Here is a 70,281-nt window from a genome sequence, read left to right on the forward strand (position 1 = left end):
GGGAAATAGATGCAGCTAACACCATTTTACAAATAAAGCAGCTGGGCTCAAGGAGGTCAGTTGGCTTTCCCAAGGACACACAGCCTGTGCATGGGAGAGCAGCCCTAGGAAGCTAGACTTACCCTGTTCTTCCGACTATGGTCCTCATGCTTCTTCAGAGTCTGTCTGAATCTCCCTTCCTTCCAGGGCTGCAGGGATGGCCATCCAGCTCTTCTATGGTTGACACTCATTCCCACTTGGCATTTAGCTCCAGCATTGAGACACAGTTATAGAGACAAGGCTTGCCTCTGCCAATGTCCTAGATGCAAGCCAGGGGCAGTCTAGTGCTCTTCACACATTTTAGACATGACCATGTTTACTTCCAGGAAGTAGAAAAATGGTACTCTGGGAGCGGGAGCGGAGGCATTAAGGACGTGGATGCTATGGAGGCACCCAAAGTCCTGAGATGTCCTAGGCCATAGATACCTTCCTAGAGAGAGGCCATTGAAGCCACTAAGGGCTCTGAGTGATGAGGTGGGAAATCCCCCCTCCACCCACACAGGCCCCTTTTGCATCACACCATACTTCACTCCCACCTAGCCAGAATGCACTCACGTCTCCCCTCTGCAGACCCTGTCCTCCTCCTCCATTTCTGCACCTTTGCCTTCCTAGTCACTCTCTGGCCCTGTCCTGTTTGCTTTCTGTTGCTGTGATAGGCAGAATGCCCAGAACAGCCTGGGGAAGAAAGGGTTTATTTGGTTCACTTGTCCCAATTGATCACAGTGGATCGTTGAGGGAAGTTGGCGAAGGAACCGGAAATTAGGACTTGAGGCAGTACCCATGGAGGAACATTGCTTACTTATAGGCTTTCCATGGCCTTCTCGTCTTGCTTTGTTTATATAATCCAGGACCACCTGCCCAGGGCTGGCACTGCCCCCAGTAGACTGGGCACTCTCACATCAATCATTAATCAAGAAAATGTCCCCACACAAGTGCCTACAGGCCAATCTAACGGAGGCATTTTCTCAGCCGAGGTTCCCCATTCCCAGATGACCCTAGCCTAGTATCAATTGACATCAATTAATTAATTAATTAATTAATTAATTAATTATGCCAGCATAGGCTCCCAGTTTAAATATCTGCATCTGTGGGAATCCTCCTCTGACAGCCCCTAGAGTTCCTAGTACCCTTCATTTGCCCCTCTCCCAACCCCCTGGAGGCTTTGTGAGGGCAGGAGCCACTAGGGAAGGGCAGCCATTTCCAGAAGCAAGATCAAAGGAGCTCAGTATAAACACTGTCATTTTTTAAGTCCTTGATACCTCTCACCCTACCTGTACTGTCCTAGCACAGCCTCCTGAGTATCCCTGTGACTAACAGCAAGCGAGTGAATAAATGATGGTGTGATGCTAAAGAGACAGGAGAGGTATCTGATATGATTCACCCCAGTACCATAGAAATGGTCTCATAGGAGAAAGCCCTTGACCCAATACCTGGTTACTTCAGCCTTGTGCCTGGTCCCCTTCTTGTCCCAAGTCAACCAGAAGAAAGTAAGCTTGTCACGGTGGTGCACAAAGCCAGCCTTGGCTACATAGTGAGTTACAGGCTATGTAAGACCCAAGAAAGAAAGAAAGAAAGAAAGAAAGAAAGAAAGAAAGAAAGAAAGAAAGAAAGAAAGAAAGAGAAAGAGAGAGAGAGAGAGAAAGAAAGAAAGAAAGAAAGAAAGAAAGAAAGAAAGAAAGAAAGAAAGAAAAAGAGAGAGAGAGAGGGAATGGGGGAAAAAGGAATAAAGGAAGGAAAGAAGGAGGAAAGAGGAAAAATAAGCAAACTAACAAACAGGGTCCAGGGACTACCTCAGGTCACAGAGCAAACTCTGCATCAAGTGTGCCCGTTCGCCCTAGCCACCCATAGAGCCTAAACCCCTATAAGGTCCCCCCTTGGAAAAGCAGGTGGAGGATTCACCTCCTCCCCATCCTGTCGCTTAGAGGTCCGCCAGAAGCTTCAGGAGCCTGCAGGTCCCACCGCTGCCCACTTGCCAGCTCTCCCCACCTCTGAGCAGTGAAGCTCTGCTGGGGTGGTGAGCGTGGGAGGCTGGCACCAGGGAGGTTGCAGGTTGGAAGTAAGATTCTAATCAAACACAGAATCCTGCCCGGCGTCTTCTCCCTCTGCTCCCAGGAAAGTGTTTTTGCTGGGTTATTACTCATTTGTTCTCAGAGAACTCTCTGTGGCTTTGGAGCTAAGGGGAACTTGCAGGGTTGGGAGGATAAAACTCTCTTCTCCCCCCAGGCTGCTTCTCGCTTTTATTATTACCTGTCTTTGCCTCTCACTGTGGCAGGACCTTTGAGGAGATGGGCTGCATTGGGTCCATCTTAAAGCACAGGTTGCCTGAGGGGCTGTCAGAAACCCCCAAGGCTGGGAACAGCTGGGGTTGAGGGTTGGTGCAATCAGCCTGTATAACAGAGGAACTGCAGAAGATGGCTTCTCACAGCGCGGAGGGCAGAGGCCACTGGGGAAGGGACAGCCTATTTCAGGAGCAAATATCAAAGTGGTTTAAGATTAAAGCAGTCCCTTTGCTGTTTGTTTTTGAAACAGGGTCTTATATATCGCCCAGGCTAGCCCAGAACTCATTACATACCTAAGAATGACCTTGAACTCCTGATCCTCCTGCCTCCATGCCCACTAAGTGTTGAAATCACAGGCATGCATCACTCTCCCTGGCTTAAGCAGCATTGGGAACTGAACCCAGAATTTCATGTATGCTAGAAAAGCACTAGCTACAAATTGAGTTACATCCCCAGCCCCTCCCCGAAGATGAGGGGCCCTTGAGTCTTCTCTTCATAGATCTACGTCCATATGAGTCACCTTTGAAGTCACTCCCAGATCTGGGCACCCCAGTTTCCAGTCTTACCCCTGCACCCACTCCCTGATCAACCTAGTAGCACAAATGAGCTTAGAGCATGCCAGGCAGCCACCCTGCATTAAATCCTCCCCCACCAGGACCAGAACCGAATCCAGCCCCCTGGACTGGCTTGTGAGATGCTGCCTGCTACAGCTCCCATTGCCCATTCTGATTCCCTTTCCATTTTCACCTGATTCGAAGCCCCAGATGCCCAGTTTCTTCCTGTCCCCCAAAACATGCCAACTCTCTCCCCCAGGTCTGGCTGCAAAAGCCACTTCCAAAAGGGACTTTCCCCACCCACCTGTTCTAAACTAACACCTACCCTTGTCACCACGGGCCATGTTTTCCATCCCCAACTCTGGGCTTGCTTGGCACAGAGTCCAGAGAGTTACCTAAGCTGTAACCACATTCCCTAAATACCCTTCCCTGGGTGGTGCTGGGGCGGAGCACGGGCTTGAGGGAGAAGAGGTACAGCAAGACCTCATGTATGTGAGTTCAGGGAGGGGATCGAAGCAGCGAGTAGGTGTTTGCGAGGAGGGCCTTTGTCACTACTGTGCTGACCCATCCTGGTGGTGGGGAGCAAATACCCCCACGCTCATCAACGACCTCTCCCTTCCACTCCCCAGCCCTGGTGAGTACATGGAGCTCTGTAGTGAAGGGTGCCAGCCTCTCCAGCAGGCCACCCTGGACAAGTGGTTGGACGTCATGTGAGTTCCCACTTGCCGCAGTGAATTTTTGTCAGGCTGACTCAGACCTAGACGCACCTGAGAAGAGGGAACCTGGGCTGCAGTATTGCCTCTGTCAGATTGGCCTGTGCACATGTGTGTAGAGCTTTTCGTTGATTACTGGTTGATGCGGCAGGGCCCAGCCCACCACGGGTGGTGCTGTCCCTACGCAAGCAGGCCCATGGTCTTTGCTCTGTTCCTGCCTTGGCTTCCTGCCTTGGCTTCCCTGAGGATAGACTATGACCTGTGAGCCAGATAAGTCCTTCCTTCCCCTAAACTGCTTTTGGTCAGTGTCCTATCATAGCAACAGAGAAGAGGCAAACCAGGACATCATTCTTCCTTCCCTGTCACACCCAACTTTCCCTCCCCGATGAACTGCAGCTACTCCACCTAACCCCAGACACAGAGGCAGCAGCCTCGCAGAGCCACTCACCTGTTCACATTTCAGTCAGCCCATAGGAAAGCCCTGATCCTGCCCCAGCTGGGGTAACACCACAGGGCAGATGGAAGCCTCAGCCCTTGGCAGAGCTCCCCCCACCACACCACCCCCCATTTCTAGCTTGAGCACACTCACGGCACTCCTTCCTGCTCTCATTGATTAGACCCCTAACAGCAAAGGTCCCAGCTGCCTTTTCTCAGCGGGATCCCCAACACTCAAAACAGCATCTGGTACACAGTTGGGTGCTCAGTAGTTATGGAGGGCTGACAAGTCCGATGAGTTGGCACTCTGGTGACTAAGGAGCCATTGGGGAGGGGAAAGATGATCAATCTCACACAGACTGTGTACTTGCCTAACAGGCACACAGCCCCAAGAGAACCGCTCCTTCTGCTCCAAACCTCATCCTGCCCAAAGCTGGCCCTGGCTCCTGAGCGTCCATCCTTCCCTCTCACTGCCCACCTCCTCTAAAGAATGGCTGTGGCTCCTGTTCCCCTACTTCTTCTTCTTCGTCTAGCCATTCTCTAGCATCTGATTTCTGCCTCACAGTCACAGAGTCGGCCATGAGCAAGCTCACTGGGGCTCAACTGGCTGCAGCTCCCCTGCCCGTTTCCTCCCTTTTGCTAACCATAGTCCCCTTTGCCGTCCTCTCTCAGAGGGGCCCTCTGCCGACTTCCAGTCTTCTGAGCTATGCATTGTGCTTCTGATGACACTTGCGATAAAGCCCAGAGCCTAGACTGTGCCAGGCAAGCACTCTACCGCTGAGCCGATTGCCTGCCTCTGATTTTCCCCGGGTTTCTCCTTCAAGCCCCAATCTACACAAGAGCCCCACCCGTCATCAAGAGAGGAAGTAAGGGGACAATGGGGATGGGGATGTCTGTAGAAGGGGACATCTGATGGCCAGCACTTGGTGACTCCAGTGCTCACCTGGTGCAAGGAACTGGATGCATAGATATAGGCAAGGGTGGGAAGACAGATGGAGGGAAAATCAGAAAAGGGATACCCAAGCACAGTGACACATATCTGTCATCCTAGCTAATTCAAGTGTCAGGGACAATACTGTGCACAGCAGTTTGAGGCCAGCCTGGGCTACATGGCAATATCTTATTTCTAAACAAAACAAGATTAAAGAAACCACCAAAGGTGGGAAACAAACAGCAGTAAGACCTGAACAACAACTGTTATCATGGTCGTTTAAAGCAATAGCTCAAGACAGGTCAGGAAAAGCTCTATCAAAACCTACAGTAGACCCCTTGCACAGGGGACCACAAAGGCCTCAGAATTCACGAAAGCCTTGGCAGAAAGGCCTGAAGCGGGCAGGGCTAGAGAGATGGCTCCAATCAAGAGCTAAGAGTACTTGCTGCTCTTCCAGAGGAATTCAGTTCCCAGCACTCAGGTCAGGTGTAACTCTGGCTTCTGGCCATCTCAGACACCTGCTCCTGGCATCCTGGCATCCTAGGGTACCTGTTCTCATGGGCACATGCCCACATGCAGAGACACACACCTACACATTCAGGTCAGGTGTAACTGGCTTCTTACCGTCTCAGGCACCTGCTCCTGGCATCCTGGCATCCTAGGGTACCTGTTCTTATGGGCACATGCAGATACACACACTTACATAATAGAAATGAGTCCTTAAAAAATGCTCTGAAAGGACCAAATGGCATTGAGGGGTGAGAAGCACCTAACAGCATCCCCGTTCTTTCCCCAACACAGACACGCTCCCTAAGACGGACTCACACACACTGGTGACCCACTGCAAGTGACAAAGTTCCAATCGGCCTTGACGGGGAGTCACTGCATGCCTACTATGTGCCTGGCACAGTCGCTTGCTGACCAGCTGGCCAGTTGGCTGGCTTCCTCTGGCAGGCTGCCGGCCTGGCAGGCCAGCTGATGAAGCCGGAATCACTTTCTCAGCAGTTGGCATTTCCTTCTCTGTCAATGCCCTTGTCTCCCTCGATCCTGGGAGTGTGGCGATGACAGGAGTGGTCAGGGTGATTTAGCTTCATTTCTGATGCTGCCCGCCTGGGGAACTGTCACTGTCATCAGGTGGTGACAGTTTATGGCTGTGGGTATTTAAACAGCTTGGCTATTTGTTTCAATAGGCATCATATAAAATTATTAAAGTAGCAGATGAAAGATGGAAGGTATAGCCTGGACTGTTTAGAGAAAGATTACATGTGAGCTGTCATTCTGAGAAAGAAAAACATCTATGTGGGTGTGTTTCTGGGGAGGCCAGGTGGTAATCATGGAGCTACAGCCCTCTTACGTCCAAGCAGATATTGTCACTTGGTGGGGGGAGGGAAATAAGTGTATTCTTTCCTGATAATAACGGCAATACACCCTCACCGTAAACTATCTAGAGAAGGTAGCTCAGTGTGAAGAACTTATCCAGCATGTCTGAGACTCTGGGTCTCACCCAGCACTGCAAAACATCAAAATAAAATATTTGGAATGGAGGAGAGATCAAGCAGATTATTGCGGTGCACATATGTAACCCAGCATTCAGGAGGTAGAGGCAAGAGGATTAAGAATTCCCAGGAAGGGCCAATGAGATGACTCAGAGGGTAAGGGTACTTGCTACTCACCACCTGAGTTAGATTCCCCAGAACCCATATGATGTGAGTGAGAGAGCTCAGTGGTTAAGAGCACAGTCTGCTCTTCCAGAGGTCCTAAGTTCAATTCCCAGCAACCACGTGGTGGTTCAAAACCATCTGTATTGGAATCTGATGCCCTCTTCTGGCCTGCAAGTGTATATGCAGATAGAGCACTAATAAACATAAAGTAAATAAATAAATAATCTTATTTTTTAAAAAAAAGTGAACTGACTTCTCAAAGTTGTCCCCTGACCTCCACAAACATGTGCCATGATACAAACACACACAAAAGAAGGAAGGAAAGAAAGAAAGAAAGAAAGAAAGAAAGAAAGAAAGAAAGAAAGAAAGAAAGAAAGGAAGGAAGGAAGGAAGGAAGGACAAAAGAAAGTAGCTACTGAAACATTTTCTTAGTCTCAGCATGATGTTTTTATTTGTGAGTTCATTACAATAAATTTTGAAATAAATAAATGAACCAAAGTTGTTGGCCAGCCTGGACTACATAGTGATTTCCAGGCCAGCCTGGGCTATGAAACTGTCTTGGAGCTGGTCATATTTGTGCACGCCTTTAATCCCAACACTTGAGAGGCAGAAGCAGGCAATCTCTATGAGTTTGAGGCCAGCCTGATCTACAGAGTGAGTTCTGGGACAGCCAAAGCTACAGAGTGAGACCCTGTCTCAAAGAAACAAAAAACAAAGAGGAAAAAAAAAGAAAAGAAAAAGAAACTGCCTGCCCCCACAAAAAAAAAACAAAAGTAAAAGAAAAGAGAACAAAAACTATACACTAAGCCACACACCCCCAAAAATGTGATTGACATATTTTCCATCTTTTTATTTCTTCTTATACATATCTGATATAACTAAGACAACAAAAGTCACTTTTGATGACTGAATCTTAGCATGTAGCATGGATCATTTTTATATATTCTGGCAAATAGTAACCCATTTACTCTTCTCAGTGGTGCCTTTGAACGATGCTTTTTCTGTCTCCTTTACCTGAAGAAACTGAGGCACAGGATGGCTAGGCTGTCCAAGTTCATGTGAGCAAGCAGCAGAACTATAATTTGAGCCAGTCCAGTCACTGTCCCATTACAGGTGCCATCTCTATTTTCCCTTTTGCCTTGTACACACACATATGTAGTTTATCAACAGGTCTGTATTTTTTATTTATTTTACTTTTTCACGCTGGAGATGGAACCCAGAGCCCCTCACAAACTCAGCAAGTGTTCTAGTGCTAATTTACAACCTCAGCTCTTGAAATGTCATTTTGGGGGCAGGGTCACATATTGCCAGGCTGTCCTCTACCTCATGAAATAACTGAGGTTGGCTTTAGCCAGCCTCCTTCTCCTGAGTGCTGAGATGACAGGCATCTGGCTCTGAAACACTATTTTTCAGTCGTTGCAAATAACTCCAAGTGGATGAACAGAAGCCCCTCGCTCCTAAGTTTGCACTCCTGAGAACACACCCACCCTGGGCATCAGCTGGTAAAGCTGGCCCCAGCTCCTCCCCTATCCCTGAAAGCAAGAACTCCTAGCCTCTTCCCTACCCCCCACTCCCAATGCAACAGCAAGCCTGGAATCGGAGCTCTACAGAGACTCCCACTTAGAACTAAATATATCACAAGCATATCCCCACCCACCTCCAGGGAGTCGATGTGGGTGGCCAGCCTGTGCTGCAGGGGCGAGTGCCTGACCCCCACCACACCGACCTACCTCAAACCATGTTTCTTCAGATGACAGCCACCTAAGAGGCTTTTGAAGCTAGAAAACTACATATGCAAGAGGTGGCTATTGTTATAACAGAACTCAACAGGATCCCCTGGGGAGTGGCTATGTACCTGACATTTGTGCAAAGCCCTAAGGAAATGGAGACAAAGCAAGAGAGAGTTCGAGCAACTGCCCCGAAGGGAAACTTGGGCTGAGAGAGGAGGACAGACCAGCAGTGAGGCACACCAGAGATAGATCCATGGTAGAGAGAAGCAATGCACTTCGGGAGCCTAACAGACCCCACTAGGGTAGAGGGTACTCCTGGAAGGCTTCACGGCAGCTGCGCTGTCTCAGCTGACACCTGCCCTTGATCTTAGCCAGAAGGCAGAGAAGCAATTCAACTGAGCCCTGGAGGCCCAACAGGATTTAGCTGAACAGTGAAGGCAGGAGCTGAGACATAAGTAGGACACTCTAGAAAGAACAGTGTGGCCCGGGGTGGTGTAGACTCAGTGAGAAGAGGAAAGAGACGAGGTAGATAGTTGTATTCCCGGGAGATAGGAATACCTACTTACCCAAGATAGGAAATCAAAGGCAAACCAAAGAAAGGATCCAACTCGGTGAACCAATGAGTTTTATTGAGGTTACTTAAATGAGTATAGCTGAGGAGTTATTCACAAAAGCAGAAATGACTCAGGCAGCTGCATCACCAAAGATCTACACCAGCAGGAATGACAACTCACAAAAGCTAGAACCCTGGAGCTCAGTACACAACTTAAGAGTATGCCTTCCAGGCAGCTCGGCTTGTCTGAGAGTGTCTCTCACCTGCCCTTACTGTTTATATAAGACTTGGGGGTGGAGGGACTAGTGCATCCGATCAGTTTCAGGGAATTCCTGGGGTTCTCACTTGTTTACTTCCTCCATCTAGTAAACCATTTTTTAAAAGGTTTTATTTTAACTCTGTATGTATGTGGACATGTGTAGGTTTGTGCAAGGGCCCTCAGAAACCAGAGCTGAAGTTACAGGAGGTTGTGAGTCATTCCATGTGAGTGCTGGGAATCAAATTTAAGTAGTCCTCTAGGAAGAGTAGGATGTGCTCTTACCATGGAACTATCTCTCCAGTCTGACTTCCTTAGTCTTAACAAGGCTCCCTGCAGGATGGAATATTCCACCCTACAGAAAATTACAATATACACCCTCCCCATTTGTCTCGTTAATTATGGGGGAAGCCTGGAAAAATCACCCTACCCTCTTCCCCAGGCATTGCCACTTTGTGACCTAAGGTAGCCCAATACAATGGAAAAGTATGGCAGACAATAGGGCCCTTGTTCATGGAACAGCCAAACAGTCTCAGGAGGATCCTGCCTGAACTACTCTTGGTGTCCATCCTCAAATATTTTCTGTGATGGTTGGTGTTGTCTACCTGACAGAACCTAGAATCACCTACAAGATGGGCCTCTTGGGCATATCCAGAAGGTTGTCTTGATTGTGTTAATTTAGGTCAGAAGACCTGTACACTGTGAATGGCATCATTCCTAAGTTATAGTTCTGGACTCTACAAGATGGAGAAGGATCTGAGCAGAAACAGGCATTCAATAAACTCTTTCCCCCTCAAGTTGTCTTTTTTTTTTTTAGGGCATTTTTTCATAGCAACAGGAAAAAAAAATATCAAGACATCCCTCCCTGACACACCGCTGCCTCTGGAGCACCCCAAAGCCTCAGAACCTGATAGGTATTGAGTCTGTTCGTTCATGGTGCTTGATATCCATGGTAATTGTGGCTCTTCCAACAGACCTCCGAGGCTGGGGTTTATGGCCCGATTCCCAAATGAAGATCAGAAACTTTAAAATAGTAAGCCCGGGCCACCCACAAGCTGACTTCAAGCTAATGGAGGCATCAAGATGAATAACTAGCTAGTCTTCAGCCTCCGCATGGATGCCCTTAGATAAAGCATTTCTCTAAACTTTGACAAGTGAAATAGAACTGCCATCTCTGCGTGCTGTTGTGGGTGCGGGGCTTGCTGAGATGTCCATAGAAAGGGCATGGCACGGGGACTGCTTGGCATCCAAGTTAAATCCTGCATCTCTCCCAATTCTCCACAGAAGAGAATGGACCCCATCCTAGGCACCAGCCACATTGCACTGGCCGAGCTCCGTGCTTAGGCTACAGGAAGCTGAGCTTTCCAGCTAGGCTGGGACTCTGAGGAGACCTACCCTGTCACCCTCTGAGCGTCTCAGAAATGTCCCTATGGTCGTCAGTCCCGCCCTATCAGCGGTAGAAGCACAGCTAGGTCCAGCGAAACACCTGGTACTCCAGGTATCCAGCCGGAAAGCAAGGGATAAGGTCCTGCTGTGTCACTCCACACAAGACCCTCCACCTCTGTGTGCCTCCATTTTTCACAGTGACAGGAGTTCTGTGGGCCCTGAAATCCACGAAGTTGTGCTCATTTCTTCCTCCACAGATGCTGCCTTAGACACAGCTCTGCAGACAGCGGCAAACAAAATACACATGTCCTCAAGAATCTCCCAGCAGGGCCTGTGTCACCTCGCTGAATCACTGTGAGGACCCGTAGGCGAACATGCATGCGCAGCTTAGCTTGGGGTCTGACACTCCCTCCACACCCACCTTTAGAGGCATTTGCCCCTGGGCATAAGAATTGGAGGGCTGGAGAGATGGCTCAGCTGGGCACACAATCAAAACTAGAAGAATCGGATAAGGAAACCAGGGGGAAGGAAAGCACGGGGGTATTTGGGTTGTAAGAGCACAAAATAATATATGCCTGTTATAGCGGCCCGTGTGTGAGCAGACGTGATCAAGGCCTTACCCCGACTGTAAAGTCTCCTGGGCAGAATTTCTTGAACAGCACATGATTGCAGGCAGTCTCTTGGTTCTGGGCATTGTCCCTGCACTAACATGTTTCCCAGAATCCCTGGCTTCTACCTACTAGACAGTAATTGCATTCCCTCTTCCTACCTGTGGTGGCCATCAGAAGTGTCTCCAAACATTGCCAAGTCCCCTGGAGGCCCAAGTCAGCCCCCATTTAGAACTACTGCTCTACTGCTCTTGAGGGTCTGAGGGATGTAGCATTGGTAAGTATCTACCTAACATATATAAAAGCCCTGGGTTTGATCACAGCACATGTAAAATGGGTGTGGGTATGTATGCCTGAAATGTCAACACTTCAGAAGTGGAGGCAGGAGGAGTAAGGGTTCAAGATAATACTTGGTTACATTGTGAGTCCAAAGGCATCCTGAGATACAGGAGGCCCTGTAGACAACTCACCAATAAACAATAAACTAATCCTTGAGCTCATATTCCAGAGTCTCTGGGATCCACCCTCATCCCCTCCAGAACCCCTGTGATCCACCCTCATCCCCTTTCCTCCCAACCTCTTCCCAAAGAACCTGCCCTGGCTCAGGCAAGCCCCAAACTTGCCAACTTTTGTCCTCTGCTCCTGGACTCTCCTACCAAGAGCTCCAGTGCAACTTCTTCCCCTTTTAAATGTTTTTGTTTGTATTATGAGAGAGAGAGAGAGAGAGAGAGAGAGAGAGAGAGAGAGAGAGAGAGAGAAGCTTGGCACAGGTGTGGAGGTTAGAGAGCAGCTTTGGGTCTGCCTTCCTACCCTCTCCTCGGTCTCACACAGCAAGCGCTTTGACCCGCTGAGCCCCAAACTTTACCTGTGCCCTTCTGCCACCCTGGAGCACCATTGTGGTACTTATCATACAAGGCACCAAGCTCATCTTAAATGTAACTGTGCCAGGTTTCCGTCCTTTGCTTTCTGTTTAAGACACTCCCACCCCCACCCTGCTACCATCAACAATTTGAGGGCAGGAGCTGTTCCTGACTCACTGGTGTCAATGGTGTGTTCCCAGTACTAAGTCCCTGCAGAGGACAGCTGTGACAAATGTAACTCACTCACACAGTGACTTGTTACATTCTTACATACAAATGTAACTCAGATGCTCACACAGCAGGTGCCTGCCTAAAGCCCCAGGTGAGGAAACCTTGGGATCAGGCTAAGAGGATAGAGGTGAAGAGAGCAGGAGCCAGATCCAGCTGTTTCCACTTCCAGCTCCTCCCAGAGGGCAGCTCCTCAACCTCTCCAGGCCTCAGGGTCTCAGTCTGTGAACTGGAGATAATCTATAGTGTCCCCAAATAGTAGGAGTGCTTAGTAAAACACATGCAGAATGTCCAGCGCTGTGGTGCAGATCAACAATTAGAAGACACATAATGGTGACATTGTGCTTGGATACGTGCAAAGGCCATGCCTCCACATCACCGTTTGGGATCTATCAACAGTTCTGGAAACACCCAGAACGGGACTTAGCATCTCAGTGCCACAAGTGGTGTAGGCAGGGCCCCTGGTACTTTCCCGTGAGGGGAAAGCTGCTTCCCCAGGCTCCCCTTGCGGCCTAGCCTGGGAGATTTCTTGGACAGTGAGAGAAAAGGCTTCTGGAACCAGAAAGTGGAGACACCGCGGGGGCAGGGAGGGCAGGGAGGGAGGAGGGAGGAGGGCCGGCAGGGAGGCCTCCGGGGAGGCCGCCAGACGCGGTAAATAATTCACACAGAAGAACTGAAGATAGCCTTCATGCTCAGGGGATTGGGCCAGGTCGCCAAAGATCACTCAGCTGGAGGGGACTTGTGGTCTCTCCTGTCCGTGCGCCAAGAATTCTTGTGGCCTTGGCTGCCAGGAAAGCACAGTTCAGGTGCCACTCCCCGCGCTGAGGGAGGGAGCTCCCCGGAACTGCCCTGTCGGGGCAACCTGCCTGCCTGGCAGGCATCTCCACCCAGCCGTCCTCAGTCCCCATGACAACCGGCTGGCCTGGTCCAGGGTTCACCGCCAAGTAAATTCTTGGCCTTCCCTCCCTCACCTCCCCCCTCCCATTCCGGCGCCCGCACGCACACACACCCCTTGCGCTCACTCACAGTCTAACCCTGAGCTCGGGGAGCTGGGAACCTCGAGCTCAAAAATAAAAAGAAAAAATAGAAATAAATAAAAATGAAAAGCTGTAAGAACCCCTCCCTGCACCAGGGCTGCCCAGACCGTGAGTATTAGGGTGCAAGCCCAGCTGGATTTCAGTCCCCGTGGGAAAGTAGGCAGGTGCCATTGCTGTTCCGTGCCTCGGTGTCCCCTATCTGCAGAATGGGCTTGAAAACAGGAATGCTGTAAGATTCAGAGAATTAAACGGGGAGAGAACAGAGCAATTGCACTGGTCTGCAGCCAGAGATGAGGGGGGATTTTTTTTTTTTTTTTTTCATTTTGGGAGACAAAATACCCTTTCCCCGGGGCTACTGGCAGAAAGGAAGGAAATCACGAATTCCTTGTGAAGTTCATTGATGGGTGCTGACAGCAAGCTCCTGGGACTCCCCTAGAGGCTGCCTGCACTTCCCCTGAGCCCACCCCCCCCCTCACCCCCCCCTTGAAATTCAGTCACTGAAAGGTCACAGACCAGACACTGTGGTTTCTGAACCGGAAAAGGCCTCCCTCTAGCAAGCCCTGTCTCCCTAGTGCCAAGGACAAGCCCCGCCCCCTCTCTGCCTGCCAGAAAAATTGTTGAATGAATATGGACTTAATTAATGAATTCGCTAAGTTCATCTCGTCCATAAAACACTCTCCCGGGTGAAACCCTCGGCCACCCAGCTTCGTCCTGTCCCACGGGACATCTCTTTCCCTGCCCATTTCGCTGGCTGCCCTCCGCCCCACCCACCCCTCCCTCCCACTGTGCTCTTGGGATTTCCCAGGGCATACTTCCTGGTCCTCCCCAATACAGCCGGTCCTCCCAGTGACTTCCTCCCCCTCTTGGTGACCCTTTGTCCTCAAAACAGCTGCCTCTAGGTCAAGGACCCTGTTCCAGGCCTGGGGTGGGGGGTAGGGGGTGGACTGCATTTCTCCCTAGAGAAAAAACGGTCCAGTGTGAGGGCTGTCAAGGTGAGTCAAATCTGTGGATCAGCGAGCATTTGAGAGGAAGGGTGGGACAGCCCCCCCTTCTCTCTGGCTGTCTGTCTGGCCCCTCTGGGATGGGGCCTGGGTCTTTGGACATAAGATCTTTGTCCCCAGGCTGCCCAGCAGCCTTTAGTCCAGCTGCCAGGTTTCCTGGGTTACAGGCACTGCCTGGGATTTATTTTTGCATATGGTTTGGGAGAATCTCTGCTGCTGCTGAATAACGACAACATGGTTTTTCCCCCTTCTCCTTCCCTCCGATAGGCAGATTGTATAAACCAGAGCAGCTGCCTGAGTTTCCAAGAAAAAGATGAGATGCTGCAGAGTCGCTAACCAGGATGACAGTTTCTCCACAGGAAGTCGCTTCTATTCATTTGTTTAAAAACCTCGTTTTCTTTGCACGGCTCCATCTATCGGCCATCTGACAACACTGTGGGGATTTTGCAAATTCTGGGTCTTCTCCCACCCCACCCCGGGTGAGCCTGGAACTCGTGGTTTCTCTGAACTTTTGCCTCTGCTGGACGATGGCTCACTTGACGGCCTGTGCAGAAGATCTCAAGAGTGGAGGCGCTCCCTGCCCCCGTGCGTGGACTTGCCACAGTGGCTGCCCTCCCGGAGATGCAGTGTGCACAAAAGGGAAGGGGAAATTCTGCAACCCAGATTCCTGACCGACCCCGCTAGCTCAGCCCAGATGACCCTGGGCAGTACCGCAGTGTCATCTTTTGACTGTGCCTCTGCTACGATGTGGAGAGCAGAACTGGCTGCCTCCTCCTAAGACCCATCATGATACTCAAGCCACTGGAGGGGAAAAACATCAGATAAGTCCTCACTGAGGGGGCTGAGGACATAGCTCGGTTGAAAGAGTGCCTGCCTAGTGCGCACAAGGACTAAACCTGGGGTTGTTGGGGGGAGGGGAGGCTCAAAAACTGGAAACTGTGGTGCACGCCTGCAATCCCAGCCCTTGGGAGGTGAAGACAGGAGGATGAGAACTTCAAGGGCATCATTGCCTACGCACTAAGTTCAAGACCAGCCTGTTCTCCAAGAGAACTTGTCTCAAAACAAAACACTCTTAAGAAGGTACTTCAGTTGCCGGCCAGCCTGCAAAACAGGTCTCCAGTGCTCTATCAGCAGGCAGGTCCGGGAAGCCAACCCAGTCAAGAGCTGCCCAAGGAGACTTGATGACTAACCGTAACGTGTGCTCCATTGGGGAATTCAGGAAGACACAGGGCATTATATAAAAACTAATAAAATCTGAATAAGCTCTGGGGTTTAGTTACTAACCATGGTTCCATGCTGGCTTCTTAGGCAAGCAAAATTTGCCAGAATGGCACCAGATAGTTGGAATAGAAGAAACGGAATCAGGGCTATATATGTCAACTCAGCACTGTCCTCCCAACTTGTCATCTGCTGTTGTTGTTATTATCATCATTATCTCGAATTTCTTTATCGGAAGGCAGAGCACAGGCATGCCACAGCATGCGTGTGAAGTTCGGGAGACAACTTTTGAGAATTGCTTCTCTCCTTCTCACCGTGTGGGTCGTGGGCACCTGACTCGGGCTATCAGGCTCCGGGGTGTGTGCTTTACCGAGACGAGTCGTCTCGCTCACCATCTATGGATCATCTTAAACTAGTCTACAGTTTCAGTGATATTTTATGTTAAAATGGGTCACACATTCTAGTGCCAGGCCTTACCGAAGACCCAGCTGAGTGTGTCGTTAAAGGGCTAGAATCTCTAAGCTGCTGTCTTAGCGTTACAACCGCTGCAGTGAAATGGCCTGACTGAAAAACCAGCAACTTGGGGAGGAAAGACAGTTTTTTAACTTAGATACCCTGAGTCATAGTCCATTGAGGGAAGCCGAGGCAGGAACTCAAAGAGCGCAAGAACCTAGAGGCAGAGGCCATGGAAGAGTGCTGCTTACTGGCTTGCTCAGCCTGCTTTCTCATAGATCCCAGAACCACCAACCAAGGGGTGATCCCACCCACAAAGGCCAGACCCTCCCACATAAATCACCAATTAAGAAAATATCCTACAGGCCTGCCTACAGCTGGATCTTACAGAGGCATTTTTTTTTCCAGTTGAGGCTCCATCCTGTCAGATGACTACAGCTTGTGTGAGGTTGACATTAAACTAGTCAGCACAGCCTCTTTGTCCCACTCTCACTTCCATGGTGGAAAATGATCATTTTCGAACCCAGGACAAGCCCCTATTTGTTCCTCATTATGCCAGGTGCACATGGCAGGCCATGAATCAGTACTTACTGAATGAAGCCCAAGGTTGTGTCTAAGGAAGTGACCCATGCGGAGGGCTAAGCTCATCCCTCCCCACGGCAAGTCAGCACCATGGCTCCTGTCCAGAGAAGGCAGACTTCTGGCAGGCTGGGTGGAGGGGATAGCGTAGCTTCCTGAGACACTGCTTCTGGGGAGAAAGCACACAGATTCATGTGGGAACCTTGGAAAACTGATGGAGGTCATGAAAGGCAGATGGATCATCCCCAACCATTCCCCAAGCAAACTCCTGCCTTTTCTGCCCCACGGAGACTACCTCTGTCTTTGTGTACAGTAGCCAAAAACTGTATACAAAAACACGACACACCACAAGAACTTCTCCAGTGATTTTGGTCATCCGTTGCCTGGCACATGCTCACTCTCAAGTGCTGCCGCTTTATGAATGGGAAGCCATTTCCATGGGGAAATAAACACCCACATCTAACCTTTCCTGATACTTCCTACTGTCCTTATTTTATAGAAGAACCATACAGCCAAAGACCTTGAGAAACATCCCAGCTCACAGCCAGGATAAAGGTTTTCCATCCAAGCCGTGTAAGTTCTGAGTCCACCCGCCACCTAAAGTCAGTCCCCCTCTCTCTATGTCAGAGCCTTCTCCTGCGTAGTCCTTGGATGCCTAGAAATTGCTGCCTGCTCTGCCGAGGGCACCCAGGCTCATTCCTTCCATCTGCGGCAGACAGCAGTAATCTTCGAGCTTTGCTGTTTTAAAACTTAATTTGCCAGTTCTTCCTTTAAAGACACCTTTGATATTCCTGCAGCCTGACAGCCTGGACAGGCCACAGGAAACGAATCCAGGGAGATGGATGCTTACTGAAAACATTCAACTAAGTTTGAAGAATGCAGGCCTGGCTGCTCCAGGTTGATGCTTGGAGGTTTAGAGTCACCCTCCCCCACCTCCATCTTTTAATAGCCTCTTCCATATTTATTGCTGCCCTCTCCAGATATTTCAGACATAACCAGCACTTGGTATAATTTGATATCTTCCCAATCCCCGAAGTGCCTTCTCAACAAATGCTTACCCAATGCTATAGTATACTTAGGAGATTTATTTGCCTTGTTACTGAATGGAGGCCTTGGGAAAGGCAGACTCATTCCAGGCTGAGTACCTGCCTCCGCTGCCCAGTGGCCTCCAGCAGGAACATTTTAATACATCACTTATTAAAATGGACCTTCAGCCCTGGCCCGGGGCGCAGGGCAGCTCCAGGCACTAGCTGACAACATCCACACGCTGCCCCTTTCTGACCCCTGACGCAGTCTGTTGTGACCGATGGTAGAGACAGGCAGAGTTTCAGAACAACACACCAACACAAGGACCTTTAACGGCTGAAGGACGAAGATGGCTGAAGCGGGGAACAGAGCCAAAGTCTGTCTACGTCCTCATCCCGGATAGTGGGCTCTGGGTTCTGATCCTGCCTCTGCGCCTAACAAACCAGGGCACTTTGTGGGAGTTAGGCTTGCTTTCTAGTGTGCAGCTGGGGTAACAGCAGCACCCATTCCGTAGGGCTGCCTTGAGTCTGGCGCTCAGTAAATGCTCAAATGATGCAGGTGGTCTTGTTTACTTCCCTGCTTTGGTGGCTGGTGAGTGAATGTCGCCGGGTTTTCTGGAATTGCTGAGACAATCACGTGAGAAAACAGATGAGAAGGTTCTCAGTGACTGCAGTGCTGTGATCGGAAACCACACCCCCAAAGCAATCTTTTCATCTGGCCTGCCCCTCTTGGAAGATTGTCCTCTGGACAAAAAGCAGGCCCTACCCCTAATCCTTTCCCCAGTACCCTTTAGCCTTCTAGGGGAGAGTACAGGGCATTGCTTGGCTCTGTGGAGCCTATAGACCTTCCACTCCAAAAGGGAGTGCCTGGGGTGAGGGAAGACAGCCAGATTCAAGAGGACCATGTGCCTGGGAAAATGAAGTTGGCATCTGCTAGCATCCGCAGGCTGGGCACTGCCAGTTCCAGCTCCCCCATCAGTCCCAGTAATGACCACAGGATGGAGAACCCTGGGCTGGGGCCTGCTAAGGCTGTCAGACCTAAGAAGAGGGATAAGACATCCACCCTCCCCTCCCAGGCCCCCCCCTGGAGCCCCTCTCGGGCACCCCCTCCTGTGGAGACTCTTACCTGGTGTCTGAGTCACACTCAGGCTCTTGTCACTGTGATCAGTGCTGTGACTCCCTGGCTGACAGCTTTACAACAAACATATTAAAAGCTCCAGGCAGTGGGGCTGCTACATGCAAAACAGCCCAGGGGAAGGGGAGGGGTTCTCCTCTAAGCCAAAACAGTCTTCCCAAGTCCTCTCCCCACGGAACCCTGACCCATCACTGCTTCCAGCTTATCTGGAGCTACCACCCCAACCCTGCCCAACAAGCTTTTCTAAAGGGTGATTACAGGCAGGGGTAGCAGGTGCTGGGGACCTCCTGGCTATGCATCCCCAGAGAACAGTGAGCTCTAGAAGTTACAGAGAGAGTGTATCCACCGACAAGCCCCTACTGATGTTTGGTGGATGTTACTAGCAGCATTATGTGGAAGGATTGGGGGTACAGTGTGTTGATGCTCATCTTCTTGACCCTATGAGTTCTGTGTTCTTTGCAGATAAGGCAAGTAATGCTTGCAGAAGTTCCCGTTCAGACAGCAAGGGTACCAGAGCTGTGACCTGAGCCCAAGTCCAGTCTCCCCCACCCATCAGGACAGCCAAAGCCTCAGGGAAGCCAAAAGGAGCTCAATTTGTAAAACCCAAAGCCCACTGAGTAGGCCATTCTCCAGGAATAGGTTGGTCCATCCAGCCCACTGGAAGATGGCCTCCCCCAGCCCCAAACTGTTTCATCCCACAGACCAAAGCCCCCATCTCCTTATTCGGGTCAGATGGACAGCAAGTCCCCAAGAAACAAGGCCAAGGAAAGAGAGGAGACACAGGAAGAGTTCTTTATTGTACATTGGAGAAATAGCCCTGTGTGCTGGTTCAAGGTGCAACATACAGAATACAGAGTTAAGAAAAGGAACTGGGGGGTGGGGACCTCTTGAGGTCCAAAGTTGCAAACAAACCAAAAAAAAAAAAAAAATGGTAAAAGATTCCTCACGCAAGAGGCAGTTTTTGCAAATACCATGCAAAACAGGCAGCTGGCGAGCCTAAGAGAACCCCTATAAATAACAGAAAAGACACTCCAAGCATTCCTGTACAAGGACTCAGAGCACAGGGAAAAAAAGAAACCCAAATGCCTTTTGGCGTTTCAAGATATTTGGCACTCTTGTGATTACATTTGTATTTTTACAGTCCATTAAAGAGAATAAAGTGACACAATATTGGAGGAAAGAGGGGGGCTCACACAAAAGACCCCCAAGGGGAGGTTAGAAAAAGCTCAAGCATTTTTCCTTGTTTTTCCTGTTATGTTTTTTTTTCTTTCTTCCTGACACATAAAACCCGCTGTTGGTATTAACCCGGTCTAAGAGCTTCCCTGCAACAAAGAAACTCAAGCTCCACAGTTCATCTCTTTAAAAGAAGACAAGGATTCTTCCTAAGCATCCTTCCTTGGAAAAGTCACCTTCTGCTTCTAACCACATTTCTGATAACTTCAAAAGATGACCGAAGTACAGCAGTATCTACAGAGATCATTTTTTCCCCAATTTTCTTCTGTACATCCAAGAATAAACGACATTAAAAAATAAACCTGGACAGCACGTCACATCCAAGTGCACAGGATCATTTTTGCAAGGTTAAATAATGTAAACGTCGGGGACAGCCAAATCAGCGGAGAACACGAGCACCTTCAAGTACTCGGTGCTGCCTTCGGGAGGTGCTTCAAAACCCAGATCTATAACTGCACAAGATTTACCATATATAAAAGGAAACAGGTATTAATTTTGACAAATAGCTGCAACTGAGACTCTTTTCTTTATATGTGTGTATATGTGATTTTTTTTTAAATTTTTTTTTTAACTTTTGTTTTTGTAGAGGAGCCCAGAGCCTTCTCCTCCCCTTCCTCCTCTTCCTCATCCTCCCACCTCATCTCTCTCCCGGCCTGACGTGAGACACAGGTTGTTGGTTTCATCGTAGGTAGCAAGCTAGCAATAAATTTCAAAGTGCTTTCTCCTCCTCGTGCTTTTGTCGGTAACTGTTATGGCCCGCCACTCTTCTTATCCTCTCCCTCAACTCATTGTCTTTGGGGCAGTTAGACACCAGGAGGTGCCTTGTCGGTCATATTTTTCAGCACGTCATCAATCCTATCATCTTCAATAACAACTGCAAAAAATAAAAATAAAAATAAAAAAAGGGAGGAGAGAGAGGTGAGAGAGCTCAGGCCTAGGCAGGGGTCGAAGAGATTTTGTCTATGCTCACCAGCGGGGTACAGAAGAGGGCGAGGAAGGAAGGCTGGCAGCCCTGTGCAGGGGGAACAACCCCTACCCTCCCTGGCTGAACTGCCCCAGCGCCTAACCCGCATCCTAGCAGGGTTCTAAGAAAAAGCGAGCAAGAGGGAGCCATCCCAGTAGCTAGGCTGCAGCCCGGGTGGCACTCCGGCCCTGTCCTTTCACAGCCCGGGCATCCGTTTGCAAAGAAGAATCCTAGGCCGAGAAGGGAAAAAGAGGGGAAGCCGAGGTCTTCGGGTCACCGGTGCCGGTGGCCCAGGCCGGGTTCCAAGAAGCCCAGAGCCAAGAAGGGAGGCTGGGATCGCTTCCCACGCCCATCCGAGGCTGGAGAGTTCAGGCCTGGCCTGCGCGGGTGTCTCCTTCCCGGGCGCCCTGCCTGAGCCCGGGCCGGTGGCCTCTGCTCTCTGTGCCACCGCAAAGGGCAGAAGCTCCCTTCGCTGCCGCCCGGAGCCCTGCCTCCGGCCGTCTCCTCCGCCTGCCTCACGGTCGGTCTCCACACTGCCCTCCTCGGTCCCTCTCCGGGAAGATCAGCTCGCCCGTCCAGGACTCCGGGTCTCTCTACGCGTGGGTCTCTCTGTCGGTCACCCTCATTGTTTCAGCTGCCTCAGCGTCCTCCCTAGACTCGAGCCCACGGCTCGCTGTGGCTCCCTCGACAGCTCCCTCGATAGATCTTTGTCTCGGGCTCGAGCCCACCTCGGTCCCTCGAGTACCCCCTCCCTTCACCTCGGCGCCTCAGGCTCTTCGGGCAGCACCCTGCGGCTCGGTTTCTCTGGGGCTTCTCCAACTCCAATATCCCAGGCTAAACCAACCTTCTCCCCTCTGGCAAGTAATAATGCGACCTGAAAGCCCCTCGCCTTCCCCGAGGGAGTTAAGGTCCTTCCCCCGCAGCCCCCACGCAGCCCCCCGAGGAGCCCCGGGACCCCCTCCCCCAGGGTAGCTGAGCAGAGCGAGTGCAGCTACGACTCCACTGCGCAAAAAGGGGGAGGGGATGCGAAATCGAAAAGCAAACTTTGGTGCGGCTGAGGACGGGGGGGGGGCAATAACCTTTGGGCCTCGGCTGCAACTAGAGGCCACCACGCCCCCGGGTGACCCCGTGGCTGGCCGGGAGAGATGCGGATGCGTGCCCGAGGCCCGCTCCCGCTCCCACCGCAGGAGGGATCCCCTAGACCCTGCCGGAGGTCCCCAGACCGCGGGGACCCCTGCGCCCCCGCCAGGCCGCGGCACCCAGCCCGCGGGTAAGGGGCGGAGAACTCACCGCGCTTGCTCCGGCCGATCTGGCCCAGCTTGGGCGGCCGCTTGTTCTGCCCGGCGCCGAAGAAGTTGTTGGTGTCCTGCAGACGGCACGAGAAGATCTGGCCCACGTCGCCGCCGTCGCCGTAGGGGCTCAGCTTCTCGTCGCCGTAGGGCAGCACCTCCGACATGGTCGCGTCCGGGGGCTCCGAGGCGGCACCTCCTCCGCCCGCGTCCCCGCCCGCGGAGGACAGGGTCAGCGGCGCTGGGGCCGGGGATGGCCGGCCGGGGACGGCCCTCGGGGCTGCCGCGGGGCCGGGGGCCGGCAAGAGGCAGGGGGACACCGCCTGGGGCAGGAGCGCGCAGCCCGCGCGAGCGACCCAGCGAGCGCCCGCAGCTGAGCTGCGCTGCGCTCGGGCTCCGCGCGCGAGTGGCTGCTGCTCCGGCGGCGGCGGCGGGCAGGACTCACATCCTCGGCGCGCTCCGGCGCGGGGCGGGGGCCGAGCCGGGCGGGGCCGCGGCGCGCGGGGAGGAGGAGGGTGTCCCTGCGAGCCCGGAGGGCGCGGGACTGAGGGGGCGCACCCCGGGGAGCGCGCGGGCCGGTCCTGCCGCGGGGCGCGGGCGACGGCGGCGGCGGCGACTCGAGGACTGGGAGGCAGCGAGCGGCCGAGGGGGAGGGGAGCGAGGAGGAGGGAGGGCAGGGGGAGGAAACCCGGAGGGAGGGAGGGAGGGAGGAGGGAGAGAAGAAACCGAGAGGGCGACGGGGAGAAAAACAGAAAGACGGCGGGAGGCAGGGGGAGCGGCGGGAGGAGGCAGGGTGAGGAAGCGCAGAGGAAGAGAAAGGAGTGGGGACTAGACCTGGAGCGGAGAGGCCAGACGAGGGAGGGATGGAGGGTCGGAGAGGAAAGGAAGAGAGAGGGGAGAGAGGGAGGCAGGGACGGCGAAGCAGCCCGCGAGCTGCGAGCGAGAATGCCCGCCCGGGCTGAAGCGAGGCGCCGGAGGAGGGCGGGAGGAGGGGGACCCGTGGGCCTCGGGGAGAGATCCCTGGGAGCCGAGCGACGTCACGGGGCCGCGCCGGACCGCGGCTGGCTTCCTGCCCCCGCCCCCTGTCCCCTCCGTCCCGCCCGCGCGGAGGGGCCCCGGTGCGCCCCGCCCCTCCCCTCCCTGCCCGGCCCGTGCCCCTCCCGCGCGGTGTTTACCCGACCCGGAGCCTGTGCGCGCCGGCTCGGCTGCCTGTGACTCCCGGGGGGAACCCGAGGCAGCGGGAGGGGAGGGGACCGGGGAAAGGCGCTGATGCTGACCTCCCCGGAGGCCAGTCACAGAGGCCGGAGAGCCAGGCGCTGCGCGACGACTCGCGTGCACGCCTCTCCCTCCCACTGCCACCGCCACATTTGTGCCCCCACTCAGACCGCGTCGGGCATTCTTAAGACCTCATCCTCTATCCCCCACCCCCACCCCCCGGGCTTACTGGATCTGTCAGGAAGACCTTTTCTTCATTTCTTGTCCCTCTGTGCTAGGCCCTGGTTCCCCTCGGGACAAGAAGGAGGGGAGGAGGGGACAGCCCCGCCTCCCGCAGGATAAGGGAGAGCCTCATTACTCTGGGCTTGCCCGGGATGCCCGGCTCCTGGCGCCCTCTGACTCCGCTGGGGACAACCCGGGGCCGCGGTGCTCTGCCCTCCGGGACCTCTCTTACAGTAACAGTCTTAATAAAGCTCCGGGGAGAGACTGCGGCCCTCAACACCCTGGGAGGGAGACCCGAGAAGCGGGAGAGGCCCGGGAGGCGCATCTGAACGCCAGATGGTAACTCCAAGGGGGCAAGGTGCGTGAGGAGCTCTCATTATCCTCGCCTGAGCCGGGGCACCTGCTCTCCCCAGGGAGACCAGACCTGCTCGGCAGAGCTGGCCTAACCCCTGGAAGGGGGGACCAGACCAAGGTCAGCAGCCTGCTGGAGGAGGCAGGGCTGGGACGCTAACCCTCGTCAACCAGACTCCTAGCTCACCTAGCACCCTAGCCCCACCGGGGAGCAAGGGGAATCCTATCAGCATCGAAAGAGCTCCTTCAGGTTCACAGTTAACCTCTGGAAGGACCCCCAGTGAGTGGAGCTGAAGGAAAAGGGAGAGATTGATGGTTTTAGGGGGGCTGCCTGGAAAGACTCAGCCTAAAACCTGCCCCCCTCAAAAAAAAAAAAAAAAGTTAAAGGACTGGCTGGTTTCCAGAGCCAGACCCCGGAAGAGAGGAGGAAGGGGAGAAGGAGCAGGAGTTAAGGGGCTTAACGGGTAGAATACGCCTGGCCTCTGGGTCCCGGCCTGATCTTGAATCCCAACCCTGTTGTTCCCTAGCAGTGAGACCCTGGGCAAGCGATCTCTGAAGCCTAATCATCCCTGTAACGCTGGAAGTGTGGCTGCCCAGCTGCCGATGTTCCCCTCAAGACAGCTAAAGCGGGGAAAACCGAAGGCAGGCTCCTGAGACAAGGCTGTTAGTGCAAGTGCATTAGTCCAATAAGAAAAGGTTCCCTTTGGTGCATCTCTTTAACCATTCCCCCACCCCTCAGAGATGCCTGGACTGGGAAGCCTCTCTAATGATTACCTAACCCATACCTGAATTCACACATAGGAAACTGAAGCCAAGAGGGCCTGGGCTAGCTCTGAGTCCAGAGGCTTGTCAGTGGCAGGAACAGTAGATCCCCAGATTGTGGTGCTCCCTTCCACAAGCCACCTGTCTCCATTCATTTGGCTCCACTGGGGGCCTGCTCTGTGGTTAGTTCTCAAGTGCTGAGAGACATAACAAAGGCCTAAAGTGCAGGGTGATATAAACTTGCAAGCAGCTCTTACATCTGTTATGCTTTCTGGTTTTGCCCCCGAAGCATTTTTTCACATCCATTATTGACCTTGGGGCTCAAAAATAAGGGCCTTCTGAAGTAGAAGGAGGAGAGGCTGTTTGATTGATGGAGCAGAAAAAGGATGAGTGACTTGGCCAAGGCCACGGTCTAATGGTGGAGCGAGGAGAAGAGCCTCCATCTGTGCAGCCAACCCAAAGCAACTTACAAGCTAAGTTTACCTACCAGGGCCCCAGTGTGCAGAAGATAAAGTCACAGAGAGAGCTGAGGACTCCCCACACAGACAGTGAGAGAGAGGAGAAGGCAGTTATAGCCCAGAGCCTGTTGTGTTTACCTTGCCTTGGGAAAGTGAGGCAGAAGATGGCAGCACCCACTTTCCCAACTATTGCCCACTCCCTTCGTGAACATACATGCCTTCTAAGCACATGGACAGCGTCATGTGCTTAGACAATTTGAAAAGCCTCTCTAAGGACTGGGAGAATGTAGCTCAGTGGTAATACACTTGCCTAACTATGCACAAAGCCCTGGGTTCTCCAGCCAGTCTTCCTGAAAAACACCTCTGTGATTATTGGAAAAGTCAACCTTCAGAAGAGGGTGGGGCTGGGAGAATGGTCAGGCCCATTTTGCAGATCAGGTAGCTGGAGGTTAAGTGATCTGTCCAAGGTCACATGAAAGTTCTGCAAGGGAAACTGGGATTCAGCGAGTCCATGTTCTTCCTCTGTCCCTCCTGACTGTCTTCATCACTCAATCTTTGATCTTCTGTTTCTCATGGTCTTTGGTTGGGTATCCCTCTAGCCTGAGTCAACCCATGTCTTGGGACTTCATTCGTACCTGTGTCCACCCCAAAGGCCCACATTTGTGCCAAAGATACCAGATCCTGGGGGGAAAGTAAGTAGAGATAAAGACCACCCATCCTGCACCCAAAAAAGAAGTTGCACAGTCTGGTGGACATCAAATTCAAACCCCTGCTCTGTCACTTCCTAACCCCAAGATCTAGTCACCTCTCTGTGCCTCAGTTTCCTCTCCTATTGTTATTGTTTAATACAAACTTACCCACAGGTCCCTGGCTCAGTGTTTGATCCCCAGCTGGAAGCATTCCATAAGATTCTGGAAGCTTTAAGAGGCAATGCCTGGCTGAAGGAAGTGGGTTACTGTGGACATGCTTTTAAAGGTGCTCTTTGGTCCCCAGTTTTCTCTCTCACTGATTCTGGCTCCCATGATACGAACATTCCTCTACCATATACCTCCTGTCACCTGGACTGCCTTACTCGAAGAGCCCAGAGTCAATTGGCCATGAACTGAACCCCCTGGAGCTGTGAGCTAAAATAAGTTCTCCCCATAAGTTGCTTCTGACTAGCGTTTTTGTCACAGCAATGCACAGTGTGTGGATGCCCTATCAGCCGGGGTGAAAACCAGTTCTCCTCGGCAGTCTCCTGTGAAAGGAGATCAGTGATGCACGGTGCCTGGCACAGTTTACCCTCAGTAAATGTGGTTGTTATAAGCCATTGCCCTTTATTTGTGGTTTTGTTGTTTTGTTTCAGTTTTGTCTGTCTTATTTTTGAGACATGGTCTCACTGGGTAGCCCTAGCTGGAACTCAGAGATCTGCCTCCTGGGTGCTGGGATTAAAAGTATGTGCCACTCCATATCCTGCGGCCAGGCAGGACTTCCAGTGCAGGGAGGGGGGACACCAACTCACCCACAAAACCCTCAACCCAAAAGTTGTCCTGCCCTCTTCTCTCTCCCTCTTCTCTCTGCCTGTCTCCCTCCCCACTCTGTATTCTCCTCTCTCCTATTCTCTCTCTCTGTGTGTGTGTGTCTTCATGGCTCAATAAATCTCTTTGTACAACACACACACACAAATTGTCCTGCCTACAAGATATGCAAGGATAAAAGATGGAGCAGGCCTGGCATGGTGGTGCATGCCTGTAATCCCAGCACTCAGGGAGGCAGAGGCAAGCAGACCTCTGAGTTCAAGGCCAGCCTGTTCTACAAATCAAGTCCAGGACAGCCAAGGCTACACAGAGAAACTTTGTCTTGAAAAACAAAACAACAACAACAAAAAGATGAAACAGAGATTGAGAGAATGACCAACCAATGACTGGCCTACCCCATGGGAGAAACCCAACCTCTGACACTATTAATGATACACTGCTATCTTTGCAGACAGGAACCTAGCATAACTATCTCTGAAAGGCTTCACCCAGCAGATAGTGGAAACAGATGCAGAGACCCACAGCCAAACATTAGGTGGAACTCAGGGAGTCTTGTGGAAGACTTAGGGGGAGGATTGAGGGAGCTTGAAAGGTCAAGGACACTACAAGAAGACCTACATTGCCAATTAACCTGAGCCCATAGGGGCTCAGAGACTGAACCACCAATCAAAGAACATGAGTGGTCTGGCCCTAGGCCACCGACACATATGAAGCTGATGGGCTGTTTGGTCCTCAAGTGGGTCCCCTAACAACTGGAGCAGGGGCTGTCTCTGACTTGGACTCCTTTGTGTCCCTCTGGATCCTGTCTCCCTAGCAGGGCTGCCTTGTCTTGCTTCTGTGAAAGAGAAGGCCCTCAATCCTGATGCAACTTGATGTGCCAGGGTGAGTTGGTATGGGGTGGGAGTGGGGGGAGGGGAACATGGGGGAAGTGGGTGGAGAGGTGGGAGTGGGGTTTTTGATTGGGAAGCAAAATGAACAAATAAATAAATTAATGAAGAAAAAAAGTATGAGCCACTATTCCTGGCAGCTTTTTATTTTTTGATGGAGTCTTTGCTATGCAGCCCAGGCTGGCTGACGCTCATGTCCCCTCCTGCCTCAGCTTCTTGCTGGGGTTGCAGGTGAGCACCCCCAGTCTTCGTGTCTCTTAAATAAAGCGCTTCTCACTCTAGTCCTCTGACTATGCCATAAACCGGGAACCCTGTGGAAGAGGAGAACCCACCTTCCTTTCTATCCTCCCTGATGTAGAAGCGGAAGGCTGGCACCCTGTAAGACCCAGCACTAAAAAGGGGAGGGGGCACCAAATCCCAAGCAGACAAAAAAGTGCCTGAAGCCAAGCCAAGGGCTCCAGAGGCCCATCTTGGCATCTTCTTAGATTCCACCTGAAGTTTCTTCACTAGACCTAGACATTTCCATGGGTCCTTCCAGCACATTCTGCCATCATAACTTTACATCTAAAGGCCCTGCTGTGCCCCGAGCACCCAGAACTGGTGGGACACGGGAAAGAAGAATCACTATAGAGACTCCCTCTGTCCCCATCCCCTTCTATCTATTCAGATGGGGAAACTGAGGCCCAGACAGCCGCATCAGAAGGCAAGGGCAAGAGTAGGGTGTAGCTGAGACACACCCTCTGGTGGTAGGCATCTCCCAGCAGGCCAAACCCAGGCTTCCACAGGGTTGTGCACTGTGTGGGTCACAATTTGCCATGGCTGGCTCAGACCCTAGACCATCCGCAGGAAGAAAGGCCAGGCTGCCGGGCAGGAGGGACTACTCTGAGCCAAGAGCAGATTGAACCACGCTCCCCAATACTGCTCTGACTCAGTGGGAGGATTCCAGGGAGGTGAGCTACGTTCTTTGAAAGACAGGACTCTGGCCCCTCCACACACGTGCATGCACAGGAACCCGGAGCCTTTGCTCAGTTTACTCACCAACTGCTTCTCTGGCCAGGGTATCACGGGCAGCCAGTAGACAAACCCAGCATGACCACACTGTGATAGTAATGAGACTGTCCCCAGCACACTGGGACACACGCAAGAGCAGGTACAACTTTAGTGCCCCGAAGGTCTGCCTGGGAGGCTTGGAAACTTGGGGAGGTTCTAAAGCCTGGCACCTGAGAACTACCAACTCTCGGTCAAGTTTCCTCTGTCCAGGGCTCCCAAGAAGCTTCAGCCCTCTTAAGAACCTTGATGAGCTGGAAAGATGCCTCAGCACCCAAGAAGACTGGCTGCTCTTGCAAGGGGCCTGGCTTAGGGTCCCCAAAACCCACAAGGCAGCTCACAACCCTCTACAATTCTAGTTCCAGGAAATCCAATGCCCTCTTTAGCCACCAGGCACACACTTGGTTCATAAACAGACAAAAACACCCACACATGGTTTTTTTAAATCCTAACTTCAACAGGAATGGAGTCAAGCCATGCTGCTGAAGGGGGGTCAAAAGAGAAGCTGAGCCCCGTTCCAGATCAGGGAGGCCACAGAGCTCTGACCCCGAGCTCCACTTCACCCAGTGATTGCTACCCGCTACGCCCGAGTTAGTTAAGAAAAGTTAAGTGACAGCCCAAAGCCACCCTGACAATGAAAGGCAGCAGGAGGCCAAGCTCTGTCACTGCTAGGTGGCATTGCCTCCCTGGGGCTGCCAGGAGTTAGGAAAGCAGGGCAAGATCTTTCACCTCACCTTAACCATGGAAACCTGTCCCAGGCCAAAGGAGACTATGAAGGCGATAACTCTCTTCCCAAGATAGAAAAACTTGTGTGCAAGGTTTCTAGGAACCTGTAGTTCCTTGTGCTGATGGAGATAAGGCTGGATCCTAGGGAGAGCACCACAGCTCTCCACAGTGTGACCTTGGGACAACATAGCATTGTTCCACACTTCCAGCCCCAAAGCGGCAGAACTGGCTAAGGGGGCCCTTGGCTCTGGGTTAAATAAGACCCAAGAGCACTCAATCCCGGCAAGAGAGGTGCTCCCACTAGCTGCTGAGCCCAGGCTCCATAGAGAAAGCTAATGAGCTCTGGATGCCCTCCATTGGACTGTCAGCTGAGAAAGGGGTCCTTTGCATCACGTGGAGGGCTGGTGAGTCCCAGATGAGGAAGGTGAGATGCCCTCCTAGAGACAGCTGCCACTCAGAGGAACTGAGACCAGACCCCGAGGCACAAGCTCTTCTTAGGGAGCCAGCGAAGCAGGAGTTAGTGGAGGCCAGGCAGGAGGCCAGCCCCCTGCTCACACCCTTCCGCTCTCCTGTGTGGCCTGCAGACAGCATTGCCCTCTGAGCCAGAATCCCTCTCAGCCATAAAATGAGAGACCAAGGTCAGGCAAGGTACAGATGGAGTCTGTACCTTAAAGCGAGGGCAGGGGACAGCTCCATGCAGTGAGTCCCTGGGGGGATCTGCAAAGATGGGCAGAAATTCCCGTGTGGCTGAAGGGCAGCCCACACATTAGGGAGGCCCTGCCTGACAGCCCCTGGTGGAGGGCGGAGGGGGGAATTGAGGGCAGAGAGCTACTTGGTCCAGGGGCTGGGGCAGATCTGCCCAGGTGAGGAACACTGGCAACAAGGAAACTTCACAGCAATCAGCAGGAGCAGAATCCTAGAGGCTAAAAAGCCTCAGGGAAGAAGAGCAATCCAAGCTCCAGGAAGAAGTCAAATGGTAAGGGTGAGAAGGGTCTTAGTGAAAAGGGCCAGAGCATACGAGGAAGTGGAAAAAGCTGGAGGCTAAAGAGGCAGGGGTGGGGGGTAAGAGTAGGAAGGTAAGCAGAGGAAAGAGGGATGAGAGCTGGCAAAGAGCCAGGCTGGGAAGAAGTAGAATTTCTCCCAGAGAAAAATCAAAAGCTAAAATCTGTGTCATAAAGATTTTTTTTTCCCCAAGCATCTTTCCCCAGTGTGAAGTCATGGGCATATTTTAAGACTGTTTGATACATTATGCATATCTAGTTGTTGAGTAAGGGAATGATGGCTAGGGTATTTAAAGACGTGAGTGCCTGGGAAACTATAGAGAGAGAAATGTGAGCCCCTCCTCTTCCCCCAGCGCATTTCAAAATGTCTCCAAATTCTCACATTTTCAACCAGTGTCCTAGTGAGTTGGACAATGAAGACGGAAAAGACAAAACTCCTGTTTCATCCTTACCAGGCTGGGCCAAGGTGGTCCTGGGCTCCTCAGCCTGGGGTCCTGCCTAGACTCTTCTCTCAGACCTCCAGGGCCTCTTTCCAGGCCTCAGGGTCAAGAAAATAGCACAGGCCTCTCTGGTCGCAACCTGTTTCTCGGCCAAGCTCCCCGGAAGTTCTCAATTGTGAGCGCACACCACCACCTGGTGGTCAGAGCAAACTCTGCACTATGGGAGGGCTCTCCCTTGAGTCTGGGGAAGGTGGCAGAGAAGAGGATAAATAATCCACTGTGACAGCGTTCTAAGGGCCCTCCCAAGGAACACCTGGCTAAGGAGGGAAGGCTGTGAGGAGCAGGAAGACGAACTCGTTTGTTCCCCCAGGCACTCAGATGCCGGGAACCCCTCATAAACATGGGTGCCTCATAAACATGGGTTGAGACAGTCTGCAGCCCCCAGTCAGTCTCAACCCAGCAGTATGGAAATCTGCTTTGAGGCCCCTAAGACGGAATGAGGACCCCGGAAGACATTGAGGAGGAAGCGAAAAAGCTGCAAAGCCCCTCCCTGCGACGCCCGCCTGTGTGAGCAGTTCAGCCTTGCCCACCCCAATCAGGGAAGGGAAATGCCAAGTCCCTCGGCTGGCATCTGGAAAACAATGAGGCAGCTGCAGGGAAGTGACTAATGAGCGCTTCGGGGAGCAATTCGGGACATCACGCATGGAAACTTATCTCATTCAGAACTGTTAACTTAACGCTATCTAATTAGAGAGGAAATGTGCTGAGCTCCCCGGCCTTCCACAAACGCCCTCCTGCGGCTGTGGCGCAGCTAGGCCCAAAAGAAGCCCCTCTACTCCCAGATGCCCAGCCCCCAGCGGGGCTCCCAAACACCTCCATCTCAAACGCTCTCCATCTCGTCGGTAGGTAACGTGTCTGAGCTGGATGGAGCTTTGGAGCATCTAATCCAACTTACTCCTTTCATAGTTAGGACTGGGGGCCGGAGGTTCCGCCACTGGGCGGAGACCACCATTCTGGAGGCTGATGCAGGAAGAGCCCAAGTCCAAGGTCATTCTGGGCTGTAGAGTAAGACCTCCTCTCAAAAAGAAAAACAGAAACAAAAACAAGACAGCCAGCAATGGATCCAGGACCAGAGGAAACCAATCTTTGAGTCTTTGTTCTCTCTCTTTGGGCCAATCGCCATAGTCTGATAATGCTGCCTTTCTTGTGTGGAATTCTCAACTCTCTGGGCAAGTCACTGCACGAGATATCCTCCTGTACAACTCCCCCCTCTGTGACCCTTTAATACAGTTCCTCATGTTGGGGTGGCCCCCAACCATAAAATTATTTTTGTTGTTACTTTGTAACTGTAATTTTGCTACTGTTATGAATAGTAATGTAACTGTCTGTATTTTCTGATGGTCTTAGGTGACCCCCGCGAAAGAGTCATTCAATCCCCAAAGGGATAAGTTGAGAACCACTGACCCAGGTGAACTATTCCCTGAGTATGTCTGTGATCCACCTGAATGTCGGTACCACCATCCCACAGGCTACAGTCTTGGATGGACTGGGCTCTTGGGCTGAATAAAAAGGAGAAAGAGAGCGAGCAAGCTGAGCTTTCATGTTTCTCTGCTTTGAAATCTGCACGGATGTGAGCAAGATGCTCACCATCAGGCCAGCCCTGCCTTAACAGACTGTTTCCCCTTAAACTGTGAGCCAAAGTAAATCCCTTCTCCCTTAAATTGCTTCTATTTGGTTACAGCAGTAAGAAATCTGTACCAGGAGTGGGGTCATTGCTGGGATAAGCCTGACCATGTGGTCCACAGGCTGCTGAGCTGGTTTGCAGAAGGTATGTGGTAGACTCTGGACCTACAGGCTTGAAACACCCTATGATTCTGTGAAAGAAGCGTAAGGGGCCACGGTGATGGAAATATGGAAGAGCAGGATTTGGAGAGAAAAAAGTACAACAAAGATTTGCCTCATGAGGTTTTAAAGGTGAAGAAGAAGTCTATTTCAAAATGAGACAGAGGTCATCCATGTTATATTCTGGCTCGTTCTGGCCATGTCCTGAGAACCTGAGTGAAGATAAAATGAAAGTAATGGGCTCATTTGTTTTGTGGAGAGAATTTCTAGATAGCAGTACTCAGTCTACACCCTGGTTACTGCTCATGGCTATCAGATTCACAGTGAGAGAAACAGAAAGATAGGGGAAATGTGTAGTGGGGCGAGCTTACAGAGAAAGCAGATATAATCATTAAGGAGATTAGCTCCACTAAAGAGAATCCTCACACACTCTGCCCTGGGACAGTAGGGAAAGTGCCCTGCCAGCAAGACTCCACCCATCAAAGGCTCCAACTGTGAAAATGTGAACATATTTGAAGATTGGACGGGAATGCAGCTGAAGAATTTTTTTGCCCAAACAACTACCTATGGAAGTGTTTTCCCTGGGCCACTTGCAAAGCACAGAGAGGCCAGTACAGCCAGGACACAAGAGGGTCAAAGTGCATCTCCAGCAGGCAGCAAAACTTAGCAGGGTTGTCAACATGATTCTGGATAGACATACAAAAATGCAAGAGTTACAGGGCTATAGAGGCTTGCAGCAAAGTTCTAGAGTATGAGTGAATCCAGCCAGTGTATATGTCGGGTTCAGGCTCCCTCTGAGGACCTCAGGTGCCATCGTGTGAAACCATCAAGGTAAAGCCTAATGGCAGTGGAGAGCCCAAGCCAGGATTATGGGATGAACAGCAAGGCCGTGTGCTGCAGATGGCAGAGCTGGAGGGACACAGCTGCTCAAGACCTTTGTAGCATGATGCCATCAGTCCCGGATGCTGGACCTGGGCTCCAGGGTTGGGTATCTGTTCTGTAGGGGTTTGCTCTTGTTTTGGTATCATCTTTCCTTGTTTTGCTTTCATTCAATTTTTATAGCTCACAGTTGGAGAGTTTGTCTTGAGTCTTGGACGAGACTTTGAACTTGAACTTTGGAACATCGTTGGTACTGTTGAGACTTTGGGGACTTCTAGAGATTAACTCAACACATTCTGTATTGAGATGTCCATGAGAGGCAGAATGTTTGTTTAAGGTGATTATGTTCAGTGTCAGGTTGACAAGGAGTGGACAGATCTTCATTGGCAATTTTTCTGGATTTAGAATCGCCTAGGAAACATATCCCTGTGTGCGTCTGGGAGGGCATTTCCAGAGAGGTCTAAGGAAGGAACACCTCCCCCGCCCCCCAAACTGGGAAGTACCACCCTATGAAGTAGGAAGGTAAGCACCAGCGTTGATTTTCCTGAGCTTCCAACTTGTGAACAAGCAGCCTTGCCTGCCCCACCACTATGGACTGTTCCCCTGTAAACTGAAAACTAAATTAACTCTTTGTAGGCATTCCCTGCAAACGGCCATTAGAGCTCACGCCTGGGGCAGCTTCCACTGTCATGACTATGGAAGTAGTCAGGCGGGTAGAAAGTACAGGACCTGGTGACCTTATGTTGGATAGTCTGCCCAGAGACGAACAACCAATGGCAGGCTCAGAGATAGTGTGGAGGAACCTGATTGGTCACCCAAAAGCTATATAACCTGCTCTCTCTTCTGGAATAAACGAGTCTGCAGCCACTCATCCTCAGTTTGCATTCCCCCGACTCCAAGTGTCACTCATTTTACATCTGTGTGGTGACTCTGCACCTCTCACCCCCATGGGCTGGGTCCTTGGGAGGAGGACCAACAACTCTTTCCTCCTTCAGATTGTTTTCTGTTCAGCATTTGATTAGAGCAACAAGAAAAGTGACCAATAAGGCATCCACAGCTAAGAGCTTGGGCACTGGAGTACAGGCCTCAGTTCATGTGTACTTGATGGAACATTTTACCTCCCTGAGCCTTAGTTTCCTCTTATTTAAAGAATAACATGATCCAGGCATACATGCTGTATTCCTCACACTTGGGAGGCTCAGGCAAGATCAAGTTCAAGACACACCTGTGCTGCACAACCCTGTCTCAGAAAACAACAAAAGGGAACCCAACTTAACTCCCAGGTCGGGAAGGGTTGAGCACCATGCAGTGTGCAGTTGGGAGACCTCTTACTGGCAGTGTAAAATCACTCCTGAAGGGAACTAGACAGCATAGTCCTTACCCTAGACCTGGGCAATAAGGCTAGGAGCAGTAATGGATGAGACTGTGTCTCAGGATCTTTGAGGAACACCCAAGTCAGCCCACAGTGGGATGCAGGAGGCTATGAAGAAAACACTCAAAGAAGAGTCTCCAGGGTGAACAGACAGTACGGAGGGGAAGGAACTACAAGGACTCCGGGGCCCAGTCAGCACGAGCAAGAGCAGGGAGCAGCGTGATGTGGCTAAGGAAGCTGGCTCAGAAAGTCAGGGAGATGGGCTTGCAGAGGCGGCTTGACATGCCTCACAATAGGTGGGGCTTAACCTACGGATGGCAGGGACTTGAGAGGGGCTTGAACGGAGGAGGGACATAGTGATTTAGATGGCTCCTTCTAGGCTAACCTTTTTCACATGATACACTTGTCGTCAGACAATTTGCTTCTAATGGTCAGAGGATCTGCTCCAGCCAGAAAAACCTGGGGCTTCTGCAGGTTTCTGTGTGTGTGTATGGGGGGGAGGGGGGTAATAATTATTTGTGTGGACATGTTTTATATATGTACCACATGCATGCCTAGTGCTCTCAGGGGCCAGAGGAGGCCATCAGCTACCCCAGAAACTGGAATTAAAGATGATTGAGGACAAGCATATGGGTGCTAGGAATCCAACCTGGGTCCTCTGGAACAGCCAGTGCTCTTAACCTCTGAGTCATCTCTTTAGCCTCCCACTATAGTTTAAATGTCCCCTCCCAAACCCACATTGATATTTTAGTGCCACTGTCACAGGACGAAGAGGTGGAAACTGTCAAAAATCATTAAGGGCATAAATTTAATAAGGTCATTGGGGTGGGGGGGTGTCTAAGCTGGTTATTCAAATGACTGGATCTTTCCCTCCCTCGGCAAGAGGCCCTCTGCCGTTATAGCACTGGATGAAGTTCCTCAGCAGAGTGGAGTGCCATGTTCCTGGGTTCCTCAGCCACTAGAATTGCTAAAAATCCACCTCTGCTCTTCATGAATTACTCAGCTTCAAAATCCCTGCTGTAGGATCAAAAGGCAGACTAGGAAAACATCCTTCTGGGGTGTCTTCTGAGGAGGACTGTGTCTCCCCTCCCTGCCAAGTAGAACTCATTCCTTGACGAACAGGATGCACTGGAACACACTTCAAACCCTTTTAAGACAGAGCTGAGTGTCACTCGTTTTACATCTGCAGGCACAAAATATACCGGGTTTGACAGATGGACAAGTGCCCTTCAGTGAAATCCAACTCGAAAGGTCCTGCTGGATTCCTCAGCGTCAGGGCCTTTCCACGACTTGGGGTCAGGCCTGTGAAGGGCATCTGAGATTGGCCTACTTTGTCATGTTCCTGTTTGCTTTTTAAATGCTCCACTAGGATTCTGAATGAATTAGGACTCTGAAGAATGCCTTCCAGCCCATCCATCACCAGGATCCGCTGGGGAGGTGGGTTGAAGTGCTGACTGGCTAGTAAGAAATGCTGTTTCTGATAACAGAGTGGGCTCTCAGACTGTGGGTTCTGCACTTGCACATTTAACCAACCACAATCAAAAGTATTCATGAAAGAAACCGGAACTGGGCGTGTACACATTTATTTCTTTCTTCCCTCCACAACATCACAGCAAAGCTTTTCACCCAGTCACCTGGGAATCACCTTGCACCGGGACAATCCAGAGATGACTTCGTGCACACAGGAGGGTGCCTGTGGAACCTAAGCAGACTCTAGCCATTGCACATAAGGGCTGAAGGACCAGTCTCCACAGGTGTCCTGGAATCCAGGACCAAGGAGAACCAGATTGTCTGGGTTCCCAGGCTTCAAGGGCTCCCAGCAAAGGCTGCCATCTTTATAGTTAGGCTGAGGAAGCCTGAGTCGCCACTGTGCTGATTCAAATACAGGAAATGAACGAGTACCAATACCAACTCTGGGGAACTAAAGCCTTAGCATGTACGGCACCTGTATGGGTATTCCAGGCCAGCAGCAGTTAGTCAAGATGGCTCCCACCTAGCCCTGCCTGCCAGGGACTAGAAGGGCTGAGATGAGTGACGGCAGACTCAGCCACACCAGTCCCACTGTCCACTCCCCTTCTTAACTCCATTTCCTTCAGCACCCCTCAACCCAATCTTGGTCCCACATATCACAATCTAGGACCCCTCCACCCTGCAGGTGAGACCTATAAAGTGGAAGGCTGGCCAGATGACAGGTACAAAAGCAAAAGCTGGCTACAGCGTCAGAAACAGCAGGCTCAAGTGGGGACCCGAGATCCCCAATCCTAGCCCAGGGGACATGCCCACTTCTTAGCCCTGGCAGACTCTTTTGCTGCTGTCTGCTCATCTGTAGAAGCCCACAGGGGGACCAACAAGCCACCCGCCCTTCCTCATAATCCCTTTGATCAGATTTGTTCTTGACTCTGGTGAAGGCAGGGCTCCAAAATCACCACCTAAGCCCCACTGGGCCCTTACAGCTGCCTTCCAGAAAGGTGAGGGAAGGGGGAAGGGCTTTTCCAGCGGTCACCTCACCCGGTCCTCACTGGGCAGGACTCTACTGGCCAGCACCTGTCTGTCTCTCCAGCATGGTCACGTCTTCCTCTGACTGTTCCCACTGACACAGGGAATCTGTGGGCCCAACAGGAACAGCTTGGAGTTTCCTAGGCAGGGCTGTGTTATGTTCTTTAAGCTTTTTGTTTGCTTGCAGTTCTGGTGGTGGTCATAATTTACTAGTGAGCTTCCCACCCTCCAGAACTCCACCTCTTCTGGCTGTACACTCAATAGCACAGCCTGTGGGCTGTGGTGAGGGAGACTCCCTTTGCAAATGCAGGGCTCCTGTGTTTTTCTTTTCCAAGTTTTTAGTTTTGTATGTATGTCTGCTTGGCCTACATGTATGTCTGTACACCAGGTGTGTGTTTAGAGCCCACACAGATCAGAAGAGGGCATGGAACCCCCGGAAATGGGTGGGGTTTAGATGGTTGTGTACACCACATAGCTTCTGGGAACTGCATGCAGGTCCTTTGCAAGAACAAGTGACGTGCTCTTAGCCACTGAGCCACCTCTCCTACCCCAGCTCTTTTAAGATGGGGTCTCACTATGGAGGCTAGGCTGCCCTCCAACTCACAAGACTGCCTCACCACTAAGCCCAGCTGATAGTAGCAGCTGGTACAATCCCGGGAAAAAAGCACTGTACACTAATATCCCCTTGCTGTCCACCAGAGCCCCATGCCACCACAGCTGCTCCAATGTTCTAAACAAGACACGTTTTGTTAAAGACAACTATGTCAACAAGCCCAGGTGGCACCCTGGGCCAGCTGTTAAGGGAGGTCCTTAGGGTTCACTAGAGTCCCCTTGTGGGCCTGGCAAGCATGGAGGGACTCAACAACCATGAACTGCAGCCCATCTTGTGGGGAGCCCAAGCTACCTCACAACAAACAAAGAAAACAGAGGTCTTCAAGATCCATCCTTGTCCTGTCACAGTGGAGCTTCACCCCAGGGAAGCCTCATCCTAGCCAGGTAACTTTAGAGAAGCTGCAGTCACACACGTGACGCAGTCTGTTTAACTTGTGCTGCTTGTTCAGACGATGCATGTACTAGTGCCGGCGCCCGGAAGAATCCCCTCTCCCCTCACAAGGACAGATGATGTTCAAGGAAGAGAAGAGCTGTAAAAATGATTTCTGACCACTCGACAGTCTCCAATCTCTCTTGCCCTCAAAAGTCAGGAGTGAGTGTGGGAGAGGACTGCCAGGGCTGCTGATGGGGACAATGAGGTCGTCTGGCTTGCTGTGTGGGTGACTGTGCTGGTTGCTGTCTGGCTTGCTATGTGGGTAGCCACCAACTACCTTTCTTTGGCAAAAGCAAGCAAAGAAGCTACAAAGTCCAGAGGCCAGGACAGCAGCAACCTTCATTCCCTTTCTTTCAGTGAGGCCTTTCCACAGGAAAACCAGAGTAGCCTGGGGAAAACAGGCACTTAGGAGCTCCATGTCCACAACCCTGGTGCCCTCCCACCGTCACAGGAAGACACCTGGCTGCCTGCCAACCCCCTAGGAACACCTAGAAATGCCCCTGGTCCTCCTGCTGACCTGTGTCCCACCCACACGGGCCAGGGAGACATGCTGACCTCACTTCCTGCTCTCTTCTTCACAAGCATTACTCATTAAGTAAGTGAGGGACACAAGCGGCCTGCCCTGCCTGATGAGTTTTAAGAAAGTCCCTCCCCTGGGAAGAAGTAGAGGAGTCTAGGGCAATCTCCCAAGAGGCCATACTGCAAGGCCATCCAGAGCTTAGCCTTCTTCCCAGGCTATCAGAGTCACCACCCCAGGGAGCAAGAGTAGAGAGGCCTTGGTGGTTGGACAATAAGCTGGTCTTATTCAGTCACACACACACACACACACAAGTGTGCGCAAGCAAGCATCTAGCTCCTGAGAAGGCAGCCCTCACCACAGCCCCCATCAGGAGCTTGGAGGGGGAAAGTGAGCCATCCAGGTTGAAAAGCAACAGCCAGCTGTGGAGATTTGAGGCTCGCCAGTGTCCCCTCCATCATACCTGAAGGTAGAGTTATCCCACCAAAGGCCTCAAGATAAACCCTGATAAGGGGAGGGACATCTGCAGTGTGATCCCCTAGCTGTTATACAGGGGAATCACCCTGGAGATCTCCCGCCGGCAGATCGGGCACCTCTTGGGCTCTGGCAAGGAGAGGTAACACTGGCGGCAGGAACAGACGTGCCCACATTCGAGGAAGACACAGGACTTGAAACTGCTCAGACACACCACACAGGCACTCTTCAGACTCTCCCTGTCCTCGGGTGAGGCCTGGCTCAGCAGGTGAGCCTCATGTTCACGGAACTCCTCCTGGAGCTGCTGCTGGCGCAAGCGCTCCTGCCGCTGTAGGTACTGCCTCCGCAGGATGAAGAAGAGGGTGGCACAGGTGGCAAAGCCAAACACCAGGACCAGAACCTTCCAGAGCCGGACACTGGACTCCTGCCTGTGCAGCAGGCTGTCGAAGTCCTGGCTGCTCAAATAGTATTGCATGCCTTGCTTGGGGGGCTGCAGGCGAACAGCGTTGTTGTCCAGGACCAGTTCACCAATCCCCGTGAGGGTGGCCCCAACCTTCAGCATCTCCTCTGTCTCCTGGATGCCTTTGGGCCGCTCACCACTGATGTAGTGGCCGATGACATCTGTGAACGACTGTACAGACGGGTGGAACTTCTCATACACAGTCTCCAGGCCCAGATCCACAGAGTCCAGAGGCTTCAGCACTCGCACAGCCACAGCCACTCCATCCTCATGGGGCACCAGGTCAAAGGGCACGGTGTTTGTCCTCTGGTGAATGATCTTGGAATAGTCATTCCTAAAATAATGCAAGGACTTAAGATGAACAAGAGCAGGAGGTGCCCGACTCCCAGACATGGGGTCACCTACTTGCAGGTACAAACATGGGATGAATTCCGCCACCATCACTGGAGGCCAGCCTCCAAATCAGTAAGTTCTAGAGCATTAAATCACCAGAGACACGGCAAGGAGTGTCCAGTTTAAGTCCTTAGGTTTCAGTGGGCAACAGGTAGCAACAGAGGTCACCTATAACGCTTACTCCCTCATGTCACTGTATGTAAATACCCAAGAGAAAAAACTGCTAGGGCAGATGGGAAAACGGCTTCCTGTGATGGCACAGAATTATTTAAACAAATCCACAGAGACTAATCTACCACTTCAGTGTGCTCAGAATCAACAGATTCCAGGTCCCTGCTGAAAACCAGGTTTGGCTATCAGGGCCTAGGAGCCTGCGCTGTAACTGGCTGCCTCCCAGGCTCTAAGGGAAATGAACACGGCCACACTTAGGAGAGGCAGCTCTGCTACCAGTTCCCAAGAAGCTAAAGACACAGCAAGCCCAGGCCCGGGCAGCAAGCGGACGGGTGAGATGGTGGAGGGTGGCGAGAGGACACGCACCAGAGGTGGGTGGTTCGATTCCACACCATCTTATGCTCCTGAAGCGTCAACCGTTGGATCACCCCCTTGCAGTTCTCCACAAACTGGCTGTTGAGCGTTTCTTTAACAGACCGCACAGCTCCTGGGGAGAGAGAGTAATCATGGTGCTTCTGAAGGACAGGACGGCTCTGCCTTCTCTTTAAGGTTTCAGCATGTGTTGAGTTTCACTAATTAACAGTGGTGCTGTGTCACCATAAAGCACATCTGGAGAGCACTCTGCAAAGTACCTGGTATAAGTACCTCACATGAGTCACACCACCTGTCTTATACCACACTGAGTCTCTCTAAAATCAAAGAACCACAATGGTTTGGTCTCCTTGCCAACACCATTAAAAGGCTCTTACGAAGGCCAGCATGTGAGGTGCCACTAAGCCTGACAGCCTGGACTCCGGGACCTACAAGAAGGTGGAAAGAGCCAAGTCCCCCAAGCAGTCCTTTGACCTCCACAGTGTGGAGCGGCCCCCTCACCCGGCTCTCCCATACAAGCAAGATTAACCAGACAGACAGGTAAATGTGAAGGGGTGTTTATGTCAGCCGAGATGGCCTTTACGGACTACTGGAAGGAGGCAGGGTTGCCACCCGCACGGACGACCAGTGAGCGCACCTTCAATGACAGCGTAAGGCACACACTTCCCCGGCGCTTCTGAAAGAATGCCCTTCAAGTCTTCACCCAAGTGCATCTTCTTAGCTCCCTAAAGGCAAAAACAAACAGATAGTAAATGGACACCGAGTACTGAAATGTTCAATCAAACTTAAGGTGCGGGGGGGGGGGAGGGGGACGAGGAGACTGGACAGGAGGGAAAATGTAGAGGAAGGATCTAGTTCGGAAGTCTGGCCCTGACACTTGAACATGAACAGGCCAGGTGCTCTGGGCTCATCTTCACCAAGGCTGGAGGTGTCATCATCTGCCTTCCAGTTTAACAAAAGACTTTTTCAAGACATGGTTTCTGTGTAGCCTTGGCTATCCTAGACTCACTTTATAGACCAGGCCGGCCTCAAACCCACAGCGACCTGCCTGCCTCTGCCTCCCTGAGTGCTGGGATTACAGGCGTGCGCCACCACACCCAGCTTCGACAAACGCTCCTTTAAGATAAACACTATCTTTGGGTCTTAACACAAAAGCAAGGCTTTTCAAATTTTTACTTCATTATTTTTATTATGTGGGTGTTTGCCTGCATGCATGTCTGTGCACCATATACATGCCTGGTACCCACAGAGGCCAAAAGATCCCCTGGAACTAGAGTTAAAAATGATTTGCGGGGGCTGGAGAGATGACTCAGAGGTTAAGAGCCCTGGCTGCTCTTCCAGAGGACCCAGGTTCAATCCCCAGCACCTACATGGCAGCTCACAAATGTCTGTAACTCCAAAATCTGACACCCTCACACAGACACACATGCAGGCTAAACACCAATGCACATAAAATTAAAAAATAATAATTTAAAAAAGATTGTGAGCTGTTGTGTGGGCACTGATAATCAAACACAAACTTTAGAAGGGCAACCATTACTCTTAGCTGCTGAGCCATCTCTCCAGCAGGAAGCAAGGCTTCCTGGTTGAACTGAGCAGTAGAATTAAGATATAGTCCTTAATCTGGCTCAGACCCACTGGCTCAGCCCCAATCCTTCCAACAAAGGTCATCTTGACAAGTTCCTTCTCTGGCTATGCCTAGGCTCTTGGCGTTTCCTTTTCCCAGCAGCAGAAGCTTCCTGGAAGAAATTCCAGTTTCTTGGAGTCCACTGTTTCAATAATCAGACAGTCAAAGCTAAAGACACAATAGAAATCTTCACTCCTGCCTGGCCTGTTCTCCTGCCCTTGAACCCAAAGACCTAAGTTTCAATTCCAAGTTGTCTTAGTTTCATTCCCTCTTGCTGTGATAAAATACTGGGAGAAAAACAGCTTAGGGGAGGAAAAGGTTTATTTGGGATTTTCACAGTTCAAGGGTGTACTCAATCACTCTAGTGACATGTCCTGGCTGGTTTTATGTCAGCTTTACAGAAGCTAAAAGTTATCTGAAAGGAGGGAACCTCAACCGGAAAATTCCTCCACATGGTCCAGCTTAATTAGTGGCTGATGGGGGAGGGCTTAGCCCATTGTGGGTGGCTCTGTTCCTGGGCTGGTGCTCCCTGGTTCTGTAAGAAAGCAGGCTGAAGTCAGCCATGGTGGCCCACACCTTTGATCCCAGCACTCTGGGAGGCAGAGGCAGGCAGATCTCTGTGAACTCAAGGCCAGACTGATCTACAAAGTGAGTCCAAGACAGCCAAGGCTACACAGAAAAACCCTGTCTCAAAAAACCAAAAGGCGGGGGGAGCAAGTTGAACAGCCCACAATGATCAAGACAGTAAACAGCACTTCTCCATGGCCTCTGCATTAGCTCCTGCCTCCAGGTTCCTGCCCTGTTTGAGTTCCTGTCCTGTCTTCCTTCAGTGAAGAACAGTGATTTGGAAGCATAAGCCAAATAAACTCTTTTCTCCCCAAGCTCATGTGGTCACAGTGTTTTATCACAGCAATAGTAACACTAACTAAGACAGGAAGTCAAGGTAAAAGGAACTTAAAACAGCTGGTCACATGATACCCATAACCAGGAAACTGAGCAATGGATGTCTATGTTCTGCTCACTCTCCCTTTTTTGCAGTCAAGGACCCAACTGCAGCAAATGGTACCGTCCAATTTTAGGGCAAATCTTGCCGTTGAAATTAACCTAATCAAGACAAACCCTCATGGGTGGACCAGAGGCTTGACTCCTATATTTCAGATCCTGTCAAGCTGACAGTTAACATTACTTATGTGACTTTTCCTTTTAGTCTCAAATTCAACCTCAAAAATCTGGGTTTGCGATCAGGGAATGCCAATGTCACCTATCTCGGGAAATTATTGTGCTGAAAAAAATAAAACCAAGATGGAAATGTGCTGTGTGAACTGTTAAGTGCAGTTCAAAAATGAGAATGTATTTTTAAAGTAACTATAATATAAAAAGAAATGATCGTAGAAGCAAGGAGCAGAGTAGCTAAATAAATGAGCCTCTAAAGTTCGATATTCTCCAGGCTGGAAGCACTCTTCCATTACATACCTACAACTCCTCCATCGCCACCCCAAACATCACTTTGCTTAACATGGTAATGCCCCTGTCAACTGGCCACAATCTAGAATCACTAGGAAAGAGCGTCTCAATAAGGAACTGTCTAGATTGGGTTGACCTGTGTGCTGCAGACATATTTGTTAAGAAACTGTCTTGCCGGGCGTGGTGGTGCACGCCTGTAATCCCATCGCTCTGGGAGGCAGAAGCAGGCGGATCTCTGCAAGATCGTGGCCAGCCTCGTCTACAAAGTGAAATCCAGGACAGCCAAGGCTACACAGAGAAACCTTGTCTCTAATTACCACCCCCCAAAAAAGAAACTGTCTTGACAGCTCTAGCTGAAGTGGGAAAACTCGCCTGTTACGTTGTGGGTGACACCATTCCCTAGGTTTAGGCTCCAAACTTTCTAACAGTACAGAAATCAAGCTGAGCACTAAGCATGCATGCCTCTGTTTCTCTTGACTCAGATGCAATTTGACAGCAGCCTCAAGTTCCTGCGTGGACTTCTCCATGATAATGCCCGTTATGTGAAACTGAAAGACAAACTCTTTCGCCCTCCCCTACTGTCGGAGTATTTTACTATAGCAAAAGAAACGAAACTCCGTGTCCCTTTCCTTCCACTTTTCTCTGCCTTACTCCCACCCGATTCTCGCCCCATCACACCGTCGGATCACGCGTAGACGTCTCGTCGTCCTAGAACGGAATACCCACGAGGACAAGGACCTGTTCCAGAAATGGCTTTACAACATTATGCGATGATGTCCAGAGACACTTAGTGTAACTCGAAAGACTTCGGGGCGAAGGGGCGGGGCAACCTCGTTGCTCGTGGCCGAAATCCACTCTCGGCAGCGGGTCCTCCGGGGCCCTGTGGATCCCCCGTGGGGCTCGGCGCGAGTGGCCGGAGAGGCCAGGCCGGCTCCCGCACTGACCTTGAGCTCCTGGGCGACCTGGGCCTTCTGTCGGTATATGGAATACAGCACGGCGGTGACCACCGAGCTGGTGCCCAGCAGGATGACCTGGCCCAGCGACGGCCGCGACCCGCTCTCCATGGCGACGCCAAGCCGCGCCAGCCGCCTTGATGCAACCCGCGCGACCCCTACGCGGCTAGGCAGTCCTTCCCGGAAACCATAGTCCGGCGCCCGTTAATGACGCAATACCAGAAGTTGTTCTGGGGCGGGGCGAGCGCAGAGGGAACCGGAAGACAACGTTGCCTGAGTGATTGCGGTTGCTGCGGCTTCTTGGGAAACCAATCAGATCCCTGGCGGACCTTAGGGAGCCACCGTGAGTGGCTCCAGGACCACGACCGTTCAGTTCGCTGCCCGTGGTCACGTGGGAGAGCTCCCTCCGGCTTTCTAGACTTTTTTTGCTATGATATTGTTTTAATGCACATCAGAAGAGGGAGTCAGATCCCATTACAGACGGTTGTGAGCCACCATGTGGTTGCTAGGAGTTGAACTCAAGACCTCTGGAAGAGCAGCCAGTGCCCTTAATCGCTGAGCTATCTCTCCAGCCCTAGGTTATTCTTTTAAGATAAATTTTATTTATCCTGTTGGTGCGTGAGAGCGTGCCTGGTGCACGTGTAGTGCGCAGAACACCCTGTGAGAGTCAGTTCTCTCCTTACACCTTATGGGTCCTTGGGATGGAACTCAAGTCCTTAGCCGTAAGGCAAGCACCCTTACACACTGAGCTGTTCCTCCAGCCCTTGCTGGGTTGTTTGATGTCACCACCATCAGACAGGGAGCAGAGTGAACTGTGTGCTAAGCACTTGTAATCCAGGAATAGCCACACAAACCACTCAGACGCTGGTCCCGGTCAGATACAGATGGTTTATTGAATGCTTGGTCCAGGCTGATGACAATCAGGGCCAAAGGAAGGACTCGGGGGCCTAACTCTGACATAGACCCGTTCTTAGGGCAGCCTTTTATAGGAAAACCAAGTACAGAAGATGAGGGGAGGGCCGTAATACATTGTAAAACATTTTGGCCAACAAGACAAAGTATTATCAGCTAACCTTTAAGCTGAATGGTCCCAAGTGAGATGGTGGCAGGGTCTTGCAAAGTGCAACCAGAGTGTAGCCAAGTGTAGAGATAACAGCATGAATAAAGACACCATTGAGTCACAGTAAGATATGAAGTTAACTTGACCTAGGAGGGTCTCTTGGTGTCAGTTATGAATAATTGCTTCTGGGAAGCAGAGTTAGACATTGTGAACTTAATTTCATCTTGTAAACAAAGATGGAGACTGAATACAAAATGGCTTCAGCTTTGTTACAAAAAGCAGGCCCTATCTGTAAACTATCCGGTGAACCCTGAAACCTGGGTTATACTGGGTCCTCTTAAGAAACTGCTGACAGAGGAGATGAGGAACATGATCAGAGCCATATTGCTAAAGAGAGCTAGAGAGCAATTAGCCCAGCTCCAAAGCCCTCACCTCTAGCTGTATCACTAAAATAGTTCTTTTTTTTATTGAAAGGGGTGGGGGGGGAGATTGTTTTTTGTTTGTTTGTTTGGTTGGTTTTTTGAGACAGGGCTTTTCTGTGTTGTCTTGGCTGTCCTGGGCTCATTTTGTAGCCTAGGCTGGCCTCAAACTCACAGAGATCCTTCTGCCTCAGCCTCCCCAAGTGCTGGGATTATAGGCATGCATCAACCACACCTGGCACTAAAATAGTTTTTAATCTACCACCACTAAAACACAAAAGAGCAAACTGTTTGTTTATGTAGTAATAACTGCAGCTGTTTTTACTGAGTGACTATTATGTGTCAGGTACTATGATTAAGTTTCCTAGGCTTGTATTTCACCCCCCTCCTTAGGGACCAAACCCCAAAGCCTCAAGTGCTCTTCTACTGAGCTCCATCCCAGCCCCTCCCCCTCCCGACCAGCATTTGATGTGCATAACACTGCCATAGTACAGGTTTCAGGAGAGGAAACTGAGGCTCTGGTTAAGAAATACAATCAGAGCCAGACAGAGCACACACCTGTAATCCCAGCACTCTGGGAGGCAGGCCTGATCTACAAAGTGAGTCCAGGACAGCCAAGACTACACAAAGAAACCCTGTCTCTCAAAAAAAAACCAAACAAACCTCAGTCTGGGTGGTGGTGGAGGACGTCTTTAATCCCAGCACTTGGGAGGTGGAGGAAAGCGGATCTCTGAGTTGAGTCCAGCCCTGTGCACAGAGTGAGTTCCAGAACACCTAGGGCTACACAGAGAAACTCTGTCTTGAAAAACAATAATAGAAAAAAGAAAAGAGAGGAGGAAAGAGGAAGCCAAGAATCCGTTTGGTATGTGTTGAAGTCTCTAAATGTCAGGAGGAACTCAGGCTGCTGAGGGTGACAATGAGGGAGCTGTGTCTCTGTCCCCTCACGCCTGATATCTGAGGGTTGGAAAATAGAAAAGCAGACTGAAAATGTGTTTGAATATGATCCTATTTTTTTATTTTGATTATTATTGTTGAAACAAGGTCTCACTGTGTAGACCTCACTAGCCTGGTTCTCACTATAGAGACCAGGCTGGCCTCAACTCAGAGATCTTTCTATTTCTGCCTCCAGAGTGATGGGGTTAAAGACGCATTCCTCCATGACCAGCAATCCTATTTACTTTTAAAATAAGGAGGGGGGGGTCCAGTTTATTTTGAGACAGGATCTCAGATAGCACAATCCAGCCTTCAACTCACTATGTAGCCAGGGATGACCCTGAACTCTTAATCTTTTTGCTAACATTCCAAGTGCAGGGATTACAGGACTGTGCCACTCCTGGCTTAGAAGGGCATGCTTTTGGGTCTCTGGAATGATTCACAAAATGCTAGTCATATTTAGTTTAGTTTTTTTTTTTTTTTCCCATAGAAGGAAACTGGTTCCTGGAGAATTTTGGCTTCAGTTAAGACTCCTAAAAGTCTACAGGAACTCCTCAGGCCATTGAGGGCAACAGCTGAGATCTGTGCCTCCTGCATCAGCCTCCCCCTTCCCCCACAAACACTTACCCTGCAACCAACAATTCCAGAGAGCTTCCTGCACTCAAGCTCTGGGCTAGATACAGGGGAAGAGGGTGTGAAGCTATTCAGCGAGGCCCTTCTCTCTGGCTATTTAAACCTGTGGGGGAGGCAGAGGTAGATACGAGCAGAGAGGTCTTAGGCCTGATGGCAAAGTGCCACCAGGCCACAAAGAAAGGTAACAGCTGTTTAGTCTCACCAGGGGAGGAACTTGAGTTCTGTAAACTGAACGGATGGTGGGGTGGCCAAGCAAGATGGAAGCTGCAGAGACTCCGCAGAGAAAACTGATGAAAGTGGAGCTAGGGAAAGCTGGCATGGCAGCTAGAGGCCAGGACAAGTAACACAGAACCCAGGGCATGTCATTCAGAAGGGAGGGTTGAGGCCAGAGGCTTCGGGTCCCTAAATGGTAAGCCAGAACATTCAGCATTGTTTGGGGGTAAGATCCAAAACCTTTTGAGGTGAGGAAGGACATGATCTAACCAGTTTTATAATCAAAATTCCTTTACCCTTGGGTCACTTCGAGGGAAAGAACAGAGCGGTCACAAATTGAAATCTGGGAGTATCTCCACAGAGAAGTTGGGGTCCTCAGTTACTGATTCAGGCATCCTTGCCTTATACTTCAGGCCCTTGTATGGCTTTCTTGGGAGCATGTTTTTAAAAGCCCATCACTCTTTAAAACAAAAACAAAAACAAAAAAATAACCAGGCTGGTTGAAAACAGCCCCGCCTCTTTCTTTTCTTCTGCCAAAGGCTGAATTCCTCTGAGTGGTGCTGCGCACATCACAGACAGGCTGACGTTCACATCATGTGGGCCTTGTTAGGCATTAGAGTCAATTTTGGATGCCGCTAGATGCCCCAGGGAACCATTTCCAGCTGGGGATGGCTGTCCTCAGAGTCACAATGAAGGATGAGCCTCTGACTTGGAAAACATGATCTGGGGCCCTAAAGCTGGAGTGAGTGGAGGAGGTGACCTGGGACTGTGCCACAAAAGTGCCTATCACCTCAGACCCAAGTTAACATTTCAGAGAAGCAAAAACAGCATTACTGGATAAATGCCCCGGAAGCATTCACTAGGGTCTAGGGGCCAAACAGATTTGAGAGCTGATATGTTAGTACCTGCAAGGACATTGCCAGGCGAGTAGCACAGGAAGCAGGAAATAGAAAAGATGACAACCTCTGAAACCCCCCTCCCTTGGGAAGACAGCTGATATAATTATCTAGAATTATCTGATAGCCAGGTAGTGGTGACGAACACCTTTGATCCCAGCACTGGACAGACAGAGATAGGTGGATCTCTGTGAGTTCAAGGCCAGCCTGGTCCACAGAGCAAGTTCCAGGACAGACAAGGCTATGCAGAGAAACCCTGTCTCGAAAATAAATAAATCATCTGATGTACTCAGCAGAGTTCTTTCGGTGTTGGGTCCAAGCCTTGCACATGCCAGGTGAGCACCTCCCACTAAGTTTCTGCCCCACGCCTGAAATTTGTTTTTAAATTAAATAATAATAATAATTTGCCAGGCATGGGGGTACATGCCATTTCACTCAGATCTCTGTGAGTTCGAGGCCAGCCTGGTCTACAAAGCAAGTCCAGAACAGCCAAGGCTACACAGAAGAAGCCCTGTCTCGAAAAAACTAAACTAAACTAAACTAAAAATTATTAATTTAGTAGTAGTATATGAGCGGGGCCTTGCCCATGCCATGGTGTATTTGTGGGGGTCAGAGGACAACTTTTTGGGAGTCAGTTCTCACCTTCCTATGGGTTCTGGGGGTTGAATTCAGGCCATAAGGCTTGGGTAGCATGAGCTTCACTCACTGAACGACCGCACACCACTACCCCCAAGAACACATTTTTAATGAGCACGTATCCCTCACAGTACAGAGATGGGGTGCAGGACATGATCCCTGGCCTCGCCGAGGGCACAAGAGAGACATTTTTCTTTTATTAGCTAATTGAAAAAAAAATCAGAATTCATAAAATAGGCTGTGCTATGAGACAGGTTTCTTTTTATTTTTTATGGGTATGTGTGTTTTGCCTGCTCGTCTGTACATACACCATGTGTGTGCAGTGCCCATAGAGGCCAGAAGAGGGCAGTGGGTACCCTGCAACTGGAGTTACACATGGTTGTGAACCACCTAATGTAAGCAGGAAGTGCTCTTATCTGATAAGCCATCTCCCCAGTCCCCAAACAGATTTATTCTATACAGAATAACAAAATAACAAGAACAAAAAGGAGCAGTAAGCTAACAAGCTACAGGCATCTAGGATCAGTTAATCATGCAATCAGAGCCCAGCTTTGATTGGGTGCTTCCCAACAGCATGGCAAAAGGGAAATGTTTTGGGATTTCAGTCAAGTGAAAACAAAGCAAAGAGCCAAAAGTTTCCAATGCAAGGTCACTTGTGCACGCCCCGAAAGGAAGAGATGCAGTTATTTAGAAGCCAGCGAGTTGGTCCTCTGCTCACCAATGACAACACTGCTGTCAGAGCTCATGGCCTACAGGCTTTGAGGGGTTCCTAAAAGATGTGACATCCAAGGAGTAACACCCATAGCCCACACCAGCATCTTTTTAACTACTAATTACCAGCAGGGATCCCTGCAGGTGAAGCATGTGTTGAAATCTTATGTTTGTCCTGTTTTGGTTTTGTGCTGGATGTTTCTGTTACCCAGGCGAGGCGCCTACTCCTTGCCTCGAGGGACCCTTCTGCCTAGTGAGTAGATGGGACTATATGTCCTTGCCCCAGTGCCTGGCTGTTTTGCTGCTGCTGCTGCTGTTCTTAGTTGATTTATTTGTGGCTTTGGGAACGTAACCCAAGGCCTTGCACATGCTAAGCAAGCATCTCACCACTGAGCTGCTACCCCAAACCCCCCGGTTCCTGGTTACCAAGAAGAGTTCTTTACATATTCTTGATACAAGCCCTTGATGAAGTCACACATATGACTTGCTGACATTTCTTCACGTCTCCAGCTTGACCTCTCATCCTCTAGACTGTCTTTTGGAGAACAGAGGTTCCGAGTTCTTGTAAAGTCCAACAGATCCAGTTCCTTCTAGGAGTCCTGCTTCTGTCAGCCTGTCTAAGAAACTTTTGTCTGTGGGTTAGAGGGGTGTCTCTAGAGATGAGGGTCCTTCCTCTGCAAAGAAATGAAGGCTGTGTGCATCCCAGCTCATATGGACAGACAGCAAGGCTCAGCCAGGCAAAGCTGGGCAAAGTCACAGAGCTAACCCTCCTCTTTTTACATGCTTGAGTAGAAAATACTTAAATGTATTTTTCTGAGATAGAGTCTCATGTATTCCAGATTCACTTGGAAATTACTCTGTAGCTGAGAATGACCTTGACCTCCTGACTCTCCCTGCCTCCGACTCTCGGTGTGATGGACTGCAGTCCTGCTCACTATGTCCAGTTTATGAAAACACAGGGTTTCAAGTGCGCTAGGCAAGCACTCTGACAACTGAGCGACGACCCATTTACTTAATATAATTCGCCCCAGAAACAACCTGGCAATTGAGTCATTTCCATCTGTGAATCATATCACTTGTATTCAAATATTTGTCAGTGACAGACCATCTGGAGAGCTTGTCTGGAAGCCAGGGTTCCTGGTTTCAAATCTAGGCTCAGGCCAGTCTATCACTAGGGAAAATGCAAATTATTTGTTTGAATAAGCTGACTCTCTTAAAAACCCCTCAATCGTATTTCACATCCTGGGGAATTTTCAGTGGATGTTGCAGTTGGTAGTTTTAGCCACGTGGTGGCGCCAGAGGCACGGAATGCAGATCAGCGCACTTGAGGGAGACCAGCTCTAGGGAAGGTAGGAAGGAGAAGCAAGAAAGATGTGGGGGTTTTCTGTGTTGTTTGGTTGGCTAGATGGCTGGTGGATTGGTTTTTTTTTGTTTTGTTTGAGACAGGGTTCCCTATATCCTAAGCTTGCCTCAACCTCACTACGAAGCCAAGGCTGGCTTTGGACTCCTGAGATTCCTGCCTCCACCTCTCAAATGCTGGGGTCACGGGTGAGCATCACCAGGATCAGTTACGTGATGCTGGGGATTGAACCAGGGTCCTGTGCATGCCAGGTGAGCACTCTACCTGCTGAGCTACATTCCTCTGCCCAGGCAAGGGGAATTCAAGAAGCTGTTCCCTCCAGGGCCCAGTTCACTGTGGTGGTGCCATTCTGGGGTAGGTGAGTGTGTTCTGTATGCATGACAGTGATGGTGCACGCCTTTAATCCCAGCATTCAGCAGGTGGGGCAGGCAGATCTCTGTGAGTTTGAGGCCAGCCCGGTGTACAGATGGAGTTCCAGGACAGCCAGGACTACACAGTGCAACTCTGTCTCAAAACAAAACAAACAAAATGAATGGTAGTTGTGAGCAAGCCAATGACACAGTCCTCCTCGGCTTCCCCTTCAGTTCCTGCCTCCAGGACCCTGCCTTGAGCTCCTGTCCCACAAGCTGAAATGAACCCTTTCCTCCTCAAGTCACTTTTGGTCAGTGTTTTATCACAAGAATGGGAAGCAAATTAGGACAAGAAGTTAAAGGAAAAACCTCTGACTCGGATTATCCCTGTTGAGCTAAGAGTTTGCACTGTGGTCCAGGGGCTGGAGTCTCAGGGCAGGGAGGGGCTGAGTGTCTAATAACTCTCCATATTTCAAGTCTGAAACACCCAAGTCATACCTTTTATCTACTGAAAAAATATATATATATGGCTATATTATGGCTACTTTTTTTTTTTGTAATTAGTGTTTGAGCCAGGGAGATGACTTAGCTGGTAAAGGTGCTTGTTGTATCAAACGCCTACCCTGAGTTTGAGTCCCCAAAACCCATATGCTAGACAATTGTCCTCTGAACCTGGCATTACTACCACGGCAAAGAGTCCACACGCACAAACATTAAAACAAAACAAAAGATTGTAATCCGGGCATGGTGGCATAAACCTTTAATCCCAGCACTCCGGGAGTTCGAGGCCAGCCTGGTCTACAAAGCAGGTCCAAGACAGCCAAGACCATAGAGAGAAACAGTATCAGGAAGAGGAGGGCTTTGTAAACAAGTTTTTAAAAATGTGTTTCTTGAGGCTAGGAAGATGGCTCCCTCAGGAACAACACCACACAGACACGGAGACCAGGGTCCACGGCACACAAAAAACACACCTTTTTATGTAATCCCCATGTCAGGGAGGGAGCCGTATATGAGCTCTGTTTCCAGAGACCCCGCCACAACAAAAAGAAGGAGGACAGGCAAGGCAGTGCTTGGGAGACAGAGGCCTCTGTGAATTTGAAGCCAGCCTGGTCTACAGAGCAAATTACAGGCCAAGGAAGGCTGCACAGTGAGACCCCATCAGAGGGGGAAGGGAAGAAGGGATAATCTTGACTCCTTACTGAATTTCACACACCCTGCCAAATTCCAAGGAAAGAGTTGGGAATGAGAAACTTCTTTCTAGAGCCATGTTGCTATTGGGACCTGGCCTCAGCTACCAGCACTCACTGGCTCCCCACAAACTTCCCTGCTTACCTGTTTCCAGAGCACCAATTACCGTGCAAACAGTGGATCCGAAATGATGAGTGATTGTCACTGGTGATGTAAATGCCCCAAGACTACCAAACTATATTTTCTGTCCACCCCGCCACACCCTCAACTCTTCAGTATCGCCTGGCACATAGTAGGTGCTCAGTATGTGTTTGCTGACTGAATGAAGAATAATGCCCCCCAGGCAGGTGGGTGACATGATGGCCCTGTAGACGAGGATGCTGGGACTCCAAGAGGACCACGTGGCTGGGAAACGGTGGCTCCAGAATTCACACACACCATCAAAGGCAGGGGCTGCCCCTCAGAGTCCTCCTAACTGCACCCACAGCCTGTCTTCGGTGGGGAAGGCCACACTTCTTCAGGGGAATGTGGGCAAAGGAGCAGCTAGGAGGTCTTAGAGCTGGTTAGCAGTGAACACTGGGAGTAAAAGGAGAAAGCCTGTGTGTTCATGACTCAAAGGAGTCCCTCATAAGAAAGTAGCTGGAGATGGGGAAAAAAGAAACATCTCATTTAGCACAGGCACTGATAGCAAGACACTTCGCAGCAGGGAGCTGTGCATGGTCCCAGAGGCTTTGGAGAAACTTGCTGGAGACCCTTCTCCCAAGCCCAGGAGACAAAAGCACAGCCTGCCTTTTCCTCGAAAGAAACTAAAAGGAGGCTGAATTCTGCCACTCCCACCACCATCTGCCCCAGTCGGTCACCCCCTTCCTTCCTGAGCTCACCCCTCCAGCCCCATCCTTTCAGTCTTCCACGTAACCTGCCTGTCTGTATATCATCTGCTAAGGCTCAGGGCCGGAGAGCATGGAGCACATCCTGAATCCTGTCTCCTCTGCTTCTGAGGCCCAAGTTCAGGCACACAGTGGGCCTTCAGTGTTATGTTCACACACAGGGAACAAGGATCTAATAAACAAGAGGACGGGGGAATGTGACGGCTGTATTTGTTAGAGCTTTGGTGCACGGGAGCATAGGTTTGTCTGTCCGAGATTCGTCTACTCCTATGTGTGTCCCCGATGGGAGTGTAAGCAAATTCCAGAGATCTGAGCAGTATCAGAGGTGACAGGGGTGGGGGACAGATGCCTTCTCTGGTGGGGGAGGGGCAGGATGGAGCTCTGGAATGTGAACTTGAAGAGAGCTGCCTTTACCCCGGTGTCCAGCCTTGAACCTCACTATTTCCAAAAACCTCCCTGTCCCATCCAGAAGGGATCCTGACTGTTCAGCTCACCTCTCCCTCCCCTCCCTAGCTCATGGGCAGAAAGACTGCAAGGCATACTACTCCACCCGCCCCAAACACACACACACACACACTCACACACACACACAAAAAAAAAAAAAAAAACAAAAAACAAAAAAACATGCAGGATGGTGGTTGCTATGAGCAGCAGGATCCACACAGTACTTGACATCCATGGTTTTAGAAGTTCGGTTGCTATGGTAACAAATACCATGTTTCCCAGACTGAAGACAAATCTCTGGTTCAAATCTGAAGGAGAAGAAGCTCTTCCTAGACATCTCCTAGAGTGGAGGGGTGGGGCCAGCCTTCCGCTGAGCATTCGATAAACATCAAAGAATTAAATCAAGGCTCACTGAGCGGCACGAGAACTGAACCGAGCTACGCCCAAAGCCAGTCCAGGCTGAAGGGCAGCCCAGTGGCCTCTGGGCAGCTTCTCTGTGCACTTGGGTCTCTTCCTGGCATGCAGGTGGCAGCTGTTTGCTGAGAGCAGCTGCCATGTCTGAGGCTGGTGCGCAGAGAGCACAGCCTGAAAGCCAGGTGCTCGAGAGCAGCTGCCATGTCTGAGGCTGGTGCGCAGAGAGCACAGCCTGAAAGCCAGGTGCTCGAGAGCAGCTGCCATGTCTGAGGCTGGTGCGCAGAGAGCACAGCCTGAAAGCCAGGTGCTCGAGAGCAGCTGCCATGTCTGAGGCTGGTGCGCAGAGAGCACAGCCTGAAAGCCAGGTGCTCGAGAGCAGCTGCCATGTCTGAGGCTGGTGCGTAGAGAGCACAGCCTGAAAGCCAGGTGCTGAGAGCAGCTGCCATGTCTGAGGCTGGTGCGCAGAGAGCACAGCCTGAAAGCCAGGTGCTCGGTCCAACCCAATATTCATTGCACAGCTGCTAGGAGCCTCCCGTAGCCCTAGATAATGAGGACACAGACAAAACCTACACTCTGCCCTCAAGAATACCGCTTGGTTGGGCAGAGGTGGCACACGCCTTTAATCCCAGTACTCGGCAAGTGGAAGCAGAGAGAGTTCCAGGACAGCTGGGACTACATAGAAAGACTCTGTCCCAAGGGGGATTAAAAACAGCTTGAGGGTCCTTGGAGGCAGGCCCCTCCCAAGGTTGAGAGGCCTTAGTCAGGCACCTGCGCACAAACATGAGTACCCGAGTTCAGATCCTCAGCCCCTATGTAAAAGCCGGGTATGGAGGCACACATCTATAACCCTAGCACTGAGGAGGCAGAGAGAAGTGGCAGTGCATCCTGGGAGCTCTGCCGTCAGTGAGCTTCAGGCACAGCAAGAGACTCTGTCTCAAAAAAGCAAGGGAGAGAGACTGAGGGAGACACCTGGCATTAGTCTCCAGCCACCCCACACACACATGCACACACACACTCGCACACATTTTAAGGCTCAGAGCCAGGCATGGTATTACATACCAGTAATTCCACCAGACGGGTAAAACAGGAGCATTACATCAAATCTGGGACAGCCTGGGATACAGGGTGAGGCCTGTGTCAAAAGGGCTGGAGGCCCAGGAATAGATGGAAAACCAACAAAGAGGCAAGGGGAGAGATGGCCACAAGGGTGGCAACCTGAGGAAGATCCCTGGAAAACGTGTGAAGGCAGAATGAGAGAACCAACTCTACAAAGCTGTCCTCTGACCTCCACACATGGACCATAGCGTGTGCAACACACACAAACATACACACACACATATGTAACAATATTTATTTAAAATAAATAAAATAAATGAGAGGCCCGGGAGCCTAGCTGCCTCTGAAAGGTGAGGAAACAAGGAAGGCACACTTGACCCAATCTTGTGGCTCTGGCTTGGCCATGTGTGTGTGTTTGTGTGTGCATTTGTGTGTGAGTGGACTCTGTGTCCAAGCTTGTACTGTGCTAGGAAACACATTAGCTAGACAAGTGCTCTACCACTGAGCTGCACCCCAGCCCTACACCCTACAAGGCAGGGTGTTGGCTTAGACACTGCTGGTGTCTGCTAGAGACGACAGGACACACCCACCGCCAGCGTGGGGCGAGCTGGAGTTAACAGTGCCTGCACCCACACAGCCGATGTGGGGTATGCATGCAGAGCCACAGCCCAGCTGGTACAGGGCCGATGAGGGTGGCCTAAATCAGGTGATCTACAAGCCGCTCCGAGACATCGACATTTGGACAAAATGTGGAGGTGGGGTGAGGGAGAGTCCTGGGCCTCTGAAAGCTGTCCCTGGGTGTGGAGACAGGCGGTTTGGAGGCCCCAGAGGGAGGAGTTAGCGGGTGAAAGCCGTCCAGAAGCAATCTGTGGGAAGGGCCACACTGGGTGTAGCTGCCACGCCTGTGGGTTTTGCTCAGACATGGGTCAGTTGTGAACCTGTCTCCCCAAAGGGTCCCTCTGCTGAGGACAGTCTGGGAGCAAGGAGAACAGAGTTAGGGTGGGATTGCTGGCTTAATCCAGTCAGTCAGTGACAGTAGCTCAGGCCAGTGAGGGGTGAGGAAGCAGAGCTGACGCGGACTGGCTCAGAGGGTTCCGGATAAAGTGCCCGGCCTAACCAACAGGGAGCCCATCACTGCAGCTTAATTTTGAGTTTACTTGTCCTTCATGTGGAAGGCGGAAGTGAGCTTGGACTTGAGAGGTCAAGGCAACCCCCCTCCTCCCCAGCATCTTGAGCACAAGAAGGGAGAGACAAGGACAGCAGTGAAGAGCGTCTGCAGGAAGGAGCAGCCAGCAGTCAGTCAATGGAAGAAGGCTGAAAATCGACCGCTGAATTTATCTGCCTAGTGTGGCTGTCCACGACCTTGAGACAAGCACTGAAGTGGAAGCCAAAGCCAGATAGTAGTGGATCCAAGAAAATGAAAGAGAACAGAGGACAGTTTTTGGTTTTTTTCAAAGAAAACAGAAAAAATAATAAGACTTTGTACTAGAAGGGGGTGGGGATGTAGGGTCAGCCTACCCTAGTTTACAGGACGGCAGGTTTGTATGCTAACGGCAGAGTGATCCAGAGGGAGGAGAGGGGGCCACAGATCACCAGAGGGAGGCCTAGGGACACTCAGGAGCAGTGAGCTGGGAAGAGCTCTAGGGCAAGGCAAGACTGCTTCAGGCAGGGTTTGAGTCCAAGGGAGGAAGGGAGGCTCCAGCCAGGCACAGATGCTGGTGGGCGCAGCCGAGCCTGAGGAAGAGCGCTTCCTTCCGACTGCCCCAGTTTTCTCTGGGAAGGAGGAAACAGAGCAGCAGAGACTAAGGATGGGAAGGAAGTGCGGGGGCTCGGAGGGAGAGGAGGCGAGGCGAGGAGGCACGTGCCAGCCAGCCCCTGGGAGCAGACAGCGAGAGTGGAATGAACAAGTGGAACTGTGGAGCTGTGCCGGGGTCACTCGCCAGGAACCTGCAGAAATTTAGTGTGCCGTGGTTCCTCCCCCTTTCTCACCTGGCATGGAGGAAGTGGACAGCTGGGCTTAGGGAAATTTGCAAGTTTGCTTAGGCAAGTAAGAGAAACTGACAGGCAGTGTTTGAGGGGCCGCTGTGAAATGGAAGAGCTCACAGCTCTCCACTGGCTGCTGCTTGGAATCCCCGGACACTTCAGGTTACTTGGCAAAGGGCACAGGCTCAACACAACAGTGAAGATGAAAAGGGAGGGAAGAGGCTGTGAAATGGGCAGAATCACCTGACTGGATCCAGTGTGTACAGGAGTCCTGATCAGCAGACGAGACACCAGGAAAGCTGCAGCTCAGGCTGAGGAGATAAAGGGTTTGCCTTGCAAGATGAAGACCTGAGTTTGAGCCCCAGAACCCATGGAACAAAAGCTCAGGCGTGGAAGCCTGCTGGACAGCAAGCCAGGCCAAGTGAGAGACCCTGTCTCAAAATAACAAGATGGCACATACCTTTGATCTCAGTCAGCACTGGGGAGGCAAAGGCAGGTGGAGCTCTGAGTTTGAGGCCAGCCTGATCTACATGGGAGTTCCAGAATAGCCGGGGTCGTATAGTGAGGCCCTGTCTCGAAAACAAGGGTACAGCAACCACGGAACGGCAGCCAAGGTCGTCTGTCCTCCAGCCTCCGTGTGCATGTTCTTTAAAACTTGCACACAGGTGAGGTGCCCAAGATGATGGTCCCAGGTTCCAAACTTCCCAGCTGGAAAAGGCAGGGAAATGTTTCCAGAAAGGACCCAGGGTACCGGCAGCTTCACGGTAAGTTCAGTAGGACCTATTTCAGACTTCTGATCTCCACGGCTGCTAGAAAGATAAATCACTGCTGGGTTAAGCCACTGAGTTTGTGGCCATCTGTGACAACAGCAATGGGACAAGAACACTAGGGTGTGCAAGGGAGAGGAACAAGGAGGCAAACAAGCCAGGAACACCGGCAGCCAGAACACTGCCCAGAGCAGGCCTGCGAGATGGCTCAGAGGATAAAGGCACTGGCCACACACACCCAACAACCTGAGTTCAATGCCGGGGTCTCACGGTGGAGGGAGAAAGTTCTCCTTGGCTCACAGGGATGATTTTAAAATGAGAAAGGAAAGCACAGTGACGCGAAGGCCCTCAGGGCGATGAGGCCAGAAGGAAAGCTCTTGGGTCACAGGGCGTCTTAAGGTGATATGTTCAGGGGGGAAGGGGACGGGCTCCTCTGGGGGGGGAAGGGAGGGTTCCTCAGGGGCAAGAGAGGCTAGGGCGCTGCAAGGCCACTCCTCGGGCTGAGATGGTGCAGACCTGGGGTTCACAGAAGTAGATGAACCACTTCCTGAAGGAGCTGTGGGTGGTTAAGCCAGGGAAGAGGAGGCAGAAGGAGAGAAGGGATTTGGGAACACTCTCCATCTCCTGCAGAGGTAATGGCTGGCAAATGGGGGGCAGGAACCACGCAACAGAGACACAGATGCAGAATGCACAGGATGTCCTTGCCCAGCCTCCTCTTGGGGTGGGCGTCTCCCATTCCAGAGTCGAGCTGGCCCAGGGCAGTCAGCACGGTGTGGTAGAATTCATTGGGGTTGGGTTGTGCGCACGTAAGTGTGTGTACATGTGAATACATACCCATATGGAGGTCAGGACAACCTCGGGGATCATTCACCTTCTTTTTGTTTGTTTGTTTTTCTTCCTGACAGGGTTTCTTTGTGTAGCCCTGGCTAGCCTAGAACTCATTCTTTAGACCAGGCTGGCCTTGAACCCAGAGATTAAAGACCTGTGCCACCACCTCCTGGCTAACTTCTTTTGTTTGCTGCTGTTGTTTTTGAAACAAGGTCTCTCAATACTCTGGAGCCAGACTAGTAAATCAGGCTGACCGGCCAGCAAGCCCTAGGGACCCACCTGTCTCTGTCCCGAGATGTAGCCCGGACTTTCCTGGGACTCTGTAGAGCAGGCTGGCCTTGAACTTAGAGATCCGCCTGCCTCTCCCTCCTGAGCACTAGGATTAAAGGTGTGCACCACCACCCCTGGGCATTCATGAACTGTACTGGAGTGTTCGGTAGGGGAAGAGAATGAGGATGCGCTGGTGTACGTAGTGACATGTTGGGGTCAGCGAGATGAGCAATCTTGACAGCCCTCATAGTAGACATTTGAGGTAAAACCTAAAGGGCTCTCCAAACTCGCTTTGGCCTCCGTGTCAGGAGGTCATTCAAGTGTCCCCTCAGAAGAAATGGGAGGAGTCTTTTTCGTTGTTTGTTTGAGGTGAGGTATCTTATAGGCCTGACTAGCCTCTACTAGCACCTTACCAAGAGAGTTACATCCCAGTGGATACACATATGTACATACACACTCATACCACACACACATACACTACACACACCACACTACACAAACACACCCTTTTTACATAGCCTCTCCCTTGGCAACATCTCTCAGTTTCAGATGAAAACTTCAGACAGGGTGGGAGTCTTCTACCCTGTGACTGAGGAGAGATCCCCTCAGGACTCTTCCCACCGAATATCAAAATCATCATTTGCACATTTTGCCTCATGCCTGTATTCCTCCAACACGCATCCCTTTCCCAAACAAGACTATCGGAGCCTTCAGAGGAAGGGTTCCCAGCGTCTCTTTCTCCTCGGCAGCACCATGCTCCCATTTCATGTCCACCCTACAGCAAGTATGGAGTGACTGCGCATGTGAATGGCCAGTGGTCACATGTGCTTAGAGGAGGGGCTCCTGTGTGTGGGGAGGGGGGAGCTCGCACCAGTATCCATAGTGGGAACTCCAGTGCAGCCTCTCTGCCCTGTCTGGGATCCGGTCTGCTTTGGCTCAGGGCCTCCTGGCTGCAGGCGTCTGCATCCCTGAGACGAGTCTGTAACCAAATGCCAGCCTCTATTGACACAGCTTTGTTCTTTGCTATGCAAACATGATCTTGCTCTGAACCGGACTGTGAGGTGATGGATGGACCAAGAGCTTATCTCCCGGGTACAGGGCAATGCCGAAGCATTCCATCCATCAACTCCGCCCCTCCTTTACACTCATTCCACTGGGCATCTGAGCAGCTCACCAGTCCTGAAGGTCCCTTTACATTGCCGTGTTCCTAACCTTCCCGGGACAGGGGCTCATGCAGCTAAGCTGACCTCAAATGGCCTGTGTGGCCAGAGGCGGCCTTGAGTTCCTGATTCCCCTGCCCCCACCTGGAGTACTAGAATTATACATGTGAACACCATCATTCTGAGTGGGGATGGTGGGGATGGGCAAACTGCTCTCTCGATGACCTGCACCTAAGTGGCTGGCTAAATAAGCAGGCCAACGAGCTCCAGGAATCCACCTGTCTCCTCCCCTCCCCGGCTCCAGAGTTACACGTTTGCCACATGTCTGTCTTTTGCATGGGGGCTGGAGATTCAAACTGAAGACCTCATGCATAATTTTGTCCAAGGTTAGAAGCATGTCACGCCCAGATGCAGTCACTGGCCTCAAGCTTGCTACCTCTGTGACCACAGGCAAGTTACTAAACCTCTCTTAAGTCTCAACTCCTGTCTATACAGGGTGGTTTGGATGAGGATGGCCCCCAGAGGTCCACAGCTGGTGAAACTGTTTGGGAAGGTTTAGGGGGTGTGGCCTTGTAGGAGGAAGTGTTTCATGGGAAGTGGGCTGTGAGATTTCAAAAGCCCATAACATTTCAAGTTAGCTCTATCTATCTACCTATCTATCTCCATCCATCCATCTATCCACATCTCTCTGTCTATATCTATATCTCTCTCTGTTTCCTACTTGCTGATAAGAATGTAAGTCGTCACCTACTTCTCCAGCACCATGCTTGCCTGCCTGCTGTTATACTCCCCTCTCCACTCTGATGGTCATGGACCCACCCTCTGAAACTGTAATCCCCAATAAACACCTTCTTTCTTTGTGTGTGTGTGTGTGGTATTTTGAAACAGAATTTCTCTGGTAGTCCTGGCTGTTCTGGAACTCGCTTTGTAGACCAGGCTGGCCTTGAACTCACGGAGCTCTGCCTGCCTCTACCTCCCAAGTGCTGGGATTAAAAGCCTGTGCCCTTAGTAGTATGCTCAGCTAAATGCTTTCTTATGTAAATCACCTGGCTCATGCAGTATTGTCATGGCAATAGAGAAGTAACTAAAATAGTGTAACATGGAGACAATAATACTCTGCAACAGGAATTGTGAGGACCGGCTGTGACATAGTGGAAGGATTTAGCACAATCTGACACATGTCTTTTTTTAAAAAAATAAACATTGTATTTACAGGCAAGTATTTACAGGCAAGTATTTACAGGCTTGTAATCTCAGCACTTAGGAGGCTAAAGCAGGAAGCTCACCATTTGTTCAAGCCCGGTACAGGACATAATGAGTTCCAGGCCTTCCTGAGACATACACTGAGCCCTGCCTCAAAACAAACAAACAAAAAGAGGGCTTATTATTAGAAATGAATATAGCTTCAAAGAAAGCCAAACAATTATAGTCTGTGGCAGAATTTAGAATACCCCATGAACATAGGACATCTGTAGACTCTTTAGAATACTTGTGGGCTGGTGAGATGGCTCAGGGGCCAGGTCCTTGCTGTGCAAGCATGTGAACTTGAGTTGGAGTCCCGACTGAGCCTCATCCCCATACCTCCCCAGGTGCAGAGATGCTGGGTGCTCTCAGAGACAGATCCTGGAGCATTTACTAACCAACTGGGCCTATCCAATAGTCAAAGTCCAGGTTCAGTGAGACGGCCTGTCTCAAAAAGAAAGCTGAAGAGTAACAGAGTTCAACACCCATTCTCAACCTCCAGCCTCTAAATAAGCATGCACAAGCATGCACTCACACATATATGCACACATAAGCATATGCCACATGCACACACACACACATACACACACACAAACACATATGCAGTCATGTCAGGTATAGCGGAATGTACCTGCAATCCCAGCATTTGGAAACTGAGGCAGGAGGATTGTGAATCCAAGGCCAGCCTGGATTATACAGGGAGACCCTAATCTCAAAATAAATAAACACACCAGCAGAAAGAAAATGCATGCACATATATCTGCAAACCTAGAACAGTACTGTCTCTCTACAACTTCTAGATCCCCTTCGTAAACCACAGTTCATTTCTGAGGCTCTAATCACTTACAACTACCTGGATATTAAGAAAATTGTACTTTAAGAGCACTGAACACATGCCAAAATCTCTATATAAAAGAGTTCCCAGCCTTCAGCAGGAGCATTGTACCAATTGCTATCTGCCTTTTTCAGACAGGAAAGACAAGCCACCCAAGGTCACCAAATGAGTCACTGTCGGAAGTGAGGTGGTTTTTTAAAATAAAAGTGCATGTACTGTCCTTTAAGAACAATGTACTGACCTGCCATCATTCAGGAGTTTACTCTCAGCTGCTTTTTTTTTTGCTGTGGAGAAGATGGGACCTGAGCCACACAGCAGGAAGACAGCTCATTTGCAGCTCCCAGATAACTTTTGAGGGCCTACTATGTGTCAGGCACTCTCCATGGTACTTTTGAGAACCTACTCTGTGCCCGGTGCTGTCCAGAGCATTTTCAAGACCACAGTGTGTGCCACACTGTCCATGGCAGTCTTGAGAAACCACTCTGAGCAGAGCACAGTGGTACGTGGCTGCCATCTCAGCACTCGGGAAACTGAGGCAGGAGAACCTGTATGCTCAAGGCCAGCTCTGGCTACATGTTGCGTTCCAGGCTACAATCCAGGCTACAGCATGAGACTGAGGGGGTCTACCGTGTGCCAGCCACTGTCTAGAGCACTGCAGAGTGAGCCCTCAAAGTGCCCAGGGGCTTATTTATGAATGGAGGGGGCTGTTACTGACTCACTACGGAAGTGATAGTGATAAGTCTGACCAACACTTTCAAGGCAACCTTGAGGTGCAAGACCAAGGAGAGTCAGGAGGAGCCGGGGAATTGTTGCCCAGAAACACTGGCCTGAAAAAAAAAAAATACCTACATTGCTGGAGCAGGTGTAAAGGAGCAGAGGCAAGAAAGTGTCCACTGTTAGAGGGACCAGAAGGAGGTATCACGGCATGGCTGGGTGAAGAGGGGGGAGGAGGGTCTTCAGAGGGGCACGAAGGAGAGTGGGAATCATTCAGAGCTTTGCTGGCAAGGGGCTAGAGGTGGTGCTAGTTAAACGCTCCCGATGAGAGACAGAGTATCTCAAAGCTTAAGACAGAAAAAAACATTTATGATCTCACAGGGGCCAGTCAGGGGCAGATACACTGTTACGGTTCTGACTCAGCTTCTCAGGGTCCACTTCCAACTCAGCTCAGTCACAGAGGTGAACAGGTGCTGGCCACGAGGGGGAGACCTGACAGCAGGTGCTGGTTCCGTGGTTAAGAGCACTGGCTGCTCTTCCACAGGACCTGGGTTCAATTCCCAGCAAAACACATGGGAGCTCATAATTGTCTGTGACTCTAGTTCCAGGGCATCTGACACCCTCACACAGACATATATGGAGGCAAAGCACCAATACACATAAAATAGAAATAAATAAATCATTTAAAAATTTTCTAGCTCAGCATGGTGGTGCATGCTGTTTGTCCCAGCATTTGGGAGGCAGAGGCAGCCAGATCTCTGAGTTTGAGGCCAGCCTGATCTACAGAGTGAGTTCCAGGACAGCCATGGATACACAGAGAAACTCGACCTCAAAAAACAAAACAAAACAAAATTCCCATGATGGCAAAATGTCAACACCAGAGGGGATGAGGTATTTATTTTAGCCTTCTCATTTAGCAGAAGAAACATGGCTGAGTGCATAAATAAACACATTTGAATTAATGGGTTGATATGCACCAAGTTATTTTGGTTTGCATTATTTATTTTTTAGAAGGTTCTCAAGAGCCCAGGCTGTCCGTGAACTTGCTCTGTAGCAGCTGAGCTTTTGATCCTCCTACCTCTGTGTTCCAAGTGCTAGGATTACAGGTGTGAGGCACCACACCCAGAGGATGTGCGCTGGGATCGGCAGCTTCGTGCACACAAGACAAGCACTCTCCCAGCTGAGCTACATTCCCCAGCCCTGCTGCATTGTGGGTCGTCTTCTTCTATGACAGGATCTGTCTTGACTTTGCCTGGAACTCATTATGTAGACCAGGCTGCTCTTGAACTTACAGTGATCCTCCTGCCTCTGCTTCCCCAGTGCCTGGGAATACAGGTGTCAGCCACCCACCATGCCTAAGTTTCAGAGACCATTTACATTCCTAGAATGAATAATGATGCGACCTTGGTTGTTGGTTTTTGTTTTGGTTTTGGTTTTTTGAGACAGGGTTTCTCTGTGTAGCCTTGGCTGCCCTAGACTCACTTTGTAGACCAAGCTGGCCTCAAACTCAAAGTGATCTGCCTGCCTCTGACTCCCTGAGTGCTGGGATTAAAGGCATGCATCGCCATGCCCAGCATGAGACCTTGTAAGCATGACCCTCAAGTCTTTTTAAAAGAAAATAATCTTTTTTCTCTCTCTCTCTTTTGAGATCATGCTTTGTAGCCCAGGGTGGCCTCTAACTCCAGGCTACCTCAGCCTCCTGAGTAACCTGGAGTACAGACAAGACGCCACCACACCCAGCCACTGCATGAGTCTCGGGCACCATTAGGAGGTATCAGAAAACCACTAAGGAAAGCAAATTGAGATGCTCCCCGTTCCTGCCAAGCCTCACTCCACAGCAATAAAGGAAGAGGAGTGGCAGACAGTGCCAAAGAAAGAGATGATGGCTGCAGAATGGGATTCAAGGCATTTGGGAAGAAGAAAGGATTGGGATCAACCTCATGGCTCAGCAGAGCGAGAAAAGACCCAAAGAGGACCAAAGCAGTCCTGGAAATCCCAGGAATTCTAATCAGCCGACATGCCTGGTGGTAGTAAAAAGAGCATCCACCACCAGCCAGCAGGGGACGCTCCAAACGCCGCCCCGTCTCCCTCCCACTCCCGCCCCACCTTCCACCGCATACACCCACTCTTGAACCTGGAGCCTCTGGCTTGGAGACTCCAGCCCAGGCCCTGAGCAGGACCATCCAAAAGTGACCCAAAGGACCTCTAGGCTGCAGAGCCCAGGCACAGCCTAGAATGAGGGGGAATTGGACTTCACAGTCCCATCAACTACCTCATGCCCATCCGCCCCTTCCCTAAAGCAGTAGATTAAAGATTAATCGCCTTTAATCCCAGCACTGGGAAGGCAGAGGCACGTGGATCTCTGTGAGTTGGAAGCCAGCCTGATGTACATAATGAACCCCAGGATCCTGAAAGCTTCACAGTGAGACCCTGCTAAAAAAAAAAAAAAAAAAAAAGAAAAAAAAAAAGAAAGAAAGAAAGAAAGAAAGAAAAGAAAAAAGACAATATTTCCCATTTTCAAAACTACTACAAGGGGCGATATGGTTCAGTGATTAAGAGCTCTGGCTACTCTTGCAAAGGGCCTGGGTTTGGTTCCCAGCACACACATGGTGCTCACAGCCATCACAATTCCAGTTCCAGGGAATTGTGGACTTCTGACTTCTGGCTTCCAGAGGCACCAGGCACACGTGGTACACAGACATACTGCAGACAAAAAGAATCATACACATAAAAAAAAGTCTACAGAAATCAAAACAGCATGGTGCTGACTAAAAGAACAAACATAGACCACTGTATTACACCACAGACCAGAGATAACTAGGTCAAAGGTCTAAATGAAAGAACTAAAGCTATAAAGTTCTCAGAACAAACATCAGGGTATTTTGAGACCATACAGGTAATGATTTTTTTTAATACAACCCCCAAAGCACAGACAGCCAAAATAAAAAATAGATACAACAGAATAAAACTAAAAAACTAAAAAAATAAATCATGCAGGGTATGATGACAAATACCTGTAAAGCCAGCAGTGGAGGCTGAGGCAGGAGGATCATGAGTTAGAGGATATCCTGGGATATACCGTGAAACCCTGAATCGATAAAGGAATAATGTGGACCTGTGAGATGGCTCAGGAGATAATGGTGCTCACCCCTAGGTCAGCCTAGTGGCCTGAGTTCAATCCATGAATTGCATGGTGGAAAAAAACAAAAACAACACAACTCCCACAAACTGTTTCCTGAACTCTACACATTAACCGCGGAGCACAGATACCCCATCCCAAGATAAATGTAATTTTAAAAGCAATAATAATATTAAAGTTGATCTGAATGCAATATATATGTATAGAATACCAAAGAAATTAATAAAAAAAGCAATGTATGCGCATCAAAGAACACAAACGATACAGTGAGACGACAGCCACGGTATAAACTACCTGTGCATCTAGCAGGATGGCTACAATAAAAAAATAAAATAAAATAGCCCAGAGGCCAGGCGGTGATGGCGCACACCTTTAGTCCCAGCACTCAGCAGACAAAGGCAGGCAGCTCCCTGAGGGTGAGGCTAGCCTGGTCTACATAGTGAGTTCCAGGCTAACCAGAGTTGTGTGAGGAAACCCTGTGTCCAAAAAAAAAAAAAAAAAAAATAGAGTTTAGTAAAACAAGGAGGCAAAGCATCGGGAATGAGAGATTTAGAAAATATGACCCAGAAGAGTAAAAACACAAGGGAGATCCCCAGGACCCGCCCAGTACGGTGACATCCCAAGCCACAGCTGTACAGGCGTATGAAGTCACCAATCCAAATAGGACTCCAGGGAAGATGTCTCCAGGTGTGTTTCACAGAAACACAAAACTAGAAACTTCGCCGTTTGCGTGCAATCAGGTCAAAAGAGGCTTGAGGGTTTTATTAAAGAATTGGAGGATAAATTAGTGAGGGGTCCATAAGGAAGTCCATTTTTTAAAAGTGAGACAACTATTAACTTCTTTAATAAACACCAAAAGTTGTCCAACAGGGGAGAGGGTATCATTGCACATGTTAGGGTTTAGCTTTGAACCTTATTTACCTAATAGCCATTGAACACTAACTACTGGTACGCCCAAAACAACAGAATGTTCTATTAGTCCAGGAAGGACAGGGGCTGAAGAGATAGCTCAGCCTACAAAATGCTTTCACAGCAACCCCTCGGACCTTACTTGCATCCCTAGAACCAATGCAAAAGAACCAGGCGCCTTGGCAATTGCTTTTAATCCAAGCAATAGGGAAGGGAAGGGAAGGGAAGGGAAGACATAAGGGTCCCAGCACTCTTGGTGAGCTCCAGCCCAGTGAGAACACAAGCCAGGCACGGTGGCTTTAATCCCAGCACTTGGGAGGCAGAGGCGGGAGGATCCCTATGAGTTTCAAGTCAATCTGGTCTAAATAGTGAGACCCTGCGTAAGTAAATTAATTAATAAACAAGGAAAGATAGAAAGTTCCTGAAAAGGGTTGTTCCTCTGGCCTCTACACACATTCATACTCCCCTGTTGTGGACACACACACAGAGGGAGAGAGAGAGACTTGCACACATGCAGAGGGAGGTAAAGGGTGATAATCCTATCAAATCATGTACTAAAACAGAGAGTTGGTAAATGATTTTAAAACATCATAGTCTAAATTAGAGAAGCTGTTTAGAAATGGAAGCTGCTAGGCATGATAAAAACGCCTTTAACCACAGCTTTCAGGAGGCAGGTAGATAGATATCTGTGAGTTCAGGACCAGCCTGGTCTACATAGAGCTGTCCAGGTCAGCCAGAGATACATAGTGAGAACCTCTCTCTCTGTTTGTTCTGCTACTGCTGTGATGGAACACCATGACCAAAAGCAAGCTGGGGAGGAAAAGGTTTATTCGGCTTATTCTTCTGAATCCACAGGTCATCACTGAAGGAAGTCAGGACAGAAATTCAACAGGGCAGGAACCTGGAGGCGGGAGCTGATACAGAGGCCATGGAGGGGTGTGCCTTACTGCCTTGCTCCTCATGACTTCCTCAGCCAGGACCACCAGCCCAGAAGCAATGGGCTGGATCCTCCCACACCAATCACTAATTAAGAAAATGCTCTACAGGCTTGTCTACAGCCTGATGTTATGGAGGCATTTTGTCAATTAAGGCGCCCTCTTCTCCAATGACTCTAGCTTGTGTCAGGTTGATATTAAACTACCCAGGACAGACCTTGTCCTTAAAACAAACAAACAAACAAACAAAAAACAAAACAAGAAGCTTGGGGCTGGGTATCCTTAATGAGTAAGGATATTTGCTGCACAGGCATGAAGATCTAAGTTGAGATCACAGAACCCATATTAAAAAAAAAAGGCTGGGTATAGTTGAGTGGGTATCTATAACCCCACACTCTATGGTGGGAAGAGACAGGGAGATCACTGGGGCTTTTGCCGCCTCCCCAGCTCCAAGTTCAGTGAGAGACCCTGCCTCAAAGGAATAAGGGGGAGAGCAATAGAGCAAGATACATATAATCTCTCTCTGGCTTCTGTGTGTGTGTGTGTGTGTGTGTGTGTGTGCAAGAAATATGGACATGCATAACAAAATGACAAGTAAAACATGTGAAAGTGGCTATCTTTGGAATTGAGACTAAAGACAGGGAGGGTGAGCAATGTATTATTATTATTATTTTGCCAACTATGTACCAACAATTTAACTTTTAAAAAAGGTAAGAATACATATATATGAGAGGAATTAAAAACTAGGCAGAACAGAGCACGCCAGTCTATGAAGCCGTGGTGAATGGGTCTGAGGCTGGGAGCCCTTCCCTGGGACAGAAGCTTCTGGAAGCTTCCGCTGTCATTAATGGCATACAACTGAACATGACATTGCGTCTGAGGCAGCTGACTCTTCTAAACGAATGAGTTTAGGGGAAGAATTGCAGGACTCTCAAGATCACTGAGAATTATAAGGGGTCTAAGGAGGAGCCTGGGGAGACAGGACTCAGGAGGAAGAAGCCAGGCCCAGGAGGCCGGGTAGGCTGCTATCCATGTTCACAGGGTTAGGAAGTATTAATAGGATAATTAGCAATGGCAAATGTTACTTGGGGGATGGAAAGATGGCTTAGTGGTTAAGAGCACATACTGCTCTTGCAGAAGACCCCAATTTAGTTCCCAGCTCCTACCCTTGGTGGCTACAACCACCTGAAACTCAAACTCCAGGAGATCTGAGGTCCTCCTCTGGCCCCCATGAGCACTGTGTCTAAAGGCACAGAGCCACACATGAATAAACATAATTTTTTAAATATTTTTTTAATTATTGCATTTGTTGTGGTTTTCATAAGGTCCCAGATGGGCAAATCCTAGAGTATCTTTTTAAAGGCGGGGGGGGGGGGGCAGAAGCCACACCCACAGCGTGAAGGAAGCTGAGCCAGGCTAGGAATGGAACAGGGGTTTGCAG

General features: G+C 50.5%; 2 protein-coding genes across 3 annotated transcripts; both read right to left on the minus strand.

The window, feature by feature from the left end:
• Positions 1-19,457: 19,457 nt before the first annotated feature.
• On the minus strand, positions 19,458-23,180 carry Camk2n1 (calcium/calmodulin dependent protein kinase II inhibitor 1). Its single transcript, XM_021630832.2, has 2 exons — positions 22,169-23,180; positions 19,458-20,788 (listed from the first exon to the last, which is right to left on the minus strand). The coding sequence occupies exons 1-2, from the start codon at positions 22,332-22,334 to the stop codon at positions 20,718-20,720; spliced, it is 237 nt and encodes a 78-aa protein (XP_021486507.1). The 5' UTR covers positions 22,335-23,180; the 3' UTR covers positions 19,458-20,717.
• A 13,273-nt stretch (positions 23,181-36,453) lies between these two features.
• Mul1 (mitochondrial E3 ubiquitin protein ligase 1) lies at positions 36,454-45,075 on the minus strand. 2 transcript variants are annotated; one of them, XM_021630755.2, is made up of 4 exons: positions 44,850-45,075; positions 41,452-41,539; positions 40,809-40,929; positions 36,454-40,212 (listed from the first exon to the last, which is right to left on the minus strand). In XM_021630755.2, the coding sequence occupies exons 1-4, from the start codon at positions 44,967-44,969 to the stop codon at positions 39,483-39,485; spliced, it is 1,059 nt and encodes a 352-aa protein (XP_021486430.1). In that variant the 5' UTR covers positions 44,970-45,075; the 3' UTR covers positions 36,454-39,482. The 2 variants fall into 2 exon arrangements, with proteins under 2 accessions (XP_021486430.1, XP_060235210.1); XM_060379227.1 differs by lacking the exon at positions 44,850-45,075 and adding an exon at positions 44,584-44,789.
• Between the last annotated feature and the right edge of the window lie 25,206 nt (positions 45,076-70,281).

This window comes from Meriones unguiculatus, chromosome 3 (assembly GCF_030254825.1).
Source record: "Meriones unguiculatus strain TT.TT164.6M chromosome 3, Bangor_MerUng_6.1, whole genome shotgun sequence".
NCBI classification, from domain to species: Eukaryota; Metazoa; Chordata; class Mammalia; order Rodentia; family Muridae; genus Meriones; species Meriones unguiculatus.

Bases quoted from the DNA above. Each gene is read 5' to 3' on its own strand.
- Mul1 (XM_021630755.2), bottom strand. From the start codon at position 44,969: ATGGAGAGCGGGTCGCGGCCGTCGCTGGGCCAGGTCATCCTGCTGGGC. The intron at 40,930-41,451 runs GTGCGCTCACTG...CTCTCTCCCCAG, and splicing joins GCCTTACGCTGTCATTGAAG to GAGCTGTGCGGTCTGTTAAA. The intron at 40,213-40,808 runs GTGCGTGTCCTC...GCATTATTTTAG, and splicing joins AATCGAACCACCCACCTCTG to GAATGACTATTCCAAGATCA.
- Camk2n1 (XM_021630832.2), bottom strand. From the start codon at position 22,334: ATGTCGGAGGTGCTGCCCTACGGCGACGAGAAGCTGAGCCCCTACGGC. The intron at 20,789-22,168 runs GTGAGTTCTCCG...TATTTTTTGCAG, and splicing joins GATCGGCCGGAGCAAGCGCG to TTGTTATTGAAGATGATAGG.